Below are 72,089 nucleotides of genomic sequence, written 5' to 3' on the forward strand. Positions count from 1 at the left end.
TGCCCATTCTCCTCTCTGAAGAAAATTGGTCCTCCCAGGAGCAGACATGTCTCACTATATAGAAAGTCTATTTTTTAAACACTTTAAATGCCGTTTTCTGTAGGTCTTTGAAGTGTTTGAAGATTACCCACCTTGTCCGGGCCAGCGGGATCTTCAGCAGAGACCCTAGAAGGGGGAATGGCGAATGAAAGGATAAGAGACACAAAGAATTGACAGCAAGACAGTTGACCCGTCCAGCAGGCCAGGTTATTCGAGGGTCTCGAGGAGGGACCACCTGTGAATCAATGGGGGGTGAGAGGGAAAGGAGACCAAGCGCCTGAAGAAAGACAAAGCAGTCTGAGTTGCGTCAAGGCCTCACTTTATTGACTGGTGTTAGAGCTTATAAACAGGGCTTCAGGTAGGGAGGGGGAGCAGGAGTGAGGAGAGGACAAAGAAAATTCCTAAGGAGGGTCAGCAGGAGGTCTCTTTGGTCCCAGGCCCCTGCAGCTAGCTGATTTAAAGAGGTTTATTTAATCCTACATTCCTAGGTTTGACTAAAAGCCTCCTATTTACACGAGGCTTGATAAATCGTGGCAGGTAACACAAGGTTCAAGACACCGCTGTCCAGAGTCGGTCTCCAACAGTTCCCCCTCTTTTCTCAAAAATGGACCAAGTCCATAAGGTCGGGATTGCGGAGGTCTGAGAGAGCCTCTGTCTTAGGCTATACAGGGGAACTCCCACACACGGCAGTGTGCCATGTTGAGCCAGTCTCAACAACCTCTGTAAGCTGTTGTCTCCTGCGTGGGCCCTGTACTATTCCCGTCATTGAGTACTCTCTAGCAAGACCATGGGGACGTTAGGGCTTTAAGACACTGAATCTGAGTCCTTGATGAGGCTCCTGGCCAGCCTCCTCGGAATCTACTCTGTGATAATGAATAGAGATGTGTCGTGGTAAGGCGGAATCAATCTGATTTTTGATAAACCAAGTCAACCGCTGAAAGGCCCAGGGACCAAAGGTAATGAGAAGGAGAAGGAAAATAATCAGGAGGGCCAGGAGGGTGGGGATCAGGGTAGAAAGCCAAGGGGATTCTTTAAAGCTTTTGTATAGAAGAGCAAACCCTGCTCCTAAGAGCAAGAGCCGCATCTTACTGAAGCCCCATAAAGGCTAATAAAGGAAAAACCCACAAGATTACAATTCCCATACAATTTCGTTTCACAAGATCATGGTCTGGGTACAGAGTGATCACAGATGGGTAATTTGCATCAACAGGTACATTTTTCCTGAAACCTCAAGGGAGGGGTATCAAGGCGGGAGTGGAGTTTACACAAAGGTCACAGTGGTCCTTCCTGGAACACCTGCAACTATCCCAGTCACAGTTGAGCACATCTCTTAGCAGAAATCTCTTTACATTGTTATATGGTTGCAGGGGAGATTGAACAATGGCTAAGTCAGGTTGCTCTTGGAACTAGATTTTTAGTTTCTCATTTCTTGGTGCTTGAAGTTTTCTCTTTTCCTGAGGCTTGGGGGTGTAAGCCTGAAGGGCTAGGGTCTTTCACTCCCCCATTTCTTTTTGGCAAATTTTAATCTTAAAATTATGGCATTACATTTGGTACCTCATGGCCTATTTTAGTAACTCATGGCCTGTAATGGCCATGCATAGTTCATGTATAATTAGCCATCTGATCTCTATGCCAGGGAGTTTTCTTTTGACCCAGCATTTCAGCCTTTTTAGAACAAGGAAAATGGGACGATGTATTCTCTTCTGAAACTGCTTCAAGCTGGCATTGGGGTGTCGTTATCAGGGCCCCTCCCCCAAAAGGCTGAAAATCTGGTCAAAGACTGGGCAGGGGGCATTCGTCAGTAGCATGTAGCTGCCTGACACCATAGTGACAGAGAAGAATCATGTTAGCTGGGCTGGTCCACGTTAGCCTTTAGCACGTCGGAGTCCACAGTCATCTGGAGTGGTGGAGTCAGCAACTGAAACTTGGAGGTGTCTGACAGCCAAGTAGAAATCTGTTGAGACAGATTTAAACTAGGAACAGAGGTTAAAATTTGTGAACTTATTTGGAACCCTTAGGTTTATACCCTTAGTAATAGGAAAAGCACTAATCCCAAGACCATGAGAGAGGAAAAATACCATCTTTAGGAATACTTATCTGGGTTCTTTCGACCTCTGTGGAGTGGGTCTATGTTTTTATGACTCTTTTGATCCTTTGAGGCCTTTTTGCAGAATGACATAAAAGTTTTAGATACATTAGTATTACCAATCTGTACTGAAATCCATATTGTAGACAAAGCAGATAAAGGGTATCTGTAAAACAGCAGAAGTAGACTTATACCTTTGAGTCCCAACAAGAACTACAGATTTGGGCATTTTACTTCTGTCCAGAAAGACAGGTGTAAGTTGGACAGAGATTTTAAGCCTGGTGAAAAGCACTTTTAGGCTTACATTAGACATATCTATATGACATCTAAAACAAATCCAAAATGTTGAACTTGTGACTGAACAGTAAGTGGTCATTGCTCTACCAGCTCATCAGGACTCCTAAATGTTAAGCTCTGAACCATAGAACAGGAGAGTAATCTGAAACATATCTTATTTTAGACTTATATCCGAACCTTTATGATTTATTTAAGTTTTTACATCTTAGAACATTTTCTTTTTTTTTTTTTTTTGTTTTTGTTTTTGTTTTTGTTTTTTTTTTTTGTTTTTTTTTTTTTTTTTTTTTTTTTTTTTTTGGTTTTTCGAGACAGGGTTTCTCTGTGTAGCTTTGCGCCTTTCCTGGAACTCGCTTTGGAGACCAGGCTGGCCTCGAACTCACAGAGATCCGCCTGCCTCTGCCTCCCGAGTGCTGGGATTAAAGGCGTGCGCCACCACCGCCCGGCTTAGAACATTTTCTTAAACGTGAGCTTACAAGCTAGCTATGGCCTTGCAGAAAGATCTGGTTGTCTGATGCTGCCATGCTGACAAAATTAGAGCTAGCCTAGTCATCAGCACTGTCAGAGATCTGAGAAGGATAAACTATATCTGAGTGCAGACCAAGAAGCTTCCAATCCTATAAATTACAGTGATCAATCCCTACCCAGGTCTCTATAGCGTTGGAGGTACCAGTCAGAACAACATCAATCTTCTACCACCATCAAGCCCATAAGGCAGAGTACCTTTTCTGTGGAATAGGGACACGGAAGACTGACAGTGTCCTACTACTTGTCCACAGTCTGGGCTGGGTCCTGGAGGCAGGTGTTGCATTGAGGCATCTTGCCCTGTGGTCAGTGTTGTTTGCAATTCAGGTGGCATCTTCTTGTCATTCCATATCTTCTTTGGAGACCTTGGGAGTCATTGCTAGGATCTGGGGAGCTGGGAGTCTCTGTTTCCGATAGTAAGTTTTTAATCAAATAATTTAAATGTCATGTTCATCAGATCATTGACAGGTTTGAGGACCATTATCTATTAAATGTATCTGAGCCAAACAAATAATCTTGAAAATATCTCTAAGTTTGGTAATAATGACCAGGCTAATTTGTTCTCCTATAGATATATTAGTCAAATATACCTCTCAGTTTGTTTTTATTTAAATTGAACCGTTTATGCTTTAAACTAGTATCTGGATAGCCAGATGACTAGTATTAACTTGTATTCCTTAGTACAGAAGGACATTCATGCAAACTCAGACATTCAAAACCAAACATACATGTGGCCACATTTTCATTCATACCTGCAGAATAGACAGACATTTTTTAAAACTATGACCCTTTGGAGTCTCCATGTAACAGCAGAATAACAAGAGAAAGAAATCTGAAACATGTTTACTTAAACTTTAAAGTTAGACCTTAAAGTTTTATTATATTTTTTAAACCTTCATGACATGCTTAAGCCTTTAAATTTTTATATCTTAAACTGTTTCCTCAAGTCAAAAATTCATTTATTTAAACTTTTATTTTAACCAACAATAATTTGAAACCAATTTTCTTAAATGATGGCAAGTATTTGTAACACATTGAACTCAAATGACCAAAACCCATGTAAATTTTTACTTTTCCTGTGGAAACAAAAGCATAATTTTCCTAGTATCTTGAACTGGTAATTTAACATTTTTTTATCAAGCAATATCAGTGTTATGCCCAGATCACATCCCCAAAGAAGCCACTGGAGACCTCAGGTACAGAATGCAAAAGCAAGGTTTATACAAATGAAGTTTACAAGCCTCGGCAGGGGGGCTAGTTCCAAACCTCTCACACACAGCAGGGAGGTTGGAAGGAGGACACGCCTTTTCTTTGTGAGGCTAATACAGACCACATAATTCATCTCCCACAGCCTGCGTCCCTCTTTAGGTTCATATCAGTAGTTTTTTATGTTATCTTTATTTCTCATTTGTTTAGCAACTGTGTTTAGGAGTTTTATGAGCTGTCCCCAGGGGTTTGGGGAGTTTGGGATGTTTGGGATGTTTTATGACCACTTAGTCTCTGTCAGATGGTCATATATCCTAACTCTGTGTTTTCTTAAGTTTCTGTAGTTGATAAAGCCACCTGGAAAAAGGTGTCTAAGTTCTTATCTACATTTAAGAATCTTGGTTTTAGCTTCTCTTTGTCTGTAGGGGATGAAGTGGGGGGGGGGATTTACTGAGGTTTCACAATCAGGACAGAGAAGGGTTAACAAGAGAAATTCCTGGCTGGCAGAAGAGACCTTGAAGTTATCACAGTAAAGGAAGGGAGGGGGAGCAGTGGTCATAAATTATGTCCTTGGCTGCCAGTGTTCCTGAAAAAAAAAGTTTTTGTTAACTCCTCTGACTCAAGTCAGATTCTCTGTTCAGTGTTCACACAGTTTTGTCAGTTGCAGGCAGCCATTGCCCTGTCCAGAGCAGGACATGAGAATCTTAGCCCGCCTGTACCCAGAGCACGCACCCCCACCTTCGTGAGAGCAGCCAGCTGCCTGCAGTCCTGATAGCAAGAGAGCTAGGGAGGGAGGGAGGTGGCCCTCGCTGTGCCTCTCTCTCCTCCCCCCAGGAAAATAAGGGAGATGAGTAGCAGAAACAGATGACATTTACACAGACAATCCAAGTACCAGCACATCAGCACTGAGATGATGATGGCCTCACTCACAGCAAGCAAGCCCCTCGATTGTGGCTTGCACATCCTTCTGGTGGGCTAGGCAAAGGTCTAGTGGAGAAGAAGGGGACTGTCCCATAGCGTCCGTCACAGTCAAGTCAACAATGAGAACAGTTAACACAGTACACAAAAGACCAAGGGCACACGAAAGAAAAACTTTGCCCCAACGAGACAACCAACAAAGCTCCAAGAACAATGACAGCCTGATGTGCTCTGTGGAGAGTGACCCTCCAGGCTCAATCACACCAAAAACAATCCAGACTGGAGGATCTCTGTCCTTGATCAAACAGACATCACGGGGCTTTCACATGCCTGTTAGTCAGACATGCACCTTATTTCTTAGAAGAGAAACAGAGTGTAAAGTAACAATGACCAGAATAAAACATACAAAAAAACCCCACAAAATGTCTCTAACAATTTCCCGGGACAAAATACAAAGTGGCACTTCCTCCCACCATGGGGAAAGGTACCCAAAGATGCTCCTCTCCTGAGCACTCCCTGGAGGAGACTCCTAAAATCAAATGGTCACCTCTGAGGTGGCCCCAAATGGCTTGGGACTAGGGGGTCCCTTGCCCAAATCAGGGAATGAGACGTCTCTCTTTCCCTCCCAGGATCACTGTCCGGACACGTCTGTCCCAGTGGGAGCCTGCAAGGTACAAATCAGTCGACTGGCACAAAACTTAACGAGACAAGACAGAGACAGAGACAAGACAGAGAGCGCTCTTACCGGTAGATATCAATAAACCTCTAGACCCTTGAGGGTCACGGTGGGGTCTTTTGGTCTTTTGTTCAATGTGATTTGTGGCAACCTCACTCTTACCATTTTCTGGGACGGACACATCGTTTAATAGGTCCTCAGCAAGTGCCAGAAGATGTGACACCCTACTATTTTTTTCTGAATTCTTTAAAACATCTCTGATTACTCCATAGAAACTAAAGAATGCATCGAGGACGTTCTTTCAGTCCTTAAGTAAGTTACTGATATCCTTTCCAACTTTATTCCCACGTCAAAGGGTGGATGCCCGGGCCATTAATAACCAGCCAGGGACATTTTTCTTCCACAAAATAGAAAAACTTAATTAAATCTTTTTTTTTCTTTCTTTCTTTTTGACTCTTATTCCCCTCTCCCTGAAATCTTCATTTCCTTAATGAAGAAAGCCTCTTTAGAGAGTACTTTACCCATTGATTGATGAACGGCACTTACCTCAAGGCTGCCCACGGCGCACGAGTGATGCTGTTGGGGCACCTCTACCCTAGTGAGTCTGGCCAGACCCCGTTTTCTCTTTGCCGTCCAGTAGTGAGTCGCCGTGCCTCGAGCCCCACGTTCGGGCGCCACTTGACCCGTCCAGCAGGCCAGGTTATTCGAGGGTCTCGAGGAGGGACCACCTGTGAATCAATGGGGGGTGAGAGGGAAAGGAGACCAAGCGCCTGAAGAAAGACAAAGCAGTCTGAGTTGCATCAAGGCCTCACTTTATTGACTGGTGTTAGAGCTTATAAACAGGGCTTCAGGTAGGGAGGGGGAGCAGGAGTGAGGAGAGGACAAAGAAAATTCCTAAGGAGGGTCAGCAGGAGGTCTCTTTGGTCCCAGGCCCCTGCAGCTAGCTGATTTAAAGAGGTTTATTTAATCCTACATTCCTAGGTTAGACTAAAAGCCTCCTATTTACACGAGGCTTGATAAATCGTGGCAGGTAACACAAGGTTCAAGACACCGCTGTCCAGAGTCGGTCTCCAACAGTGTCTTTGATGCCCATTCTCCTCTCTGAAGAAAATTGGTCCTCCCAGGAGCAGACACGTCTCACTATATAGAAAGTCTATTTTTTAAACACTTTAAATGCCGTTTTCTGTAGGTCTTTGAAGTGTTTGAAGATTACCCACCTTGTCCGGGCCAGCGGGATCTTCGGCAGAGACCCTAGAAGGGGGAATGGTGAATGAAAGGATAAGAGACACAAAGAATTGACAGCAAGACAGTATTCTGATCAAGCTGCAAAATTTTATTTTTCTCAGGTGGGTTTTATAGTAGCAGACCAGGAAACTTTCTTTGGGAAAAGATCAGGGGACTGTTGAGTTGCCAAGCAACCCAAACAAGCAACCTAACCACAAAACATTGTTACTAATGGTCACTGAAGCAGAAAGATAAGGAAATGTTAAATTATTTTCTAATAACTCCTTGTCCAGGCATGTCAAAACTTTCTGGTTAGTAGCTCAATACTGGACAACATAAACTTAACTCAGGCAGGCAATATGACATGGCTCTTGAAATTATCCTTGGCGCTACTTAATTGAATTACATCTTGTATATCTAGAAAACAGCATGACTATAAGTTTGAATATCCTAGAAAACTACTTATTAATCTATATTTTTAATTATCCATTACAATTGAAATGAGTTACATAAACATAATACCTCAAATGAGAATAGAAATATATATACAGTATAACAAAATTAAATTTAAATTTGTATCAATAAACTAAAATCCATAGCAATGTAAAACACTTTAAACAAGTTGCTCTTTAAAAGTAGACTCAATAATCTACTCTTTCATCCTATCATATCTATACCATATCCCCTTTTCTTCTTTAGAAAGAAATCACATTTATAATCAACGTGAATTAAATAAAAATATTGTTTTTTCTCTGTCCCACAACAGAGGGCTCTTCTGATATGGGACAAAGGAATGTCTTACCCCCCCCCACCTTTTTAGCAATATGTTTGGGTTTAGAGAAGGAGTGAGTCAATTCCATCTCCAATGGTATATTTGGGTATTTGGGCATAGCTTCTTATACTACTTCCTGATGGAGGGAGCATTGTATCATATGGGTACACAAAAAAAAATAGGATTATGGAGTAGTCCATGAGGGTGTATTTTCTGAGCCTGTTGCTTTGAACCCATTCTGGATGTTGGATCATCTGGGCCATGGTGTCATTGGAGACCTTTCCAGGGGTCTTGGCTGGTCAAACCTTATGTATCTTAATCTGGAACAAATACATAGCCTCTGGCTTTCTGTGGAAACAAAATCAGAGCCTCCTTTCCAAAGCAACATATCCTTACATCCAAATTTTGAAGTCAAGGTACCTTTAAAATATACATATTGGCTTAACTCAGCAGCTTTTATATTCAAATGATTTTGTGCAGTTGAAAATCCCAAAGACAACATAATCCAGATTCTCTGTGAAATATCCATCTTTATGTGGCTTATTTTTTATAGTACCTTTACTGTCTCTTTAAAGACTTTACTTTTTAAAACTATTTCTTTATATAATTGTATATATCACATTTTGTCTCTTTGAAGACTATGTATACTTTTACATACATTGTAAACTATTCCATCTCAACCAGTCTTATTGTGAATCTGTTGCATTAACCTGCAGCATTCTAAGACTGAAACAGCACTGGCTGTTGGCTCTGCTGACCTCAGCTTCCCAACATGGCAGTGGTACATTTACAGCCAGCTCTGGGAGCCATCAACTCTTAGAAGCAGTGGGTCTATGCTTCTATAAAAGCAGTGTGCAGCACAGAAACTTCTTTTTTTGGTACTAGCAAAGACTAAATCCACCACACAGCATAATGCGCTGCTTATAGTTGCCTCATTCCCACCATACTGCTGGTCAAATGCATATGCCAGGAACCCGCCATAGTAGCTCAACCCGCATGTTGCTGCACCTAGCCACCCATATGAGACATGAAACAGGAACCTGGTTTTGGTTCCATTTAGAATTGCTTATAAAATACTCTCAGGTTTAAGGTGGAAACTTGAGCCATTGGGCACCATTTGTAGCTAAAGTTTTTCTCTCCAGGTCCTGCCAAGTCCTGGTAGTCCCATAGCCCACTTATAAAATAAACATACAGAAGCTTATATTATTTAAACTGCTCTGCCATCAGCTCAGGCCTACCATTGTCTAGCTCTTACTCTTATACTCAGTCCATTTCTGTTAATCTGTATGTCACCACATGTTCTGTAGCTTTACCTGCTGCCTTAACATTATGCTCCCTGGATGGCAGGCTGGCATCTCCTCCCCTCTGTCTTCCTGTTCTTTCAATTCTCCTCTCTGCTAGTCTCACCGATACTTCCTGCCTGGCTACTGGCCAATCAGTATTTTATTTATCAATCAATAATCCACAGCAATGGCACTTTCTCAGAAAATCATGAATAAATCTCCCTCAAGACCCAGCTATACCACTTTTGGGCATATACCCAAAGAATGTTAAATCATACCACAAGAACACATGCTCAACTACATTCATAGAAGTATTATTTGTAGTAGCCAGAACCTGGAAACAACCTAGATTTCTCTCAACTGAAGAATGGATAAAGAAAATGTGATATCTACACACAATGGAATACTACTCAGCTGAGAAAAACAATGACATCATGAGGTTTGCAGGCAAATGGATGGAACTAGAAAAATATCATCCTGAGTGAGGTAACCCAGACTTAGAAAGACCAACATAGTATGTACTCACTCATAAGTAGATACTAGATGTAAAGCATAGGATAACCAGATTGCAACTCACAGCTCCAGGGAGGCTAGCTAGTAAAGAGGAGCCTAGGAAAGACACAGGGATCACCCAGTGACAGAGAAATGGATGAGATCTACATGAGCAAACTGGAATGAGGGGGCAGGTAATGGAGGTCAAGGGTCGGGGGAAACAGAGCTTAGGGGAGTGGGAGGTCCTAGCTGGATCAGGAACAGAATGAGAGAAGAAGGAAAGAGATACCAAAATAAATGAAAACACCATGGGAACAGGAAGAAGTATAGTGCTAGAGAGGTCTTCAGGAATCTACAAAGATGACTCCACTATAGACTACTGGCAGTAGTTGAGAGGGTGTCTGAGCTGACCTACTCTGATGATCTGGTGGCCAATCAACCTAACTGTCATGATAGAACCCTCATCCAGTGACTGATGGAAATAGATGTAGAGATCCATGGCTAAACCCAGGCAGAGCTCCAGGAGTCCAATTGAGAGAGAGGAGGGATCATATGAGCAAGAGATATCTAGACCATGATTGGAAAAAGCACAGAGACAACTAGCTAAATTAGTGGAAACATATGAATTGTGATCCAATAACTGAGGAGCCCCCATGGTACTGAATCAGGCCCTCTGGATAAGTGAGACAGTTGTTTAGCTTGAACTGTTTTGGGGTCCCCAGGCAGTGAGACTGAGACCTGACCTTAGTGAATGAGCTGGCTTTTTGGAACCTAGTACCTATGCTGAGATAGTTTGCTCAGCCTTGGTGCAGGGAGGAGGGGTTTGGACCTACCTCAACTGCATGTACCAGGCTCTGCTGAATTCCCAGGGGAGACTTTGCCTTCGAAGAGGTAGGAGTGGGGGGTGGTTGGGGGGAAGAAGCTGGGGGATGGGAGGAGGGAGGACAGTGGAATCTGTAGTTGATATATAAAATCTCATAATAAAAAGAAAAGAAAAAATGATAAATGGGTCACAATAGAAAGTATAATTAAGAAATACGACTGACAATGAAATGATTCCTAACAATATTCTGCTATACTCAGAGAGGCTTCATCCAGAAACTGATAGAAACAAATTCAGAGACCCACAAGCAAACATTAGGTGGAGCTTGGAGACTCCTGTGAAATAGGAGGAAGAATGAGCCAAAGGGATCAAGGACACCTCAAGAAAACCCACAAAATCAACTCACCTGGGCTCATAGGGGCTCACAGAGACTGAACCTACCAAATTTAGGGAGTCTGCATGCATCTGACCTAGACTCTCTGCATATATGTTATGGTTGCGCAGGTTGCAGGGCTCCTAACAGTGGAAGTAGGACTGCCCCTGACTCTTTTGCCTGCTTTGGAGAACCTTTTCATCCTACCAAGTTGGCTTGGGCAGCCTTAATACAAAGAGGCACCTAGTTATACTGAACTTGATATGCCATGTTCGGTTACTATCCCTGTGAGGACTGCATTTTCTGAAGGGAAAGGAGGAGGAGTAGATGGGGCAAGAAGTGAAAGGGGAGGAGGGAGGAGAAACTGCAGTCAAGATGTAATATACGAGAGAAAAATATACTAAAATTAAAGAGTAAAAGACACGCCACTGATTAGGCTACAAAACAAAAAGAAATTGAGAACACTTAGTATTGGGCTTCAAATTGCACATTCTATAGGTCTTTTAAAAAATCACTAGATACGTGTGACTTAAGCAACTATATATATAAATGAATAAACACTTTAAAAAGAAAATCTATAATGAATGCAATACCCAAAGTCTAGAATGATTCATTGTTGAACACAAGCCACAAACAAAACACTTCTCATGTCTAAAAATGTGGTAGGTTCAGTTGCTGGATGAAGCCTCTCTGATGATGATTCTGCTAGGCTTTTGTCTACAAGTATAGCAGAATATCATTAGGAATCATTTCATTGTTAGTGGTATTTCTTAATTATACTTTTTATTGAAACTTGTGTATCTTTTTTTTCTTTTCTTTTTAAGTTTGTGATTAACTTCCACTATCACTAATTAAAATTCCCCTAAAATGCCATGGGATTTTTATTCATTTTGAGGATAATTCTTTCTTGAGTAGCATTATTGTCTTGAATAGCACTTGGGGACTTGCACAGTATACGGACTCTTCTCCAGATAATCTACATTCCCAACAAAGACTGTCACTAAATGTCCTAAGGACATGATAATTAGTTCCTTCTGAGGATGAGAGATCAGGGATGGGATTCCAAAGCTTTATCACAAGCTCTCTTTCACATCTGCATATAGCAACCAAAGTACTCACAGCCTGAACAGCAATCATCAAAGTTGGACATTTGTGGGGTGGCAGTGTAATGTGTTTCTTACTCTGACAAGCCTAACATTTTTATATAACCACTTTATACTATATTGCAAAGTTTATTCTATGTTTTTTATATTCAGGTCTAGGGTTTTTCATCACTGCACACTTGGAATTTTCAGAGTTGCTATTAGAAGCTGTGTTCAAGTCTGTTTTTCAAGCATGTGCTTAAGTTGGTAAAATTACCATTTCCAGCTTCTCTTGATGCTCTGAGGCACCCATCAGTAGATCCATTGTGACAGTTGTGTAGACTTGTGTTCTCTGATATTATATGCTAAGTGTACCTCTCAAAGAAAAGCTCCTATTTTAAAACATGTTTGTGAGCTGTGCAAGTCATTGAAAACTGTTCAAGTTGATTAGTTTTGTGAATATATAAAAAAAAACAAGTGGGATGGCTGGAGTCATCGTGTTGACCCCAGTACAAAGCAAATGTAATGACTCATTCCACACTTGTATACACAGAGCCTTGAAGGGATGCTGGCTACTGGGTCCACATCCTCCTTGACCACCTGGCCATGCTGTTCTGTCTTAGGGAAGATTTCACTTTGTTCAGGTTGGTGCAAAATAATCTGAACAAATAAGGGAACATGTAGGTCTGTGATTCTGACTTAGAATATAGTATTATGAATGTAAGCACACATACCAATTTACACATGCAGGACAGACATCTTTTAGAAAAATCCCTGTCATATCCCCACCATGAACACTACAAAGGTTAGAACAACCTCTCTCTTGTCTTTCCTATTATTATGATGCCTGAAATTTGTCCTCATTCATCCCAGACTACAATGCCATCATCACTCCATCATATTAATTGTTGACAGCACAGATGAGGGCTGAGAAATAAGGCAGAAGACAGACTCTTACATTCTAAATATTTTCAGGATGCCCAAATGCCAGGAGATGGATCTTGTTGTAGCTTCTACATTCTTTTGTCTTAGCCTCTAGTGAGAGTGTGTGGGCCCAAGGGAGTCTACAGAAATATGTCTAAAATGTGTGTTATTTAAAGAAGCATGATAACATTTATGTAGATAATAAGAAAACTCATTCATTTCTAGTGTTAATACTGAAATTGGCTAATATAAAAAATATGTAGTCAATTACTATTGAGAAATAGAGGGAGAAAGACAATCCAGGACTTCAGAGTATCAAAGTGGGTTTAATTATGCTGTATTATAATTATATTTTGACAGTACAATATTGCTATTTTTGCTTCACTATGAGTTTGTTGCTTTTAGCACATTCTGAAGTTTTTCAGGGAAAAAATAAATCAAAGACCCCACTGTGTGAGCAGCTCCCCATCTCTGTGAGGTTATAGTCTCAATATTGTTCATTCTCTCTACACTCCCCAGGTGCAAATGATCAGAAGAAATGCTGAGTTTGACACACTGTACACATCTGCACCTATTATGAGCCAATATGGTTGACTTCTACCAGAATATCACTGATTCCATGTTCCTGTTTCAGGAATGGGTTTTAAAGCAAACATTACAATTCTCAGTTCCTCTCCTAGACTAGTTACTTTTGTGTCTGTTCATTTCAGAGTTTGTCTTGTAGCTACCCTCCATTCTTTCTTAGGTAACTCTCTGGTTTGTTTGTTTTTTTTTCAATATCACCCTTTAGAGTGGTATATAGCACATTCCTCATTCTAAACATTTTAAAGCAGAACAGAGGAATGTGAATGTACATCTGAACCTATCAACCTGTTCAATGGCTCTTTGTGAATTCCCTGCATGTCTCTTGCATTGTGAGTGACTTTTCCTCTTCAAAGCTGTGCATGATATCTGCATATTTCTGAATTTCCTTAGAGAAGTTTTAACAACAGCATGAACATGCACCACATCACTTTTCTTCTAGATACTTTCCATTATGAGTATTGATTTCTAGATGTCACTGTCTTGCTTCTTGACATAAGTTCTGGAGAATTCTTCCTTATTGGAGATAAATAGGAAAAATGGGTTTGTTTAAAAATTGTATTCTGTATACATTAATTCTTTAAACTACTGAGACTTATGCTCCTATATTTTTCTCTTTGATGATTATAAATGATTTACTTACCAATTTGATGTTCAGAACTTTCAAGTATTACAAGTTGATAATATTATGTTAATATATTTTTCAAGTGTCAGTGTGGATTTCTTTTAAACTCATGAACACTTCTGTGTTTTAAAGTTACTTTTGCTTCTTCTGTTAAGTCCACAAACATGAAAATTGTGAGAGAGGATCAAAAGAGGATTATGATTTAACAAGGTTCACTTTTGTTTCCATGTAGTTAAAGGTTCTCAAGAATTAAATGAAATATTTATACTATTCATATTATACATCATATCACTTTGTGAAACTTATATCTACCACCTGATATAATACATATCCTTACATGTATATGTTCAAACTTTAATGTAAGGTGGAAACCTTTGTTGCACATGGTTTCCATCTTGCCCTTCCATTATAACATGTCTGCTAAGGTATAATGCATGTTAGTCACAGAGCTTCCCTTGCTCCTTCCTTCAGCTATGGACCATTCTGCTTAGCCTTTTACATCCTAGGAATACATACTGGGAGTGCTTAAAATATGAGTCTTCATTGAGTTGTGTCTGAATGTACTAGAAAAAATTCATAAATATTTAAAGAAAAAACATATAGAATAAACTATGTATTAAAATTGAAGGACATATAATGCAGTTTTACATATTGTCCCTTGCTTTACTCTTCATTCATCAGACTTTATCAAATCTGGTGTTCTCTACTTTTACATGTTCTTCCAGCTGGAATATGGGGATCATGTTCCTCACTCATACAGACATTGGTATCATTGAAAGTTCCTCTATCCTCTGCCTGTAATCTTCCATCTGCTAACTAAACATCACATTAGCCCCATAGGCTTGATTCTCAGGCAACTAGGTCTGGTCAACTTCGTTGTTTTATCATCTAAAGGTATACCGCAGACAAAGACAACATTTGGATAGACATGCTTCCCCAATGATACAATTTGTAAACTTGTCTTCTATTGGTATAGAGTTGGCACTGAGGTGTCATTCAGCACTGTCTGTCTCTTCAGTGCTTTGCGGGCCATTATGCTCTACCCTGGGATGTGGTGGCTTGAGCTCAAGATTCAATCTCTAGTATTCATTGTTTACTGCTGTTTCTTGACCTGGTTCCTACAACCTGATGAATTCATTTCTTCCATTTTTAGTCAATGATAAATTGAGTGGGAAAAATCTCAGTGTAAAAAGTAATACTAGACAATGCTGGCTACATATGCCTCAGTATATACTCTCTTATATTTTTCACCTGACATAATGAGTTTGATTTTCATTATTTGAGCCAGCATATTGGTGGTCTTTGTACTTCACAGACACAAACAGAGAGTCTATCATACTCATAGCTATAGCCTCTCCTCAAGTTGTTCCCACAGGACAGAGCCACATGTAGAATTCTGATCCTGGTGAGCTTCTTTGCTACCTTCTGTTCAATGCATATTGGTTTGACCAATTGGAGGACTCATGCAAAAAAGAGTAGGCCAGTAGGTAGTGAAAAGCTCTGTCCTTCAGGCATCTTGTTTTCCAGAATTCAGTCCCTTTGTGCTCATTCTCAGTGATACCTGGATCTCAGGGGTTTGTTTTGTCTGCAATGCATGGAACAATACATTTTTCTGATTATCTTTCAGTAGTCTACTCTATTTAAGGTTCTTGAATATTGTCATCATGATATGTAAATATTTTTGCACCCATAATGTGGATGTCATGGGAAACAAAAATAGATATTTATCTAGTGTTGCTCATGTGATAAAGGAGTCTATGAAATGTCTGTAATAAAAATTCTCATCATTTTAACACATTATCATATGAAATTTTTGAGTTCAAATTTCAGGACTGTATTAAATAGGAATCTTGTGGTATTCTTGAAAAGGTATTTGCTGTTTTGCTTTTGTTTTCTCTTTAAATATCTTTGGTCTTTTAAATGATCTGTTAATTGGCAAATAGCAATGTGTGCATTGTGCATTTATGGACTAGGGAGTACTGTATTGACCTATATGTCCATTTGGTAAAGTTTTACTGAAAACTACTTTAAACACCTCTCCTGTCACTACTACCATATATTTTTGGCAACAGTATTACAAAAAGCATTCCACCTCTACCTGATGGTCTACTGCCAATTAATAACAATAGATGCAGTGTGGGTGTGTCCCATAGTGACCTGCTGAGAGACTTGGTAAAATGTTCTGTTGTTCTCATTATGACCATATGTTAACTTTTGAGACACTAAATACAGGTGTGTGACCACTGGTATATTAGCCATAATCCAGTAAATAAGCTTGCATCTATGCACATGCAAGCAATCATAACTAAAATCAGTGAGTTCTTTTTAATAAGATATGTATATAAGAGAGGAATGTATTGGGAAGGGGTTCAGAGGAAGCGGGAGAGGAATAAGATGGTGGTGACAGAGGTGGATATAATCAAATTGCTATATATACATCTAGGAATATATATATATATATATATATATATATATATATATATATATATATATATATGTGTGTGTGTGTGTGTGTGTGTGTGTCATATACATATATGTATGTGTAGTATATACATGTACAAGGGAAAATAGAAAAGGTGTATATTAAGTAATGAAGAAGGGCTAGATGCAGGTAATCAACACTTTGTTGATGATAAGGCAACATAAAGCTAATAGTTTTAATAGTTTTTCTCTTTTAACTCTGTCATCAATTTTTCAGCTTTAGTGATGGATAAGTGAATAAAAATGTTTGATAGTGAAAGTGTAATATTAATTATGAAGCTCCACAACTTCAGAATAGCTCTCTCACTACATAGAAGTTAACTGAGATGTATTGAGTGAGAATCCAGTTAATTTTGCTCTGTGATTTTTTCCTTTTCTTTTTTTATTTATTCTTCTCTTATAGATTGCATCCTGAGAGCAGTTTCCCTGCCTTCTCTCCTCCCAGTCCCTCTCATCATGTTCGATCCCCCCAAGATCCACTCCTCCTCTCTTTCCATTCAGAAAAGGGCAGGCCTCTCAAGGATATCAACCCAGCACTGCCTACCAAGTGATAATAAGAAGAGGCACAGCCATTCATAATAAATCTGAAAAAAGGCAACCCAGTAGAAGGAAACGGGTGCCAAAAGCAGGCAAATGAGACAGAGATAGCCCTCAATCCCACCCTTCAGAGTCTCACGGAACCCTCAAACTATACAACTGTCACATATATGCAGAGGACCTAGGTAAAATCCATACAAACTTCCTGGGTGTCTGTTCAATTTGGGAGCCCATATGAGCCCTAGTTGATTCCATAAGCCACATTTTCATGGTGTCCTTGACCCCTCTGCCTCATACAATCCTTCTTTCACCACTTCCATAGGATTTCTTGAGCTCTGCTGAATGTTTGGCTGTGGGTCTCTGCACTAGCTCACACCAATTGCTGAATGAAGCCACTCTGATGGTGATTATACTAGTCTCTAGTCAAAAATTATAGTGGAGGATCTTTAGGAATTATTTCACAGACTTCTGTTTTTCCACTCCTGTTTGTTGTTTGGTTCTATTCTAGGTCTCTAGGCTATCCAGACTCTGGTTACTGGCCGTTCATACATTGTCAAGCATAGTCTCCCTCTAATGACATGGATCTCAATTTGGACTAGTGCTGTGGATATCTCGCAATATAAATAAAACACTGATGGCCAGTGACCAGACAGGAAGTATAGGCGGGACAAGGAGAGAGGAGAATTGGGGAAACAGGAAGAAGGGGGGAGACACTGCAGCCACCGCCAGGACAAGCAGCATATAAAGACACCGGTAAGCCACCAGCCACGTGGCAAGGTATAGATTTATGAAAATGGGTTAATTTAAGATTAAAGAGCAGTTAGCAAGAAGCCTGCCACGGCCATACAGTTTATAAGTAATATAAGCTTCTGAGTGATTATTTAGTACGTGGATTGTAGGACTGTGGGGCTTGATGGAACCTGGAGAGAAGCCCTCCAGCAACAGACTAGTCATTGATTGGTCACATCATGAAGCTATGTGCCACCTTTACCCCAGCACATCTTGTAGGCAGGACAAATTGCAGGTCAAAGGTTGTATGGCTTATTTGGTGTCCCAACTCCTCTACTGGAAGCCTTACCTGGTTACAGAAGATGGCTGGTTCAGGCTCCATATCCCTTATTGCTAGGGTCTTCTAGTGTCATCCTGCCAGATTCCATGGAGCTTCCATGGCACTAGGTTTCCACATTGCCCCTGAAATGCCCACCAATTCAAATGTCTCTCCCAATACTCCTGCGATTATTTATCTACAAGATCTGTGTAATAAAAGTTTTTTTAAGACAAGGAGTAAAAAAAGTATTTTTAAGTATTAAAGCTACTCTTGTCAATTTTAAAATATAAAACATACTTGTATTAATTTGATTATGCAGATCTTTCAAAGCATCTGATCTTCAGGAAATGTCTGTAGACATGTGTGAGGGTTGCTGCTCCCTTTGAAAAATAGCATTATGGGTAAGTTTCTATGAGGGCATGGACTCAGGGTGTGAGGAACAATCATCTCCATTTCATAATAAGATCATTGGAGTCCTAGGGCTCTAAATGCTAGATTGTTTAACTGTTGATTGTGCAAGCTCTAGCATATGTCTATAATGGTAGGCATGCTGACTGAGTGCTGAAAATAAATTAAAAACCTGAACATATGACTCTTCCTCCCTTTCTGAGTAACCAGGATGGTACAGTCTTACAAGTTTCTACCTCTTATCTTTTCTTGAGTCATTCCGGTTTGGCATTTTTACAAAAAAAAAAAATACTATGATCAGGATGTTCAATAAATACCACTTGTTGGAGGATCTGGAAACATAAATCAGTGGTTAAGAACACACACTACTCTTTGAGAGGAACCAGTTGAAATTCCCAGTGCCTGCTTTAGGCATAATGGCCTATAAGTCCAGGTAATTTGATACCTCTCTGACCTCTTGCACACACACACACACACACACACACACACACACACACACACACACAAAGTAATAATTTAAATACAAAGAAAATTATTTTGATAAGTGTGTGATTATCTCTACATTTCTTGTCCTGTGGATCTTGTTTACAAGTTGGGATACTAGAAGTTTCCTACTCTAAACTTCTAGCATGGGGGGAGGGGTTGACATTCTGAGTTTGAGTGGAGGTGGAAAAAACAAGATGGTAATGCACTAACTGGCACAGCAAGGTCGAGTGTTTTTGTTCATTTTTATCTGGACCTAAGCTTGTTCAGGGAACCTTGGAAACTGAACCATCAGATTCTATTTCTTATGAGCCTATTAGAATACCTTTAACTTGTATGTATGCCAGCCTGTGTTGACTACCTAAGGGAGGCCTTACCCTCTATGAGGAGGAGATGGGGGTAGAGTGGGGTGGTGGTATGGGGAGTGGGAGAAGGGGAGGGAGGCAGAACAGGGGTTGGTACATAAAAGGAAAGAATTTTTTCAATAAAAATACCTTCTTTTTAGAGTCTGGTGTTGTGAAACTAGTATTGATAGGTACTAAAAATATTTATCTCCATTTATACATATAGTCACAAGGAAATAGTAGTCCTCCTCACCCTGCAAGAATAACACATTCTGTTAATTTTGGTTTACAAAGTTTTAGGTGTAGAGTTTCCTAAAACATTGGTTCATAACATCTACATTTGTCCAGTAGAATGTTAGATGACAAGCCATGTTCTTTATGTGGAATGGATGCAATTGGAGTGACTCTGAGGAAGGATGGGTCCATTTGGACCGCTAATGTGTAGCTGCTGAAATAATTTCAGTAGCTTCTGTTACATGCTAGGCAATACAAAGTTTAAGACCAACATTTCTAATCATCTTGAAGAACATTGCAGACTGCACTTAGAAAGTAATTGATGGCGCTGAAGGTGGACCAGGTTGCATCCCTACCGCACAAACAGAAAATACCATTTCCAGACCTCTTCTATAGTCTGTATTTGGGAATATTTGATGGCCACACTGGAAAGCAGCAGATAATTCATATCCCATAATATTCTAAACCAAGATGCTGAAGAATTCATCTAATAAAGGCCCAGAAAGTAATTGTCTTAGGTATGTGTCTATTGCTGTGATAAAACATTGTGCCCAAGGCAACTTAAGAATAAATAGTTTATATCATGTTTGTCTTTCTGAGTCTGGGTTACATCACTCAGGATGATATTTTCTAGTTCTATCCATTTGCCTACAAACTTAATGATGTCACTGATTTTTACAGCTGAGTAATACTCCATTGTGAATATATACCACATTTTCTTTATTAATTCTTCAGTTCAGGATCATCTAGGCTGCTTCTAGGTTCTGGCTATTACAAATAATGCTGCTATGAACATAGTTAAGCAAGTGTCTTTGTGGTATGATTGAGCATCCCTTAGGTATATGCCAAAGAGTGATATCATTGGGTCTGGAGGTACACTGATTCTCAATTTTCTGAGAAACAGTCATGCTGATTTCCAAAGTGACTTACAAGTTTGCACTCCCACCAGCAGTGGAGGAGGAGTGTTCCCCTTGTTCCACATCCTCTCCAACATAAGCCATAACCAGTGTTTTTATCTTAGCCATTCTGACAGGAGTAAGATGGTATCTCAGAGTCATTTTGATTGGCATTTCCCTGATGACTAGGGATGTTGAGCAATTCCTTAAATGTCTTTCTGCAATTTGGTATTTGTCTGTTAGGAATTCTCTGTTTATATCTGTAGCCCACAAACATTGTATATACTCACTCATTACTGGATACTAGATGTAAAGCAAATGATAATTAGATTATAACCCACAGCTCCAGAGAAGCTAGGAAACAAAGAGGACCCTAAGAGGACCCTAAGAGGGACATATGAATCACCTTGGGAAAGGGAAACAGAAGGAGATCTCCATGAATAAACTAGGAATAAGGGGAGGCAATAGAGGGGAGGAGATGAGGGATGAGAATATGAGGTAACTGGATGGTTGAGCTAGGGGAAGGATAAAGTGGAATTGCAATGAAAGGGATGCCTTGATAGAGGGAGAGATTATGGGGTAAGGAAGAAACCTGGTGCTAGAGAAATTCCCAGGAATCCACAAGGACAACCCCAGATTAGATTACTAACAATAGTAGTGAGGGTGCCTGAACTGGCCTACTCTGGTAAGCAGATTGGTGAATACCCTATATGTCATCATAGTGCCTTTATCCAGTATTTAATTGAATCAGATGCAGAGATCCACAACTAAGAACCAGGCCAAGCTCTGGGAGTCCATTCAAAGAGAGAGAAGAATGATTATATGAACAAGGGAGGGTCAAGATCATGATGGGGAAATCTATAGAGACAACTGAACCAAGCTCATAAGAACTAACAAACTTTAGAACTACAGCTGTGGAACCTGCATGGGACCAGACTAGGCCCTCTGCATATGTGAGAAAGATGTGTAGCTGTGTCAGTTTAAGGGGCCCCTGGCAGTGTGATCAGTATCTATCTCTGGTGCATAAGCTGGCTTTCTCGATCCCATTAGCTATGGATGGAAACTTTGATTACCCTTTGATGCAGTGGGGAGGGGCTTGGTCCTGCCTCAATTAAATGAACCAGACATAGCTGTGCCCCCATGGAAGAACTTACCCTTTTGGAGGAGGTGATGAGTGGGTCGGGGGGAGGCAGGGAGAGCAGGAGAAGGGATGAGAAGGGGATCTGTGGTTGGCATGTAAAATGAATAAAAATATTAAATAGCTTATTTTGGGCTTAGTGTTCTAGAAGGTTAGGGTCTATGATGGAGGAGTGTAGGTAGTAAACAGTAGAGAGCTGGAGCAACAGCTGGGAGATCACAGCTGGAACTCCAAGCAGGAGGCAGAGAGCATAATGGAAATGGCACTAATATTTGAAATCTCAAAGCCAAGCCTCTCCCCAGCGACACATTTCCAACAAAGCCACATCTCTGAATCTTTCCCAAACAGGTCTACCAGCTGTGGACCAAGTGTTCACAAATGACCTTATGTGAGCTGTTCTCATTCAATTTATCACAGAAGCTTTTCCCCATATATACATGTCATCTGTGCAAGACTTCAGGAATCCCCCACAGAGTATTAACTAGTTTTCTCTGGTTGAATTTGTCTAATAATAGGCTCTGGAGATCCTGATTGGAGCCATATTTCCCTATGAAGATTCTGAAAGCAATGAGATCTCTGCTCACACAGAGGTGGGTATGAAGCATGGTGGAAGCCAGAACTTATCTCAAATGGTACTAGATGAGGGGATGTTGATCTCATCTGTGTGGAAGCACCAGTCAGTGGCCCTAGCATTAGGACACCTACTGCATATGAAAGCTTAGGTCCAATTTATACCATTCTAAAAACCCACATAAAAGAAAAAGGAACAAACAAAAATTTCATTGCTGATGGTTGTTTATAATCATTTCATACATAGTATTAGAAAAACAATGAAGTTGGGAATCATTTTCAAACAAATGTAAAAACTCAGGTTTTAGGAATGTGTGACCAACAAAACTAAAGATTTGAAAATGGTAGAAGCCATGATTTTGTAATGAGTCTGCAGTTACATGTTGTTACATCAAGTGTTTGCCTTTGATATGTGGCTCTTTACATAGTTGTTGGGGATCTCAGCTAAATTCTTATTGCTTACACACCAAGCACTTTGCCCAGTAAATATCCACCACTGACATGTGAGCCTTGTAAAGACAATACAAGGAGATATCAGTTAAAATTGAGGGACACAAATGACAGGATATCAGGGTTCACTCAGTTACACCCTTTGTTATTAGTCTTTGGTTCCCAGAATCCAACTCCTGTCCATTCCTCCTCCCCGGACACCCTCTCTTGACATCCTAGAGGAGAATAATATCATACTACCAGCCTCTATCTATAGAATTACAACTGTTCAGTAAAGTCTTTCCTATTCCTTGATGTAAAAAGTGTTGTCCAGTGGTGATGTTAACTCCCTGAGCAAATGCTATATAAGTGTTGTCTTCTCTAACACAACCCCATAAGCCTTTGGGAAGAACATCTTGGAGCATATACAACATACATCTTAGGTGTTGCTGCCAATCTATTGTCTGTAGGTAGTCTGCCTGTGCCTTTGCTCACATAGTGTCCATCCAGAAGCAAGTATCACAGATATATTATACCTACACAGGTGAGTACTTTCTTTCAAATCTCCAGTCTGCAGAGGACCGGACATTCTCAGGCATAAAATATAATTGCTGTTCCCTGAAATAACATCTTTCTTTCATGGGATTACTCCTGAACAGATTCAATCCCCACAATGGAAAGAATTAACCCTGAGGCTTGAGTCCAACATAGATAGAGCAAGGCTGCAGGTGAAAAGCACTTCAATCCTTTCTTGGGGCTCTTTTTTAAGGCAGAAAGAATAGGTATACTCGCAGTGAGGTTCCCTGGATTAAATGTTTTGTGAATATATTCATTTTCCTTATACAAATCTCAGATTCAACCACTGAAGTTCACAAACTATAGAGGCATTTATGAAGACCAAGCAATGTAGAGGGCAAGAAGCAGACATTTTTGCATGTATGGATTTGTATGTTTTGATGTATGGATTAACATAGTATACACTACATTTGTAGAAATATTTTACATAGTACTTCCATATTTGTGTCCCATTATACAATATAACATATACGTAATTACCAACATTTCATCCAAATCCAAATTCAAGGACAAAATTCAAAAACAGTACATGATATTTACTGAAAAATAAAATCTTAGTCAATGCATTAAAGTAATTTACGTTAAATTTAACTGTATTTTTAATATGAAGAATGTTTCTTTTGTGTTTTTCAGAATATTCTTGAATTCTTGGGCTTAAGAATCAATGTACCAACATATTGAAACTTCAGTCATGCAGTGTTATATGGTTTCTTTGAAGTTGAGGCTTATATTTTTACTAAATTTACATATATGTGTATGTGTGTGCATATTTTATTTGTATTACTATATTACATCTTTATAGTGTATATATGGATAAAATAAGATATTGTTAATATTTCATACTGATAATCAAATTCATTATACTACTGGAAACTTAGGCTTTTGTCAATAAAAACCAAACAGATTTAATGAAAGTTGCCTAATTTCAAATCTATTTATAATTATCAACAGTTCTGAACCAAATGTGTGTACTATTTTATGCTTTACTAAAAACATCTATGTATAACAACAGTGTCTTGAGTATTTATCATCTGAGTCATTCAAGCTATGCACTAAAATACATTTTCTCATCTTCATGCTTGACTGAGGACCAACGATTACTTATTTGATAGCTTCTGGGGAAGAGTCAATTTTCATCAAGGTTGTGGCCCCTGAGAAGTTGACCATACTCTACTGGATGGCCTAAACCCAGGTGTATATGTGCTGCACAAATCACAGCTGAATTTTTTTAAGGATGCACAGTTGGGGATAAGGAATAGCAGTGGATTTGTGAGGAGATACAGATGGAGCAATAGAGGATTGTTCCCCTGGCTCCACATCCTTGCCAGTATGAGCTGTGATATTTGTTATTGATCTTAGACATTTTAACAGGTGTAAGATGGAATCTCAAAGTAGTTTTGTTTCGCATTTTCCTGGTGGCTAAGGATATTGAAGCTCTCTTTAGGGTTTTTTGTTTGTTTGTTTGTTTGTTTTGTTTTGTTTTGTTTTTTGACTTCTGTGATTCCTCCATTGTGAATTCTCTGTTTATGACTATAAACCATTTTTAATTGAATTATTAGGTTTGTTGATGTCTAGTTTCTTGAGTTCTTTATATATTTTGGGTATCAGCCTTCTATATGATGTGGAACTGATGAAAATCTTTTTCCATTCTGTAGGCTGCTGTTTTGTTCTATTGACCATGTCCTCTGCCTTAGAGATACTTTTCAAGTTAATGAGGTCCCGTTTGTTAATTGTCAGTCATAGTGCCTGTGGTATCTATGTTCTGTTTAGGAAATTATGTCCACTGCTGATGCACTTAAGGCTATTCCATTCTTTATCTTCTATCAGGTTCGGTGTCTGGTTTTATATTGAATTCTTTGATCCACTAGGATTGAGTTTTGAGCAGGGTAATGAATATGAATCTGCTTGTATTCTTCTAGATGCACACATCCAGTTAGACCAGGACCATCCACTGAAAATGCTTTTCTCTAATTCCAGTATGAATTTCTGGTTTATTTACCAAAAACAACTTTTTAGAAATTCTTCTCTCATATAGTACATCCTGAGGGCAATTTTCCTCTTTCTACTCCTCCATGTTTTCTTCCCCCACCATGTGTCTCCTCCTACTGATTCCTAGGTTCCATGGTCTGTTAAGATCAGTGTATGTTGGATGCTCTGAGCATCTGTCTGATCTGGAAATGTACTGTCTTCCAGTTATTTGTTGCTTAGTTCTTTCATAGCTGTTGACTGTGTCTTTAATAAACTCACCTTTTAAAACTGAAAGCATGGCAATTGTGGATCATTCTCCATACAAAACAGACATCCATGAAGTCAAATATAAATATACATAAAAATGGATTGTGGGTAGATGAGTTAAAATTTTACCGTGAATATTATGTACTGCTTTATATCAACATGGGTGAGAGAAGAGGCCAATTAAGGAGCTGAACAGTATGACTAAGGGGGAAGTACAACTTATGTGGAATGTGCTAGTAGTATACAGACCTTGGAAGCACCAGTGGTCCATTCTGTGTCCTCATGTCATGTTATGCCAAAATTCTCTTCTCTTCTGAGCATGTCATTGTTTTATTTCAGTTAGCTTTGGAAATTAATAGACAATACTAACAAAAATTTTAAAATAAAACAAATGAATTTAGTCTCCTAGAGAGATTATATTTAACTCCATAGTTGACTTAAATGTTCTTTTAAACAATATATCCTGGATTTACCTCTGATCATATGCCAGACCATTCCAACTTTGTTTTTTCTTGTTTTATTTTTTTGACAGTTTCTTTATGTCTCCTAGGCTGAACTCAAATACGTAGTCTTCCCACTTCTTCCTCCCAAGAATAGGTACAACAGAGTCTGGCTACCCTCTTGTCTTCTCCCATCTGTCATTCATATTAATTTAAACTAACAACCTGATGCTTACATATGTAAGCATTTCTAGTACTTATTTTGTATGCAGTTTCTACAGTTCAAATCTAAACATTTTCATTTGAAAGTTTATCTACAGCTGAATTTTAAAAATGTATTTTTAATATTTTCCAGGGTTGTGAATTATACTTTAGATTTAAGAAACACAGGGTCTACATTCCCTCCAAGACCAAACACTTGCATGTTTCATGACCATCACTGAGCTGTTCTGACCTTTTTTATCCTATTCACTTGTTCTTATTTCCTGACAGCCAGCAACACTTGACTCTGCAATTTAGGATGACAGACTAGGTGCAGACCAACAATGGTAAACTTTTGGACTGAAGGTGACAATATTGATTAAAAAATTCCATCCTCACAGATGCTCACAGGAGGACAAAACTCTGCATACTCCTACACCTTAATTATCTTGGCTACTGTGATGTTCTCCATTTAAAAAGTGAGTGGTGATAGTTTCAGCACTCATATCATACATCATGCATTGCCTGTGTCCCAGAATGGGTTACAAACTGCATTGGGAAGAAACTTTGTAGACAATCAGTGTCTGCTGCAAAGGTTGATATTGACAGTGTGTTACAGGACAAAACTGGGTAGAAGTCATGGATAGAGGGATGCAGACAGCACAGCTTTTAGAGTTCTCTGACTACACAAGCACAGAGTGTTGTCTGGTAAGAACTAGTGCAGCACACCCTGAAAAAGGAAGCATAGTGTCTGATGAGCAGAAAGGGGCATAATGCTGGAAAGCATGCAGCCATGGCCACACCAGTGTTAAACAGCCACTTAGTGGTTCCTTCAAGGACAGACAGGTAAGATGTAAAGACGATTGATGTTGCATAAAAGAGCACAAAGCTGCTCACTAGGGTGAGGATGCTTTGGGTGGCTCTGGTCTCAGGGGATGACCTAGGAGACAGGGATCTGTGGATGTGTTGGACCCTCTGCTTATGTTTGAGCAGGATAAATACCATGTAGCCACTGGCCAACATCATGAGTCCCAAAAAGATGACATCATTGGATGCCAATATGATTACAATAAATGTGCTGATCAGTCTCCCAGAATTTTTAATAACACAATATCCAAAATCTTTTATACCAGTAGCATTTGTTCCATACCGTATGTCATTTGTATATACAGGAATGAAGACATATAACAACAGCTGGAGGGCCCAGCACAGACCCAGGGAAAGACCAATGATCCTGGGGATTCTGACCTTGAGCTGTGCCCACTTGGGATTACTGGGACTGATGGTGATAGCCTGAGAGACACTCAACAGGGATGTGGAGCCAAGGGATACTCCTCTGGCAACTCTATGAAAATATAAGACAAGTTTACATGAAGCATTATCTAGATAGTAAGTCTGAGTAAAAGCAGCAATGGTCTGTGGGATTCCTCTGCAGAGAACTATGAAGTTGGCCCAGGTCAGGTGTTTGACAATCAGATCTGTGGGCTTCGCCCTGATTCCAGAGAAGTCAGCAATGATAAAGCAACAAAGCAAGGCTGAGTTCCCCAGCATTCCCAGTGCAGTCTGAGACAGGAAAAAGATCTTCAAAGCCAAGTCTCTGGAGGCCATTCTGTCATGGTCCTGGTTCAATGCAAAGTATGCCCAGAGGACACTTGTTAAACAAGTCAGATTTCATTTTTTGGCATGCCAAGCCATGTGCTACATAGACACTACTACATTACAAACACAACTAATGTTAAAATGTGTCTTTCTAGTAAGTAGTTAGCCAGGTCTCAGTGAATTGCTATTGTTTGAATTGTAGAGAGTTAACTGTGACACTGTGGTAAAAGTTAAGCTTTATAATGCCATTAATAGGTGTTAGCATCTTCCAAATGCTTTACAATTAATTGCTGGTTTATAATCCACAGTGCTCTTGTGAGATAGTTAGTGATAAAACCACATTCAGATGAGTGTCCTGGTTACAGACACACTACAGTTTAACATGGTCCTAGCAACTAATAACAGGCAGGGACTTATCAGAAAGGAGACTGTCTGACTTCAGAGAAGATAGTAACCCCTAACTAAGATGCTATTGACAATTGATAGCTACTAGGAAAGGTGGAGTCAATTTCCTTTAAAAATGTGTCCCCTAATAGGTTGACAATGACATAGTAGATGATCATGCATGCAAGAGCATATGGGCACCACAAAATATGTTCTATGTGTTAAGAATTTAAAAAGGCACAAATATGGATGGGTGGAGTAACATTGTGAAACTGTGAGGAGTGAGGGAGGTATGAAAATGATAAAAAATACATTTAAATTTCTTGAAGATTAAAAGTTAGAATAAATAATAGAGAATGATAAAAACAATACAAATTGAGAATAAAAAACAGAGTAATAAAAAATAAAAGCAAATAGTCACCATTAGCTACTAGGATAGATAACATTTGAATTCTCCTTTTTAAAATACATACATGCAATTGCATTTACATATGTCTGCACGTACATACATGTGCCTATGTTTGCTTTTAAATGATCTCATCTTTAGGTTTTAAACCTTTAATTTGGCATATGTTACTTAAAATATAACTCTATCACACTTAAACATGTCTAAATAGCAAAAAAATGAAGATATTTAAAACAAGATGCAGTGAAGGCATTTATTCAATGGGAGGATCACTAAAGAGTTTCTTCATCTTTTTCTAATGAAATTAAAGCACAATAGACACTTTATGGAGCTATTGAACAACAGAAGCATCCTTTCTAAATTTTGGGGCAGGAAATTTAACTGATATAGCTATAAGTGTTACAGAAATTAGCAGATACTAGTATACTAGATATGTCAGCCAATGATGTAATGGATTTTTAACACATATCACAATAATAATTGACATATCATTTTTTACTCGAAAGCAATATCTGGGCTGGGAATAGTGACACATGCCTTTAATTCCAGTTCTAAATAGGAAGAGATGAGAGGACCTCTATGAGTTTGAAGCTAACCTGGTCTACAGAACAAGTTACAGGACAGCAAGAACTATATAAATTTTCCCTGTAGTGATGGATGATAACACCCATGACCTTGGGCTATATGGCCTGAAAGAAGTGGTGCTTCTTGCCATTGTATATGACCTCTTAAAAGAAAAAATGTGGGGTCACAAGGTCCCTTCTCCCTGCTTCGTGCTTCCTGGTGTGATTGAACTGCCACATGGATTCTCTCCCATTCAGATCAGAGGATGACTTCAGCTGTCTACTCACTTCTGTATTTGTGAGTGGATTTCCTCGATTTATAAACTAATAAATTTCCCTAATACCCAATAAGCAGATTCCCATGGATTTCTCACATTATCTGGTGCTCAATGTGGGGAACAAACCCACAACCCTGATATTAAGATTCTCAAGCTCTAGATAACCTAAGAAACCCATGAGAGTCTTCTTCAGGAGTATTAGAGAAATTTACTAGGATATAAATTGAGGAAATCCACTCACACAGAACCGAGTAGACTGATGAAGTCTTCCTCTGATCTGACAGGTAGCATATCCAACTGGGAGTTCAATAACACCAGGAAGCAGGAAGCAGGGAGAAGGGACCTCATGATCTCTCCCTCTGTCCTTTTAAGAGATCATATATAACACAAGAAGTACTGTCTCCTTCAGGCCATATAGTCCAAGGTCATGGGCAGAGCAAATACCACTACATTTCCCCTTTTTGTCTAAATAAGAAGGTTATAAATCTAATGAAAACTATATATAATAAGAATGATTATCAAATATTCTCCAGGAAAAACAAAAGGTAATAACATAAACAAAAATGGAACTACAGCAAATAAGAACAACATCAAACAAAAAAACACATGCTCAATGTCCAGAAATGTTGTGATCATAGGTAAATGATAAATTTCTGAGATTGCTCCCATAGTTATCTTATCCTGAAGATTCTAACTTTAGTATCTAAAATATTCTTAGCTAAGATATAAGAGGACTATAACTGTAACTATCTACTCTTCAACTTCATCAAAAACCTGGTAAGGAAAATAATATTACCTGACTAAACAGGAAGTACAAGCAAGCAAAAAAATTTGAAAATAGAGACAGCTAGCAGGTTGGACAGCCACCTAAAGATTCTCAGCACTACTGGGGTATCCATTTTGGCTATAGGCCTAAAATACCTGACAGACCATTTTCTGAAGCAGGAATTTTGAAAAACCATCTTACCCTGTCTTGTCAAGGTTCAGTAGTTGTTTTTCCTTGTATCCTGCTCATCTGGAATAAACAGTGTGCATACTGTCAGTAGTCAAAGCAAAGGCAGTTCTTTGCCCAGCAAGATCTTGTCTCACAAACCAAACAAACAGCAAGCTAAGGGGCACATGGACATCCATGTCTGGGGAAGTGGACATATCAGAGGCCTCAGGCATGAGTGACATGAGGTTGCATTCATTCAGTTATTCAAATGACCATGGACTTGAAATTTAAATATTGAAACATAGCCGGGTGGTGGTGGCGCATGCCTTTAATCCCAGCACTCGGGAGGCAGAGGCAGGGGGATCTCTGTGAGTTTGAGGCCAGCCTGGGCAACCAAGTGAGTTCCAGGAAAGGCACAAAGCTACACAGAGAAACCCTGTCTCGAAAAACCAAATAAATAAATAAATAAATAAATAAATAAATAAATATTGAAACATTAATTTACCACTTGCTTCTCTTTTCACAAGTCATAACATGAAGCCCTCTAAGAAGAATATCAAGGTTTCACGATGCTACTCTGCACAGGCATTTCCAATAGAGAAAAAATTCTGTATGCATATAAAGCCCCAGTGGAGAGCAGAATCTGAGGTATAAATATGCAGATGATATCAGACAGCTCTCAAATTGCTCTTGTAACTCACCAAATTCTGGGAGAGTTTTATCAACCCAATGCACAAAGTTAGGGATTATTAAATTAAAAGTAGGATAGATGAATCTGAGAAAGAGTAATAAATGATTTTAGTTGCCAGGATCCCATCTTTGTAGGAGCAGATACACGGTCATTGTCTTGAAAATGTACACCAAAGTAGGAAACCAGGAGAGTCTATCACCTGTAGCCTCCATCATATATCTGCCTGATTCTTCCCGCTATGAACATTCAACCTTTGCAGGAGCCCTTCCCTAAAAGAGGAAGATAATTTACAAAGTCTGAATTCACCCATCCTCCAGAGACTACCCTGTCCTTTGAAGATTGGGTACCTGAAGAAAAGTAACTCACCTCTGCAGAAAGGATGCATCTGTGATGCTGGATGCTAGATGTAATGTCAGTGGCCAATGGGATCTACAACCCTCATATATCGATGAAGATTACAGCATACCCCAAGATAAAGCCTGAATGTTTTCAGCACTCATACCCTAAGAGGATGACAGGATGATGTCACAAGAAGGAACAGTGACAGTTATGCCAAGGGATTTTACATCACCTCTTAAAAAACACTTGTTACCACCAATAAGCAACAGAAACTTTTAACTGAGTAGTGATCATCACATAAGGACAGGCTAGAAGTGTAAAGTCACTCTTCTTCCCTGGGGTGTCAGATGCTAAGAGTCCCAGTAGCAGAACCAGGCAGTGATAATAATCTTGGGAGCAGGGACCAAGAACAAAGTGTGAAGTTACAAGTGCACTGTACTGTGGGGATGCATCATTATAAAAACATCTCTTACATTTGAAGAGACAGGAAGTTTCGCTGGACCTCACAGGCAGAGTTAATATACTTTGAGGTCATTTAAGATTTAATACTGCTATGCAGCTGTATGCTTAGACTGTATGATTAACCTGCATTTAAGAGAACAATGTAATAACCAACCTTACTTGTTTTGGATTTCCCGTGTAATCAGTTTTTACAACCTAAGCTAATGTATAACATTACTCCTAAAATATGTAATCTTCCATGCGCTGACACAAGAGTAATACTGGTGTGTATGTATGTTATAGCAATAAGTGATTAAAACAGCTAATTTGAAATCAACCTAATGAAACAAATATACACAATAAATGTTGGAAGTGACACAGATGTAGGTTGATGTATCTATGTCTGGTGATGTTACAACACTGTTTCTTATCTGAGTCAGTTGGAAGCAGTTGGTATCAATGTCTTAATCCTTTGTAAAAATTATTTTAAATATTTCTGTAAATTATCCCTCATGCCTTACTCCATGTGAAGCTTCCATGGTGTTCAATAAATACAGAGCAAAGTCTTTTGTGAAGCACACAGGGCAGATAGATATACAAGTCATCATCCAGTTAGGGACTGATACAGGTAGACAGAGAATGATGGAAGACAATAGGAAAGAGAAGTAAAGTATTTAAATCTGGGCTTGTTCTTAGTTAAATCCTCAGGGAAAGATCTTCTTAATTTCCTTTACTTAATGTGACCCTTACACATATTGAGTACTTTAAACCTACTAGTAATGCATTAAAACCAATACACTCGGCTTCTTTATGGTCTATCTGCATGAAATTCAAATTTCTCTTCATGACCCCACCTCATGTAGACCACATAGTCTTCCCCTCCTAACATTCTTGCCTCAAACCATTGTTTAAACGTAGCCTCCAAGTCCAGGACAAGATGGATTTAGCACAGAATTCTAGTGGGTTTTCAAAGACGAGTTAATCTCAGTAATTCTCAAATTATTCCACAAAACAGAAACAGAGGGGTCATTGCCAATTCTTTTTATAAGGCCACAATTACTCTGTTAACAGGAACACAGAGAGACTCAACAGAGCAGAATATTACAGGCCAACTTCCTATGTGAGCATAGATGTAAAAATTCTCAATTCAATATTTGCAAACCGAATCTCATAACACACCAAACAGTCATCCATCCTGAACAATCAGGCTTCATTCTGGTGGTACAGGAACAGTTTAACATATATAAATCAATAAATATAATCTGCCATAGAAGCGAACTGAACATGATCATCTCTTTAGATGCAGACACGACCTTTGACAAAGATCCAACATTCTTTCATGACACAGGTCTTAAAGATATTATGTATAATACAGATACATATCAATATAATAAAGTTTAAACTTAGGAAGATCTCCTCTATTTCCCCTTCCCAGGGTGATCCATAAATCCCTCTTAGGGTCTTGTTTGTTTTCTAGCTTTTCTGGATCAGTGGGTTGTAGTCTTATTATCCTTTGTTTTATATATAGTATCCACTTATGGCTCCAGACACATCATGTTTGTCTTTCTGAGTCTGAATTACTTCACACAGGATGATATATTCTAGTTCTGTCCATTTAACTGCAAATTGCATGGTGTCATTGTTTTTTCCAGCTGAAAAATACTCCATGGTGTATATTACAACATTTTCTTTACCCATTCTTCAGCTGAGGGGCATCTAGGTTGTTTCCAGGTTCTGGCTACTACAAATAATGTTGCTAGTTGAGCAAATGTCCTTGTGGTACAAATGAGCATCCCTTGTGCATATGCCCAAGAGTGGAATCATTGGGTCTTCAGGTAGATTGATCCCCAATTTTCTGAAAAATCAAAATACTGATTTCCAAATTGACAGTACAAGTTTGCACTCCCAATAACATTGAAGGAGTGTTCCCCTTGCTCCAAATCCTCTCCAACATAAGCTGTCATCAGTGTTTTTGGTCTTAGCCACTCTGACAGGTGTAAGATGGTATCTAAGAGTCATTTTGACTAGCATTTCCCTGATGACTAAGGATGTTGAGCAATTCCTTAAATGTCTTTTGGACATTTGAGATTCTTCTGTTGAGAATTCTCTGTTTAGACCTGTATACAATTTCTTAATTGCATTGTTTAGTATTTTGATGTCTAGTTTATTGAGTTTTTTTAATATATTTTGGATATCAGCCCTCTGTCATATGTGGGGTTGGTGAAGATCTTTTCCCATTGTGTAGGCTGTCATATTGTTTTATTTACCTAGTCCTTTGATTTAGAGAAACTTCTCAGTTTCAGGAGGTCCCATTTATTAATTGTTGCCTTCAGTGTTTGTGCTACTGGTATTGTATTTAGCAAGTGGTTTCCTGAGCCAATGTGTTCTACTTCCTAATTTCTCATCTGTCAGGTTCATTGTAACTCTATTTATGATGAGAAATTTGATCCACTTGGATTTGAGATTTGTGCATAGTGATAGATATGGATCTATTTGGAATTTTCTACATGTTCACAATTGTTGAAGATTATATTTTCTCTTGTATAGTTTTGGATTCTTTGTCAAAAATCAAATGTTCATAGGTGTATGGATTAATGTCAGGGCCTTCAAACAGATTCTATTGGTCCACATGTCTGTTTTTATTCAAATACCAAGCTGTTTTTATTACTATAGCACTATAGTAGAGCTTGAAGTCAGAGATGCTGATGCCTTAAGAAGTTGCTTGCTGTGGGTATCACTCACTTTGTATACTGTGAATGTGTTGCTCTGATTTGGTTGAAAAATAATATGTTGATTGGCCAGTAGGCAGGCAGGAAGTATAGCATAGCTGGGACAAGCAGAAAAGAGAATTCTGGGAACAGGAAGGCTGAGGCAGGAGATGTTGCCAGCCGCCGTCACCATGAGAAGTAAGATGTTAAAGTACCAGTAAACCAAGAGCCACATGGCAAGGTATAGATTTATAGAAATGAGTTAATTTAAGATATAAGAACTTGATAGCGAGAAGCCTGCCACAGCCATATAGTTTATAAGTAATATAAGTCTCTGTGTGTTTACTTGGGTCTGAGTGACTACAGGCCCAGCAGGACTGGAGAAATATCCAGATACAATTGCTTTGTTGTGAAGGATTGTTTTAGCTATCCTGGGTTTTTTGCTTTTGCATATGAAGTTGAGAATTTTTACTTTGAGGTCTCTGAAGAATTGAGTTGGGATTTTCATGGGGGATTGCATTGAATCTGCAGATTGCTTTTGGTAAGTTTGCCATTTTTATAATGTTGGTTCAACCTACCCATGAGAATGGGAGATTATTCTATTTTCTGATATCTTTTTAAATTTCTTTCTTTAAGGACTTAAAGTTCTTGTCATACAGATCTTTCATTTGTTTGGTTAATATTACCTTAAGGTATTTTATATTATTTGTGCCTATTGTAAAGGGTGATGGTTCTCTTATTTCTTTCTTGGCCCATTTATCATTTGTGTATAGGAGAGCTAGTGAGTTTTTTGAGTTAATCTTGTATCCCACCACATTAATGAATGTTTTTATCAGGTGTAGGTGTTTCATCATCTGCAAATGACAAAAGTTTGAATTCTTCCTCTCCAATTTGTATCCCCTTGATCTCTTTTTGTTGTCTTATTGCTTTAGCTAGAACCTCAAGTACTGTATTAAATAGATACAGGGAGAGTGGACAGCCTTGTTTTATTCCTGATTTTAGTGGAATCGCCTTGAGTTTCTCTCCATTTCATTTAATGTTGGCTGCTGGATTGCTGTAAATTTTGTTTAGGTATGTTCTTTGTACTCGTGATCTCTCTAAGACCTTCATCATGAAGGGGTGTTGGATTTTGTCACAGGATTTTTTGGCATCTAATGAGATGATAATATGTTTTTGCCAGTTTCTTTACAAGTTGGTTTATATTGACAGATTTTCATATGATGAACCATCCCTGTATGTCTGGGATAAAGTCTATTTAATTATGGTGGATGGTTTTGTGATATCTTCTTGGATTCAGTTTGCCAGTATTTTTTTTTCAGTATTTTTGCATCAATATTCATGAGAAAGAATAGTCTGTAATTATAGCACAAAGCTATACAGAAAAACACTGTCTCAAAAAAAAACCAAAAAAAAATAAAAAAGAAAGAAAGAAAGAAAGAAAGAAAGAAAGAAAGAAAGAAAGAAAGAAAGAAAAGAAAGAAAGAGAGAGAGAGAGATCTGTTTCTTGTATGCAACAGAAGGATGGATCCTGTTTTCATATCCATTCTCTTAGCCTGTGTCTTTTTATAGGTGAATCAATTCCATTGATATTAAGGGATATTAATGACCATTAATGGTTAATTCCTGTTATTTTTGGTGGTAGCTTTTTTTGTATTTCCCTTCTTTGGGAATTGTTGGTGTAGAACTAATTATTGCCTGTATTTTCATGGGTGCATCTAACTTCCTTAGGTTGGGTTTTTCCTTCTAGTACTTTCTGTAGGGCTAGATTTGTGTGTATAAGTATTATGTAAATCTGGCTTTGTTATGGAATATCTTGTTTACTCCATCTATGGTGATCAAGAGTTTTGCTAGGTATAGTAGTCTGGGTTGGCATCTGTGGTCTTTTAGTGTTTACATGCTGTCTGTCCAGGACCTTCTACCTTAAAGAGTCTCCATTGAGAAGTTTGGTGTTATTCTGATGGGTCTGCTTTTATATGCTAATTGGTCTGTTTTTTGCAGGTCTTTTTTCCAGGACAGGGTTTCTCTGTGTAATTTCCATGTCTGTCCTGGATCTTGCTCTGTATACCAAGCTGACCTCAAACTCACAGAGATCCTCCTGGCTCTGCTTCCTGAGTGCTGGTATTAAAGGTGTGTGCCAACACCACCCAGCTCCTCTGGAGCTCTTAAAATTCTTTCTTTATTTTTTATATTTACTGGTTCGATTATTATGTGGCAAGGGTTTTTTTTTTTTTGTGTGTGTGTGTGTGTGTGTGTGTGTGTCCAGTCTATTTTGTGTTCTGTAAACTTCTTGTATCCTCATAGGTATTTCCTTCTTTAGGTTGGGAAAGTTTTCTTCTGAGATTTTATTGAATATATTTTCCACGCCTTTGAGTTGGTATTCTTCTCCTTCTTTTATCCCTATTATTTTTTGATTTGGCCTTTAAATGGTGTCCCAGATTTCCTGGACATTTAATATTATGTCTTTGTTGGTTATAATGTTTTCTTTGACCAATAAATCTATTTCCTCTACCATATCTTCAACACCAGAAATTCTCTCCTCCATCTCATGCTTTCTCTTGGTTATGCTTTCCGCTGTAGTTTATTTACTCAGATTTTAGATTTCAAGCATTCCAATTTCCTTTACCTTTTTTTTTTCTTGGTTTTCTTGACTTTCTTTAAGGGACCTACTGACTGCTTCCAATTTTTGGTTTGCCTTTTCCTTGATTTCTTTAAGGGATTTTTTTTATTTCCTCTTTAAAGCCCTCTATAATTTTTTATAAAGTTATATTTCAGGTCAATTTCTACTGCTTCTTCTATGTTGAGATGTTCAGGTCTTGCTTTAATAGACCCACTAGGGTCTGATGCTGCCATATTGCTCTTCATGTTGTTGAATGTATTCTTTTACTAGTGTCCACCTGTCTCTTCCTCCAATCAGAGCAAACAAGTGTCTATGTCTTAAAGAGCTCCTGGGTTCTTGGGGGCAGTTGGGAGACAGAGTGTTATGTGTAGATTGCCTGGTCCAATGAGGGGTGGTGGTAGAAAGGCCTTTCCACAGGAGTCTTGCCTGCTGGTCTTTAAATGAGGCTGCATTGGGTGACGGTATAGGAGCACATCTCTAGAGTCTCAGAAGATGGGCTGGGTGAACATTGACCCACCTGTCCATCCAATCAGAGGTAGCAGAGTCTGTGTCTTGGGGAGTAGCTTTAGTTTTCCGGGAATGGGTGAGTTTGTGTGACAAAGTGGGGCTTGTAGATTATAGGATTGCACTAGGGGTGGTAATCAGGCCTGCCTTCAGGAGTCTGGCCTGGTGACCTGCAAATGGGACTGTAATGGGTGGGTGCATGGGGGGACTGCTTGTGCCCAAGAGCCTAAGGCTTAGAGGCTGGGGCTACTGGCAAGGAGAACTTTGACTTAGCTATTGGTCGAATCTGAGCTGGTAGGGTCTGTGTTTCAGGGAGGAGCAGTGGTCTTGGGGGATGGATGTGTTTGGGGGATGGAGGGGGCTTGTAGATTACAGGGTCTAATGGGGGGTTGGTAGTCAGGCATGCCTATAGGAGTCTTGCCTGATGGCCTGCAATGGGGCTGCAATGGGTAGGAGTATGGAGGTATGGGTTGTGACTCTGGGCCTAAGGCCTAGAGGCTGGGATGATTAGCTGGCTTGTGTTGGATTTTTTAAAAATTTTCTATTCTAGAATTCCCTCAGTTTGTATTTTTTTTTATTGCTTCTATTTCTAGTTTCAGATCCTGAACAATTTTATTCATTTCCTACATCAGTTTGTTTTTTGGTTGGTTTCTTAGCTTTCTTTAAATGATTTAATTTCCTCCAGTTGTTTGTGTTTCTCTGGCTTTCTTTAAGGAATTTGTTCACTTCATTCAATTATATTTTGGTGTTTTACTGCATTTCTTTAAGGAATTAATTCATTTTCTCTTTAAGGAACTCCATCATCTACATATAGTTGGCATAAAGATCTTTTTCTTTTGCTTCATTTGTGTTGGAATATTCAGGGTCTACTGTGGTAGGATATCCTGGCTCCAGTGAAGACATATTGTTCTTCCTGTTACTATGCTGGCCTCTAGGCATCTGGCTTTGTAGTAATTGTAGATTTAGGTCAGTGGTTTTCAACCTGTGGGTCCTGACTTTTATGATCAAATAAGAGATAACCTGCCCATCAGATATTTAGATTACAATTTATTATAGTAACAAAATTGCCGTTATGCAAAAGCAATGGAATAATTTTGTGGTTGGGGGTCACCATAACACGAAGAACTGTATTAAAGTGTTCTGGCATTAGATTGAGAACCACTGTGTGGGTGGAACAGCAGGGTCAGAGAAGATCTGCAGGCAAGCTATCTCTTCTTCTAGCAGGTGTGGCTTGTGGTTGAGTAAGGGGATGTGTGCCTGAGATGGGGGTTGGGATATGGAGTAGTAATGAAAGGAGACCAGGAGGGGATGGCCTGTGGGATCCACAGGAGTCTTCAAGAGTGGAGAAGGGAGGCTGTGGCTGGTATTCTATTACAGTTCTAGGCATGAACCTGAGGGACTGGTCCTTCTGGGGTAAGAGAGAGAGCAGGGAAAGTCTGCAGAGAGGCTCACCTTTAAACATTCAGCCTTTTTAAAAATCTGATTTCTTTAGTTCTTTTTAAATTTTGAATATTAGTCCTCTATTGGATGTAGACTTGGTAAAAGTCTTTCCTCCATTCTGTAGGTTGCTGCTTTGTCTGAATAACAGTGTCCTTTACTGTGAAGAAACTTCTCAGTTTCATTAGGCCCAATAATTAATTTCTGACTTTAATGCCTGTAGTAATGGTTTTCTGTTCAGAAAGTCTATTCCTGTGCCAGTGAGTTCAAGGCTATTCCCCAAAGAGTCAATGAATTGAATAGTTTTTCAAAGAAGAAATACAAATGGCAGTGACTTTTTTAGTGTAAACAAAATTCTTAAGAACATTTAATTCCATAATGACAACCCAAATTCAAACAAAATAGTCTTTGAAGAAATTTTCACTTACTTCATCATTTTCATTTTTGATTACTAGCTTAGATAAATTAGAATATTGTTTCAGTTGATGTAAAATTATTTCTTTTTTAAATAATTTTTATTAAGAGATTTTTCTGTTCATTTTACATACCAACCACAGATTCCCCTGTTCTCCCTTTTCCTGCCCCCCAGCCTTCCTCTTCAACTGACCCCCAATTCCCACCTCCTCCAAGGCAAGGTCACCCATGGGGAGTCAGGAGAGCCTGGTACATTTAGTTGAAGCAGGTCCAAGCCACTTCTTCTTGCACCAAGGCTGTGCAAAGTGTCCCACTATAGGCACTAGGTTCCAAATAGCCAGCTCATACACTAGGGACAGGTCCTGATCCCACTGCCTGGGACCCCCTATACAGTTCAAGCAAAACAACTGTCTTAACTATCCAGAGGGACCAGTCCAGCACCATGGGAGCTCCTCAGCTATTGGTTCACAGTTCATGCCTTTCCACTAGTTTGGATAGTTGTCTCTGTGATTTTCCAGTCATGGTCCTGAAATCCTTTACTCACAGAATCCCTCCTCTCCCCCATGAACTGGACTCCTGGAACTCTGCCTGGGTCCCAGCCTTGGATCTCTGCATCTTTCTCCATCAGTCACTGGATGAGGGTTCTATGGTGACAAGGTATTCAGCCATCTGATCACCAAAGTAGGTCAGCTCAGGTACCCTCTCTACCATTGTCAGTAGTCCAGTAGTCTGTAGTGGAATCATCCCTACAGATTCCTGGGAACCTCCTCCACCACCAAAAAAAATCTGTTCCTCACTATTCCTATGGTGTCTTCATTTATCATTGTATCTATTTCCTTGTTCTTCCATATCTGTTCCATTCCAGCTTGAACCTCCTGCTCCCCTAAGCTCTCATCACCCATCCCTTGTCCTCCAATATCCTCCCTTCATCACCAGTTTGCTCATATAGATCTCATCCATTTCTCCATCACTGGGTAATCCATGGATCCTTCCTAGGTCCTCCTTACTAGCTAGCCTCCCTAGAGCTGTGAGTTGCAGTCTGGTTATCCTTTGCTTTATATCTAGTATCCACTAATGAGTACATACCATGTTTGTCCTTCTGAGTCTGGGTTACCTCACTCAGGATATTTTTTAGTTCCATCCATTTGTCTGCAAACCTCATGATGTCATTGTTTTTCTCTACTGGGTAGTACTCCATTGTGTATATGTACCGCATTTTGTTTATCCATTCTTCAGTTGAGGGGCATCTAGGTTGTTTCCCGGTTCTGGTGATTACAAATATTGCTGCTATGAACATAGTTGAGCATGTGTCCTTGTGGTGTGATTGAACATTCCTTGGGTATATGCCCAATAGTAGTATAGCTGGGTCTTGAGGAAGACTGATTTCTAAAGTGGCTGTACAAGTTTTCATTCCTACCAACAGTGGAGGAGTTTTCCCCTTGATCAACATCCTCTGCAACATAAGTTTCTTCAGTGTTTTTGATCTTAGCCATTCTGACAGGTATCTCAGAGTCATTTTGATTTGCATTTCTCTGATAATTAAGATGTTGAGCAATTCCTTAAATGCCTTGCAGCCATTTGAGTGTCTTCTCTTGAGAATTCTCTGTTTAACTCTGTAGCCCATTTTTTAATTGGAATGACAGGGATTTTGGTGTCTAGTTTAGTGAGTATTTTATATATTCTGGAAATCAGCCCTTTGTCCCTTTGTCAGATGTAGGGTTGATGAAGATCTTTTTCCCATTCTGTAGGCTGTCCTTTTGTTTTATTGACAGTGTCCTTTGCCCTACAATAGCTTCTCAGTTTCAAGAGGTCCCTTTTTATTAATTGTTGCTTTCAGTGTCTGTACTACTGGTGTTAAATTTAGGAAGTGATCTCCAGTGCCTGCTGTGGGACGATCTGTATGTCAAATTGCTCTGATTGGTCAATAAATAAAACACTGATTGGCCAGTGGCCAGGCAGGAAGTAGGTGGGACAAGGAGAGAGGAGAATTCTGGGAAGCGGAAGGCGGAGGCGGAGAGACACTGCAGCCGCCGCCATGACCAGCAGCATGTGAAGACGCTGGTAAGCCACCAGCCACGTGGCAAGGTATAGATTTGTGGAAATGGATTAATTTAAGCTATAAGAACAGTTAGCAAGAAGCCTGCCACGGCCATACAGTTTGTAAGCAATATAAGTCTCTGTGTTTACTTGGTTGGGTCTGAGCGGCTGTGGGACTGGCGGGTGACAAAGATTTGTCCTGACTGTGGGCAAGGCAGGAAAACTCTAGCTACAGTGCCAATGCATTCAAGGCTACTTCCTATTATCTCTTCTATCAGGTTCAGAGTAACTGGATTTACAGTACCCCTCCTACATATGAATGATAAAAGGGCTGAGAAGGAAATCAGAGAAACCTCACCCTTTACAATAGCCACAAATAATATAAAATACCTTGGGGTAACTCTAACTAAGCAAGTATAGGAGCTGTATCACAATATCTTTAAGTCTCTGAATAAAGAAATTGAAGAAGATAATAGAAAATAGAAAGATTTCCTATGGTCATGGATGGGTAGGATTGACATAGTAAAAATGGCAATCTTACCAAAAGCAATCGATATATTCAATGCAATCCCCATCAAAATCTCAACACAGTTCTTCACAGACCTGTAAAGAACAGTACTCATCTTCATATGGAAAAACAAAAAGTCCAGGATAGCAAAAATAATCTTGGGTACTGCCATAAAAACTGACATGTGGACCAATGGAATCAAATTGCAGACCCTAACATTAACCTACACAAGTATGAACACCTAATTTTTGACACAGAAGACAAAACTGTACAATGGAAAAAAGAAAACATCTTCAACAAATGGCGCTGGCATAACTGGATGTCAACATGTAGGAGATTGCAAATAGATCCATATCTGTCACCAGGCAGTGACTTTTAAAAAGTGCTCAACACCTTCTTTTTCAAGAACATGAAAATTAAATTATTTAAGGATACTACTTTACACCTATCAGAATGTTATTATTGAGATATTTGGTAAAAAATGTTGGGGAAGATATGAGGAAAGAGGAACTCTAATTCACTGTTGGTGAGGGTCCAAATTAAAGCACCCACCATCAAAAATGTTGCTGAGGTTCCTTACAAAATTAAAAATGAACTATCATATCATTCATCTATTCCTTTCCTGGGTATACTCAGAGAAACCCATATCCTACAACAGTGATATTTGCACATTTGCATATCTGTGTTTACTGATGCTGTGTTGACTATCCCAAGGAAATGGAACCTATATAGAAATACATAAACACATGAATCAATAACTAAAATTGGGGTCATACATGAAATGTAACATTATTCAGCTTTAATTAAAATGAAATCTCAAAATCTACAGGAATGTGGTACACTTAGAATGTATAGTACAAAGTAATGTCACTCACGTGGTATACTTAGAAATTATAGTACTCAAATTATAGTCACTCAAATTCCAGAAAAAAAGCAAAAACAAAAAAGAAACACATAAATAAAAAGATAGAAATACATATAAATAAAACCAAAAAAACAAGACAATGCTTAAACTGAACCTAATGAACTAAGGAAATAAGACAAGAGAATTAAATAAAGGGAATACAAATGGGAAAAAAAGTACCAGTATCTCTAGTTGTTTATAATATGATTAATGTGTTTCTATACTTAAGAGACCAAAAAGACTCCACCAAAAACCTCACAGTGATGATAAATTTACAGTAAATTATTTACAAAATGGAAACAAACATATCAGTATATATACATTGTAGTGTGTGTGTGTGTGTGTGTGTGTGTGTGTGTGTGTGTGTGTGTGTGTATGCATGTGTGGAGAGGGTGGAAGAGGAAAAAAGAAAAAAGAGGGAGAAGGAGATATTAGAGATACAGTCAGAGAGAGAGAGAGAGAGAGAGAGAGAGAGAGAGAGAGAGAGAGAAAGAGAGTGAGAGACATCACCTAATGTGTTCTATGCTTTTTTCCACCTAGCTATGTAGCAAGACTGACTCTGAATTGCACAACATGATCTTCATCAATGGTAGATCAGGAGCAGGCAGGGACAGTCTTGCCTCAGGCAAAACCAGCAATGACAACACAAGCCAAAGCAAGGAGTCAGCTGAAAAGTTCCAGAGAAGATGTGTGATATGATAGAGCAGATATCATTGGACATCAGAGATTACAAGGACAAAGTCTGCAATCACAGTTACAGAAATAGTTCCAAAGAGTATCCTGTGGTTAGGAACCAAAACTCTAGCAAACAAGAGTGACCTCATTCACTGACTGTCTCCAATTATGTTTAACCCCCTAATGTTTGCATTGTCTATCTCAATAGTGACACACCGGGGTTATCACCTCAAACCACGAGTTTATTTTTAAAGAGACATGTTATATTTGAGCAATGCAAGTTAAAAAAATGGTTCTGAGAGTGTATGGTAGATACAATGATGGAGGAAATGTCAACACAAGAAAATTCTTTGAGGTGCAGTGGACATGATTTTATTAAGACTAATATAAAGAAAATTATAAGGGCTCTAGTGTCATGGATCAAGGGTCAAGAGTCTACATTAGGATCATGGGAGAGTTGAAGATGCCTAAAGGTTGAGCAACATTTAAGGTGTAGGATACAGAGGATTGTAGGGGGTAGGGTAAAGTATTTGATTTTGGAAGAGGCTCATAACAAGAGAATGGAAGACAGAAATGATGAATAATGGGCTGAAGTTTAGGAAGATCATTGCTGATGTGGTTGTATTAAATACAGATGTACCCAAAGATCTCAGAGGATGGAGAAGCAGAGGTGATAAGGATTATATATGTTAAGAGATGAAGGATGTATGGTGAATTTCTGTATGTTACAAAGGCAGAAAAGTGGAGGATATAGATATTGTTTTGACAATGACCACATAAGACATCTGAAAGTTTTTGTGACCCCATATATTGGTCTATATTCCAAAGCACTCACCAAGATTTAGAAAGTATATTGCATAAATTCTGACTGCTTAGAACCCAAGTCCAGTCCATGCTAAGTTGTAGACATGGTGATAAGTTGTCACTAGGCCAAGGGTCTTTTGAGACATATGGATGTTAGATTTAGAAACTTGTGATATGCCTCAGCCTTTCCTTGGAAGATACCATGTCACAAGACCAATTATTTTGTATAATTAATGTACTGTAATATAGAGGATGTAACAGAAAAGATGTGCTATGCTATCTTCAAATCTCTCATTTTGTGAGATATATAGGACTATACAGATGGGCAGAAAATGTAGATCCATCATTGTCATCTCAAACTCGTATGGATCACATCATCCAGAGCTAGCCATGCTCAAGCTGATGCAACAGGTACTCAAATACTTTGCATTAGTTAATTTTAGGGACTCTCTCAGTACAGATATCTCAAGATGCTTATTATGACCTCTATTCTCTCATCAAATATTCTAAATCAAAAATTCTCAGAACCTTCTGAACTCTGACCTGGAAGCATCTGCACTGGCTAATTTTCATAGTGCTAGAGAAAGCTAAGTAAGCTTTATGAGGAGAAAAGTTGTCAGTGTTCCTACCCATTCCTGGATCCTGCATCCTTCAATATTAACTTGCCAAGCAAGGTATGGCCTATTGGTTCAATGGTGGCTTGACTGCTATGAGGTAGATAAATGCTTTTTTAAAACAGATTTTACACCTATTCCACTGGGGTGGATTTCATGCCTGGCACCACAATTTTGGGTAAATGTCCATGTCTTGGGGAGTCATAGCTTCATATTTGCACCTGCTGTTGTTATTTTGCTAAATTGTCATGCTGTCAAATTGCCTTCCAGCTATTATGTTTGTACCCATAGACCTGCTTTGCATTCAGCTTTGGTCAAATAAAACTCTCTTTTTGCCTGGGACAACAGGCAATGAAGAAATGTATAACCACTCAGAGGGCTGAGAGTAACACACTATGAGTGCTCAGCCCTAAATGGGATATCTTTTCCATACTCCCCTTGCCCCTGCTTCTATGCACAGTTTTAAAATAAAACTTATTGCTACACCATGTATCAATCAATAAATTTATTAATAGATATTCAATGTATAGTATAAGACTAATTTTCTTAAATATCTAACATATTATCTTTTTCTAAATTATGCATCTAAATAATATTGGTATATTAAATCTGTATTAGTTACTTTGCAATATCCATGAATAAAATACACAAAAGAATAGTTTGACAGGAGATTTATTTTAGTGAATACATGAATGCCTGCTGAGGAGCTTACTGATTCATGGCAAGGTCCTTATGTTTTTCATTTTCCCCAGAATTTTTAATGCAATAATCACAAAATTAATTTGCATTACCTTATACAAAATGTTCTAATGATCTTCTATACAAACTGTGATAGCATTTTTTTATTTTATTCCTTGTTCGCTAGATATTCTTTTCAGATTTGACTGACTATTTCCTCTGCTGAGTACTCTAAAATGGAACAGGTTAGGTATTTTAAAGTTAAGAAATGAATTGAGGACAACCAAGAGCAATGCCAATAGCCTTCAGTATTTAGAGGTCAAGTCTCTCTAGAAGGTAAGACCCTATTGCTGAAAATACCATATGCTTGAGTCATAGAACATAGAGAAATCAGCTGGTGGTCTTCGTGAAGCTTCATCCCTACTGGATTGTTTTCACGGTGCACGAAGGAACCATAAACTGTATCCAGGTGTGAACTCTGAAAATTATAAAAATATCAAGCAAGGTGAAATTACATTACGAACATCATGGGGGTAACCAACCACTTTAAGGTTAAAATGAAGGCCCACTTCCCAAGATGGAACCAAAACCAGGAACCAATGTTAGGTACAAGAATATGTGGCTGGAGAAAATACAGACCATGGTGAGGAACTTAATACTATTATTCTGCTAAATGAGCATAGCAATAAAATGTTCCCTAATCTTTTATGTTTATTCTGGGGGATTAGTCTATCCCTCAATCATCATCAGAGAAGCTTCTTTTTTGGAGTCTATGGGAATTAATGCAGAGGTCAACAATCATTCAAGGTGCTGAGAATAAGAGACTCTGAAGGGACCAGCTAAAAATGGGACTAGTATATCACATGTCTTCCTCCCAAGACTCAGGAATCATAATGTATGAGGAGGCAGAAAGAGTGTAAGAACCAGAAATGATAGATGATCCCAAGGAAACATATTTTATACAGACAGAACAGGACACTTGCACATTTAAATTCACTTGTTCTGGGAGAATTTTCTAAACCTGAAAATGATCAAGCTACACATAACCCCTGTTGCTGGAGGGCTTCTCTCCAGGTTCCCTAAACCCCGCAGTCCCACAATCTACTTATAAAATAATCACTCAGACGCTCATATCACTTATAAACTGTATGGCCGTGGCAGGCTTCTTGTTAACTGTTCTTATATCTTAAATTAACCCATTTTTATAAATCTATACCTTGCTACGTGGCTGGTGGCTTACCGGAGTCTTCACATGTTGCTTGTCCTGGCGGTGGCTGCAGTGTCTCTCTCCTCAGCCTTCTGTTTCCCAGAATTCTCCTCTCTCCTTGTCCCACCTACTTCCTGCCTGGCCACCTACTTCCTGCCTGGTCACTGGCCATCAGTGTTTTATTTATATAGAACAATATCCACAGCACTTCCCCCTTTTTTCTTTTTTTTAAAAAAAGTAAGGTATTAATTTTAACATGGTAAAATTACATATAACAAAACAATTATTGAACAAGAATAACAGTTACAATATTAAAGAAGATGTCCTATCTATCTTATATTTGTGAATTTAAGGTTTTATATCTAACTTATCTTTTATCATAACTGAGGGAATTACAACTATCTAGTTTTCAACCACATCAAAGACCTGAGAAGGAACATAATGGTACCTGAGAAATGGTAGATGGATGCAAGCAACTTTCGGGAATCTTGCAAAAGTAGACCAAGACAGCTGGCAGCCTGGACAGTCACCTAATGTTTCTCAGCATTGTTGGTGCATTCAAACTGGCTACAGGCCTAGAGTATCTGACAGACCATTTTCAGAAGCAGGAATTCTGAGAGACCATCTTACCCTGTCTTGGCAGAGTACAGTGGTCGCTTTCCTTGTGTCCCGCTTGTCCAGAAAGGACAGCAATGCATTTGTACTGTCAACTGTCAAGGCAAGGGCAGTTCTTTGCCCAGTAGGCCATTTTGTGCCAAAAAGACAAACTTCCAAATGGAAATGTCTTAGAAGCCCAACATTCTCTCGGGATCAATTGGTGCAGCCAGGAGCAATTGTGTCTCACATCAACAGAATTTTAAGTTATTTAAATGCCATATTCTCTAGGTCTATGAAGTGTTTGAAGATTACCTATCTATCTGAAATATATCTATGTATACCTAGAAGACTTAACTAACATGGCTACAGATATGATTATCATAGATGACTAATTATTAATCTATTTTTTAATTATCCATTACAATTTTAAATGAGTTACATAAACATAATACCTCAAACAAGAATAGAAATATATATATATATATACAGTATAACAAAATTAACTTTAAGTTTGTATCAATAAACTAAAATTTATACCAATGTAAAACATTTTAAACATAAACTAAAATCTATACCAATGTAAAACATTTTAAACAAGTTGTTCTTTAAAAGTAGGTTCAGTAATCTACCCTTTTATCTTATCATCTCCATATCCTCCTATATATCTATATCAAACCCCAACAGATTGGAGGAAGTCAGGGTGTTCTACTCCTATCTAAAGAGCTGTTGGCCACAGATGACTGCTAGGAGAGGCTGTATCAGATTGATTTAAGGAATCAAACTTTGAAAGGCTATCCATGCTTCCATAGATGCCCCCACACTAAGCACAGAAAAGCATCAGTAAGTAGCCTCAATGGCATTTTGTTTTGTTTTGTTTTGTTTTGTTTTAGAAGCATATGAAATTATGAGGGAGTGGTTCATGGAGCAAAAGAAAGAAGTTGGCCAGAAGATAATGCAGGGTAGATTTGAATAAAAGGTATGTGCATCTATGAAACACCCATAGAAACATTAAGTAGTAAACGAAAGAAGTGACAGAAGCCCAGATCCAATGAGACATAAAGACTTCTGTAAATTTATCATCTGTCTGATCTCAAAGTTTCCATCACCTTCCACTGGAGACCCAACCAGCTCTCAGGAACACAAAAACTTAACACCTCTTCAAAACTATTCTTCTCTTGGGAGATACTCATGAGAAACCTCTAAGTGACTTTTTAAATTAGCAACTGGAAAAAGTTTCATAAATTGTTTTGCATCCCAATGCAAGTACTGTCATTGCTACTGCAAGTGACAAGAAAATTGTCATTCTGGAGGGAGGTGAGGTCACATAGACACAGACCTTTATCTCAGACTTGAGCCTCCCTCTCCACAGTACTGGTTCTGATGCAGTAAGGATCTTTACATTGAGCCCACCACACTGCAGAAGCAAGAAGCCAGATGAGTACTTTATATTTTAGAGTGCACTGCAGAGACAGTAAAGAAATGAGCCCTGTATGAGTGCTCATGTCTGGTAATGGGAATCTATGTGGAAAGAGATCCATGGAACAGAGAGAGAAGAACAAGATAATCCCACAACTAAGAGGTGAGCTAGAAAGAACAAAGTGTTCCTAGCATTGTGCCAGTCACTGTTGGTTCTTCCTGTAATAGAAGTCCACCACAGAGGGTGACTGCAGGTAACACACAAGTAATAAAGCCTATCTGTGCAGGTGCTGAAGGACTGTGGTACTAAGTCAATGTGATAATTCATCTTACCTTACATGATATGGTGACTAACTTTGGAGAGATTACTATGTGTGAACTTACCTGGTTCACACCCACACTAAACATTAGAATGGAAATATAAGAAGCACACAACCATGGGAAGGGCAGGAAGTGAATCTGATTCTGGAGTAAAATGTATTCTCATGTGACAGTACATTTATGAGTTACAGAAGCAGTAACTGTGTCTGCTTTGAGTGATCCCTGGTACAATGGTGGTTTGAAACTTTGAAAAAAAAGTTCCATTTTGAGCTTGGGAAGGTAATATTGAAGGGAAGTTACAGTATGAGTGTCAGTCATTGTGTCTTGAGCTATCTCCTTTGGTTTAGTAATACTCAGATGCTAAGCATAACTTGATGTCCTGTCTTCCCTCACTGTTTACCCTTGATGCTAATGGAATGCAGAGTCTGTGCATAGAGGTTCAGGGACATACCCCTCACCTCATTTGTACTAACATTTGGTTATTTGTTTCAATTTGGACAATATTTAAGTTTTCACTTTTTTCAGATTCCACTTTATGTATCTTACATGCATTTTCTCTATTTGAGTGCTTTATAAATTTTATTATCATAGGTTCATCAATATAAGAAGGAGTAAGTATATATAGAATAGTAAATGATATCTATTAGTAACTTAATTTTCTTCTCATGTTATTTCATCACATTAGTATTTCATGTTGTATATTATTACAAATTAAACATGTTAGGAATTCATCGGTAGTTAACATTAGAGCCTTTACCATTCAATGTTAACAACGTACTTTTCTTTGGCATCAAAAACATCAGGTCCATCTTGTAATTGTGAAATGAAACTGAGATATGGGACAGCTTTCTGAAACATCAGAGAACAATTAGAACACTATATTTTGGTAATATATTGAAAGCCTTATTTGCACTTGTAATTTGCCTGTGAAATAAGCCTTTATGTCAAAATGAAAACCTACTTTTGAAAAGATTCATTTATTATATATTTTTATTTTGTGTGCATGAATGTTTTGCCTGCATGCACATATGTGCACTATGAGAATTTGGTGCATGCAGAGGACGGATCAGATGTGTAAATGCCTCAGAACTGGATTTACAGGCAGTTGTGAGTCAGCATGTGGAGCCTGGGAACCAAACCCAGGTCATTTGCAGCAGCAGCAAGTGTTCTTTACTGATGAGCCATGTCTCTATTCCCCTCAAATCCAAATTTCCTATAGCCAAAAGCATACAATAGAATATCCTCATAGTGAACAAAATGTCATGTAGGGAACCCAAATTGCACATAAGATTGAAATATGTTTAAAAACATCTCTCATGTCTTCATGAGCACAGATTGCAGTGGCTGTGTTTGAATCACACTAACCCTGTTAATGTCCTTCCAGTTTCCAGTCTGACCCAAATAGCTTTTTAATTTAAAGAGTCACTTACCCCTTGTGTTTGTAAGTTCTGGTCTCAAAAATGGAAATAAAGATACCATCCACATCAGACAGGTATGGAAATCAAAGAAGGTGTCAAAATGAAAAGATGGCAGTTACTTTAAAATTGTTACCACTGTTGGCTATTTATACACTTAATTACTAAAAAAATTATACCTGTCATTTCTTATAATATTCGGCATGCAAAAGGAAGAAAGTACAGCCAAAGCAGTAGAAACAATGTTAATGTCTAAGCTGTAATCCACGGAATGGAAAAGATCTAAGATAGAGTATGGACATGAGTTCTTTATCATGGCTCAGTAGAGGATACTATGAACATTAATGTATACTCGCTCTGTATCTGAACTGCCTACATTGGAGAGTCTTCATAACAATGAAGGGAGATGTTTCTCATAATCTGGTTCATGCTATGAGCCACTGTTTGGACCTCAAGAACAGCAAAATCTCCAAATACTTCCTTCATGAAGTAGAAACATCAATGCTCACATTGGTACATTCCTATCCTTCTGACCATCAGTAGACACTTATTCATCCTATAGCTGAGGTGACATAAAATCTCCTGAGACCAGAAATGGCATGTCCAATTCTATTTTGTTCATATCAGTTAATTGATTATAGACTGCCACTCAGCATGTGTTGGTAGTCTGCAAGTGAAAGCTCCCATGATTGTTACTGAATGATGTAAAAATTAAATTTATTTCTGTGGTTATACTTAAAAGTGAGATTACTAGCACCCAGTGGGATTTACCTCTTCCACATTAGCATGTCTATTGATGTCATTATTAAGATTTGTTTAGGCAGCCATGTTAAGACTTCATGGGTGAACTCCCCCAACATTTGTAGGAGATACAGTCTCACATCAGATATATGTTCCTCAGGCTCCTACAAGGTTTCTGCCTCCTCTATCACAATGTTCACTGAACCTTGAGTAAAAGAGTTGTGTTGTGGGTGGCACAACTATGGGTTGGTACAACACAATCAGTTTTCTGCATTTTGATCTATTATACCCTTTCTGTTTTCTGCCATTTGATCGGTTGTGGTATTTTTTTTTTTGTAATGGTCTCCTTTTTCTGCAATGGGAAGTTTCTCTCTTTAGGAGTTAGAGTTACAAACAATGAAGGATTGCTGAGAGTAGGAGAAAATAACCTTCCACAGGGAGGAGTCCACTCATAGGTTATCCAGCACTAAATTGTGAACAGCAAAATTTTGTGCATATAAGTGACATTATACAGAGTGAGCAAATTATATGTGTGTATATAATTATATATATATATATATATATATATATATATATATATATATATATATATATATATATATCACAACAATTAAAATGAAAGAGAACAGAGGAACAGAGGCCATTACTTTGAGGAGTATGTGGGGGGTTCTTAGAAGGGGTTGGAGGGAAGAAAGACAAAATGATGCAATTATATTTTAATTTCAAAAATTGAAGAGATGGAACTAAGGCTTATAAAAATATGTGCCTTCTGTAAAAACAATCTGAACTGTAATTACATAAATTGCTTCTTCTAAGATTAATACTGAATAGAATGTTGGAAAAACAGGAGGTAGTGTGATTATTGGTGCATAGCATTGTTGGCTCTGCTTAAGATGATGTGACCCTTATTCCAAAGTTTGTAGTGACATTCAAAGAGAATACCAGGGCATGAGATTCCTGGTTATCTGCAAGCATACCCAAATTCAGCATTTTCAATGTTTTCTTCCTTCCATTTATATTGAATTTCATTTTGTTTGGTCTTATTTTTATTTTATATATTTTATTAGCTTACAAAATTAGCATGCTTCCTTAACACATTTTTATGCTTAGTGTTTTAATTGATCCAACTCTTCCACTTCTGTCAATTCTCTACCCTCACCTCATGTTATACTGTTCCATGTCCGTTATTCCTTCTTCAATTTCAAAACACATGTATTATTTTATCCTCTGTACCCCATTCTAAGTGGACCCCTTTCAAATCTCCTTGACTCTACCCATATTCACTCCCACATTAACATATACTTCTAAATGAGAAGCTATGAAATTGTGTTGTTTTTCTGGGCCTATATTACATCATTTAATAGAGTAGTTTCTATTTTTGGTTTCAGCCATTCCCTAGGTTGTGCTACAGTGCCAGTTTGCTTGGTGAATGGAAGACTACAAATATCTGGTAGTTAGTAGTTCCTAAGGTCTCCTCTCATCTCCCCACTCTGGTTAACCTACTTCAGTGTTAATTCTACCCCAGTTCTTGATGGACAGGTGACAGTATCTCTATGACTGATGAGTGTGTGGAGCAACAGTGCCTTCTTTGAGGCAGCATAGTTCAGCCTGTTTCTGATTCACAGCTGCTACAGTCTACTTCTGCAAGGGGATCTCATCCAGTTTAAGAATGGTTTGAAGACATCTTCTCTCACAGGAATATAAAAATGTTGTCCTTAGAGTTTCCTGCTGTTGCACTGCACTGATGGGCTATCTAATCCACTGCCTTCTTTCCTACCATTTCCACTCTAGACTTCTGAGTCTACATGATCTGCATGATTATCCCAGACAGAGTTTCAATAGAGACACTGAACATTTTGACAGTAGCTATCATTCATCAGATAGTGACCTTCTACTTGCCATTTCTAATGGCATATTTTACCTGTTTTTAATTCTATTGTGTATTTTTGAGAGAGTTCATTAAACCAGATATACCCCTCTCTAATAATCCTGACATGAGTGTGCACACATACTAGTGTGTCTATGTGGTATGACTTTTTCTTAAGATCTAACTCTTAATATGATGAACGTTGTCACTTGAAATATCATTCTAATACATTTTCTGCTTTTAATAGTTCTTATCTGAAGCTCTTGTGGGATAAAGACCCAATCAGCTCAACCAGCGTCTGTGCTCTGAGTCTGTATTTAGCAGGACTGGTGACAGTTCAAAGAAAAACACTTCTCATAGAGCAGCCTGGAATGCATTTTACACAGATCTTTAAAAGACAAATGATCTTAAAAAAACTAAATCCTGGTTGGAAGTTGACCAGGGGAAGCAAAGCAAGCAAGCAATTTTACAGAATCCCCAAACACACACTTAGCTAGGACACTCCAAACCTTATTGTCTAGAACAGGGTTAAGTATTTTCACATGGGAGTTTTCATGGCGGGTCTACAAAAGGGAGAGTCAATTTCAGGTTAAACCAAAGAGAGCTACAAATGAGAAAAATATAGGAACTTTTACCCTGTCACAAAATTATAGGTATAATTTGAGTCGTAGTACACATTTTCATTACTTATCTTTTGAATTTAAATAATGTATATATTAATAATTACTCTATTTAAGAAAACTGACCATACTCCAGCAAGTATATGAGCAACACAAAATGGACTTTTTACTTTTTTCTTCTTCTTCTTCTTCTTCTTCTTCTTCTTCTTCTTCTTCTTCTTCTTCTTCTTCTTCTTCTTCTTCTCCTTCTTTTCTTTGAGGGAGGTCACAATGGACAGGGGATGGACATGGGAAAACAGAGAAGTGAATGTGATCAGGGTGCATTATGTGAAAATCCAAAATAATCATTAAAATATTATGTTGGAAAAAATAGAATTGCTTAGTTTAAATTTTGTGGTGGTTGTAGAACTTGATTTCTTTTAAAACATGAGTAGCAAATATCAGTATATACTGAAAGTCTTATATTATGTTTGTTTATTTTGCTGTTACTTTTCTTTGTTTCTCAGGGGCCAACATGACATCATCTTGAGTGCTGCATTTTCTAGGAAACTTGATGGCTCTCCTTTCATAAACATGTGCATTCTGAGATATTGAGAAATCCCACAGTAACAACTCCTAACTACTCCTGTGAAACGTTTTTTGTGATCTAGGCTGATTTTATACTCCTAAGTTTAAAGGACCCTCTGTTTCAGCCCCTCTGTAGATCCATGGAATAATAGCATCTTCTCTACCTGAGGCAACAATCATTTGCCATTATTCATTGACTAGGGAAATGGTACAGCTATATATTAAGGAAATTGTGCTGAATCACAGAATGGACTTCGGGAAACTGGTAATCAGAATAATTTTCTTTTCACAAACTAACATTGGAATTCTGGGAAATTTCTCTCTTATTTTCTACTATCTAGTCCTTTACTACAGAGAACATACATTAAAGCCCATAGAGTTAATTCTCATGCACCTAATGGCAGCCAATGCCTTGGTCATTCTCTCTGCAGGAGTGCCCCAAACAATGGCAGTTTGGGGACTGAAGCATTTCTTGAATGATTTTGGATGCAAGCTCTTGTTGTACATTCATGGATTTAGCAGGAGTGTGTCCATTTGCACCATCTGCTTCTTGAGTGTCTTCCAGGCCATGACCATCAGTCTAAGAAAATCATGTTGGAAGGATCATAAAGTTAAAGATGCAAAGTACGTTGGCTCCTTCATTTCCCTCCTCTGGGTCTTTTATATGTTGACAAATTTGATTTTCTTTGTCTATCCATTCATCAAAATGAATAATGAAAATGTGACAAGAAAACGAGATTTTGGATATTGCTACATGGAAGTGTGGGATGAAATCAGTGATTCACTCTATGCAGCACTTGTAATGTGCCCAGAAGTCTTCTTTTCTGGGCTCATTGCCTGGTCAAGTGGTTCCATGATTGTCTTTCTGTACAGACATAAGCAGAAGATTCAACACATCCGCAGCTTTCATATTTCTTATAGAAACTCCCATGAGTCCAGGGCAACCCAGAACATTCTTGTCCTGGTATCTACATTTCTTGCTTTTTACACTCTCTCCACCATCTTGCGAGGCTGCATTGCTCTTTTGTATAATCAAAGTTGGTGGTTGGTGAACATCACTCGCCTCACTTCTCTGTGTTTTCCCTGTTTTGGACCTTTTGTTTTTATAAGTCACTACTCCATTGTGTCCAGATTAAGTTTGGCTCGGGTAAGAAAAAGAAAGATGATCTCCTAATTTTATTGCAACTATGTAAAATCTAAGTGTTACACATTATCCAATTATATACACACAGGTCATCCTAAGAAATCCATAAAGAATGTTATCACCTTATCTTTCTAAGATTATCCAAAATGGGTATGGGAGTTTGGCAGCTGTTTGAATTAGCAGTCTGCATAGGCTGATTATACTGTGTTTTGCCCATTGCACTTCAACTTTAATCTAGCAAAGTTTTTCCTTCAGTCAAAAGATGTGCAAAGAAGCCATTAAACTTGCTTCCAATAGGGTGACTTTCTTGTGGCTTTCCTCCTAGCAGGGAATCTAGGCTGTCTGACTGCTGCACAGAAACCTTGTGGATACTGCTATTCTAACTACAAAGCAAACAGAAACCATCGCTGGCCATAAACTTGTGGCTCAGGTGGTGCTTGTCCCATGACAGCTGCTCTAGCATGCTCCAGGACCAGAAATTATCTTTGTTGATTATTTCCCAAATACTGTTATTTCAGCTGTTCCAGAAAAAAATACTGCTTGGCTGTTCTTGACCTTGTAGCAACAGTCCTCAACAAAGTCTATGGAGTTGTACATCTCCCCTAGTCACATAAGAAAAATTGTCATGGATATTTTTCACCTCATACCAAAGTCAATTCAAAATTAATTATGTTTTTGAGGTAATATTTAATTTTGTTAGATAATATTCTTTTTTTGTTAACTACTATTAAAGACAGATTTTTTTCTCATGCTATATAATTCAAATACAGATTTCTTTTGCTTTATTCCTCCCAGTTCCACCCACCTCCTCTCAATGTAGATCAACTCCCTTCCTGTTTCTCATTAGAAAAGAACAGGCTTCTAGGAGATAACTACAAAACACAACAAGATAAAATATAATAAGATAAAACAAAAGACATAGTATCAAAGTTGGACAATACAAACCAGCAGAAAAACAAAGGGCCCTAAAGAGAAGGTCAAAAATCAGAGACTCGCGTGTTTCCACCTTCAAGAGTCCCACAACAGTCCTGAACTAAAAGTTATTGAATATACACAGGGAGGATATGCAGCAGACCATCAGGCCCTGTGATTGCTACTTAAGTCTGTAAGTTCCTATGAGCTTTGCTCAGTAGAGGGCCTGGTCCTCCCGATGTCTTCTGTTTCCTTTGCCTCTCCCACTCCTTGTCTCCTCTTCTGTGTGGTTGACTGAGCTGTGAGTGGAGAGGTAGAGATATCACATTAAAAAGTGTGTGTTCCAAGGTCTCTCTCTCTCTCTCTCTCTGTGTGTGTAATATCTGGTTGTGGGTCTCAGGATTTGTTCCCAACTTCTATAGAAAGAAGCCTTTCTGATGTTGGTTGAGTAAGGCACTGATCTATGAATATAGCAGAATATCATTAGGAGTCATTTTATTATATTTTATTTTTATAGATCAGTAATGTTTGGTTTTATCTTAGGTTTTATTGATTGGAATGTCTAACTACTAACTTTCATTTCTTTATATCCTAATAGTTGGTAATAATAACATTCAAGGATTAGCAAATTGCATTACTTTGTTAAATGAACTGTAAAAGTACACTATCCTGAACAAGATTAGAAAAATGTATAGCATTTTCTAACAATCTCAATCTCAATATATATAATTTGTATACAATAAACAAAGATCCAATCCAATGTAAAATATTAAAACTAGTAATTGTCAGACTTCCCTTCTGGACCAGAGGTGAGTAGCCGGGTCCAACCCGGACCCCATCCCTGGGCACCAGCCACTCTGGGAAGACCTGCCCAACTTGGCCACAGGCTCTGGCCACCAGGCGGGTCCCCTTTTAGCCCCACCGGGAGGGATCCACTTCTCCAAGCCCCCCGGCAGCCCATGCAATCCCCGTGCCCTGCCCCCACGCCCATCTGCCCAAGACCCCAGCCACTTCCTGAGACTTAGAGACCGGCCCCCAGCTCCCATCCTGCCCCCGACTTCCCTTCTGGACCAGAGAGTTGGACAAGAGGACTCCCTTTTGGACAAGAGAGAGAGACTTCCTGAATCTGTCAGCTCTTTGTGAAACAAGTACACTGATAATACCAAGAAGGAACCACGAGGAGATGGGCAGACGGTCAAGGCAGAAGTACATACAACAAAATGAAGAGCAATACAGCATCACCAGAACCTAGACCCCCTCCAACATCTAGACCTGAACATCAAAAATTGGAAGAAGCAGAAGAAAGTAGCCTTATGAGTAACTTCATGAAGAAGGTAGAGGCTTGTGTAGAGGAAAAGACAAGAAAATTGGGAGAACGCTGTAAACAACTAGAGGAAAGGGCAAACAAATTAGAAGAAAACAATAAAGACCTCCAAGAAAACAATAAACTCCTGGAAGAAAACAATAAAGTCCTGCAAGAAAACAATAAGGCAATGAAAGAAAATCATGAAAAAGTAATGAAACAAACAAAGGAAACAGCCCAAGAACTGAAAAGGGAAATTGAAAAAATAAAGAAGACAGAAACAGAGGGAATGCTGGAAATAGAAAACCTGAGTAAAAGATCGGGAACTTCAGATGCAAGTATAACTAACAGAATGCAAGAGATGGAAGAGAGGATTTCTGGCATTGAAGACACAGTAGAAGAAATAGTTTCATCAGTTGAAGGAAACACTAAAGCCAACAAAGTCATGAACCAAACTGTCCAAGAAATTTGGGACACCATGAAAAGGCCAAACCTACGAATTATAGGGATAGAAGAAGGTGAAGAATACCAACTCAAAGGCACAGAAAATATATTCAACAAAATTATAGAAGAAAACTTTCCCAACTTAAAGAAGGAAATGCCTATGAAGATACAAGAAGCCTATAGAACACCAAACAGACTAGACCCCCCAAAAAAGTCCCCTCGACACATAATATTAAACACCTAAATGTACAGAATAAAGAAAGAATATTAAGAGCAGCCAAGGAAAAAGGCCAAGTGTCCTATACAGGTAAACCCATCAGAATAACACCCGACTTCTCAATAGAGACTTTGAAAGCCAGAAGGACAGAAGGACCTGGACAGATGTAATGCAGACACTAAGAGACCATGGATGTCAGCCCAGACTAATATACCCAGCAAAACTTTCAATCATCATAGACAGAAGAAACAAGACATTTGAAGACAAAGCCAGATTTAAACAATACCTATCCACAAACCCAGCCCTACAGAAAGCACTAGAAGGAAAATTCCAACCGAGGGAAGTCAGATACACACTCAAAAACACAGGCAATAGATAAAGCCACAACAGTAAAACCCAAAAAAAGAGAAGTACACACACACTACCACCAAAAATAACAGGGATGAAGAATCACTGGTCATTAATATCCCTTAATATCAACGGACTTAATTCACCTATAAAAAGACATAGACTTACAGAATGGATACGAAAGCAGGACCCATCTTTCTGCTACATACAACAAACACATCTCAAATTCAAAGACAGACACTACCTAAGAATAAAAGGCTTTGAAAAGACTTTTCAATCAAATGGTCTTAAGAAACAAGCAGAGGTAGCCATCCTGATATCCAACAAAATAGACTTCAAACTAAAATCAATCAAAAGAGATCAAGAGGGACATTACATCCTCGTCACAGGAAAGATCGACCAAGATGAAGTTTCAATTCTGAACATATATGCCCCAAACACAAGGGCACCCACATATGTAAAAGAAACATTACTAAAGTTTAAACCACATATAAAACCCCACACATTAATAGTGGGAGATCTCAACACCCCACTTTCACCACTGGACAGATCTCCCAAATTGAAAATTAACAGAGAAATAAAGGACTTAACTGATGTCATGACCCAATTGGACCTAATAGATATCTACAGAACATTCCATCCTAACAAGAAAGAATATGCCTTCTTCTCAGCACCCCATGGAACTTTCTCTAAAATCGACCACATACTTGGCCACAAAGCAAATCTCAACAGATACAAAACAATCAGAATAACCTCCTGTGTTCTATCAGACCACCATGCTTTAAAGCTAGATTTCAACAACAACAAAAACTACAGAAAACCTACAATCTCATGGAAACTGAATAATGCTCAACTGAATCACCAATGGGTTAAGGAAGAAATAAAGAAAGAAATTAAAGACTTCCTAGAGGTCAATGAAAATGAAGACACCACATACCCAAACTTATGGGACACTATGAAAGCAGTGTTAAGAGGGAAATTCATAGCATTAAAGGCCCACATAAAGAAGTTGGTGAAATACCACACTAGTGAATTAACAGCACATCTGAAAGCTCTAGAACAAGAAGAAGCAAAGTCTCCCAGGAAGAATAGACGCCAGGAAATTATCAAAGTGAGAGGTGAAATTAATAAATGAGAAACTAAGAGAATAATACAAAAAATTAATGAAACAAAGAGTTGGTTCTTTGAGAATATCAACAAGATAGACAAGCCCTTATCCAAACTAACCAAAAGACAGAGAGAGAGAATCCAAATCAACAAAATCAGAAATGAAAGGGGGGACATAACAAGAGACATTGAGGAAATCCAGAGAATTATAAGGTCATATTTCAAAAACCTCTACTCCACAAAACTGGAAAATCTAAAAGAAATGGACATTTTTCTGGATAGATACCACATACCTAATTTAGATCAAGACCAGATAAACTATTTAAATAGTCCAATAACCCCTAAGGAAATAGAAACAGTCATTAAAAGTCTCCCAACCAAAAAAAGCCCAGGACCAGATGGTTTCAGCGCAGAATTCTACCAGATCTTCAAAGAAGAGTTAATACCAATACTCTCTAAATTGTTCCACATAATAGAAACAGAAGGAACATTACCAAACTCCTTCTATGAGGCTACAATTACCCTGATTCCTAAACCAACCAAGGATTCAACAAAGAAAGAGAACTAGAGACCGATCTCCCTCATGAACATTGATGCAAAAATACTCAATAAAATACTGGCAAACAGACTCCAAGAACACATCAGAACAATTATCCACCATGATCAAGTAGGCTTCATCCCAGGGATGCAAGGGTGGTTCAACATATGAAAGTCCATCAATGTAATACACCATATAAACAAACTCAAAGAAAAAAACCACATGATCATCTCACTAGATGCAGAAAAGGCTTTTGACAAAATCCAACACCCCTTCATGATAAAAGTCTTGGAGCGATCAGGAATACAGGGAACATACCTAAACATAATAAAGGCAATACCACTCCTGGGCATATACCCAAGAAATGCTCAATCATACCACAAGAACACTTCCTCAGATATATTCATATCAGCATTGTTTGTAATAGCCAAAACCTGGAAACAACCTAGATGCCCTTCAACTGAAGAATGGATAAATAAATTGTGGCACATATACACAATGGAATACTACTCAGCAGAGAAAAACAAAGACATCATGAGGTTTGCAGGCAAATGGATGGATCTAGAAAAAGTCATCCTGAGTGAGGTAACCCAGACTCAGAAAGACAAATATGGTATGTACTCACCCATAGGAAGATGTTAGATGTGGAACAAGGATGACTGGACTGCTACTCACATCACCAGTGAGGCTACCTGGAAAACGGGACCCCAAAAAAAGACACGGAGAAATGGACGAGATCTACATGAACAGCCTGGTCATGAGTGGGAACAATGAAGGGCGATGGTCGAGGGAAAGAGAGTGGGAGATCCTAGCTGGATCAAGAAAAGAGAGGGAAATCAAGGAATAGGAGACCATGGTAAATGAAGACCACATGAGAAGGTGAGAAGGGGAGGAAGCAGAGAGCTAGGGAGGCCCACGGAGATCCACAAAGATACCCCCGCAAAAGACTGCTGGCAATGGTCGCGAGATGGCAGGAATTGACCTACTATGGTGATGGGATGGCCAGACACCCTGATAGTTGTGCCATAAACCCCATCCAAGGACTGAGGAATCTGAATGCAGACATCCACGGCTGGGCCCCTGGTGGAGCACTGGGAGTCTAATTAGTGAGAAAGAAGAGGGTTTATATGAGCGAGAATTGTTGAAACCAAAGTTGGATAAAGCACCGGGACAAATAACTAAATGAATGGAAGCACAGGATCTATGAACCAAAGGCTGAGGGGCCCCCAACTGGATCAGGCCCCCTGAATGCGTGAGACAGTCATTTGGCTTGATCTGTTTGGTAGGCAGCTGTGCATTGGTGCCAGGTCCTGGGCTCGTTGCATGAGTTGGCTGTTTGAATCCTGGGACTTATGCAGAAACACTTGGCTCGGTCTGGGAGGGGGGGAATGGACCTGCCTGGACTGAGTCTACCAGGTCGACCCCGGACCTCGGGGGGAGACCTTGATCTGGAAGGAGGTGGTTATGGGGGGTGGGCTGGGGGGAGGTGGGGGCGAGAGGGGGAGAACAGGGGAATCTGTGGCTATTATGTTGAACTGAATGGTGTTGTAAAATAATAATAAAAAATAAATAAATAAATAAATAAATAAATAAATAAACTAGTAATTGTCTTTAAAAAGTAGATTCAATAATCTATCTTTTTATCTATATCATAGCTATATCTCCTCTTTACTTTTCAGAGTAGATTCAATAATCTACCCTCTATTCTATTATTTCTATATATCTTTTTAACAAGAATCTTAAATCAATCTCTTTGCTTAACCCCTTTCCTAACCATTAACAGCAACTTGTAACCAACCTTCCTAAACAATGAAAATGATCCCAGACCCAAATCCCATTGAAAGACCAAAAACCACCAGCCCCACACCACATCTTTGGGAATGTGGGCATCCTGTTCTTAAAATTGCTTCCTGCTGGTTGTGGGCAAAGGCATCTTTATTTGAAAAAGAAAAATTCGGGGTTAATTGTCAAATTCTAGGAAAGGTAGCTATATATTTTGTTGTCCAGTTTGTGCATAATGCCAAAGTTCAGGGCTTATCTCACGTCCTTGTTTAAATAGTTTGAGAAACTGGATCATCTCAGTTAGCCATCTTAAAATTGCTCTGGGAAGTTTGTAGTCCATAGCAGATCTATAGATGATGTTTGTCAGCCTAGTGGTGTTATTATTGTCCATGTGCAATTGTGGTTGTGGAGCCCCATCATCTTTCTGGAGACTTCACATTTGATGTTAGGCCTGGTCATGATTCCCTGCAGAAAACCGATAGAGACTCGAACACAAAAAAATCTATAGGCAGCTAATTGAAGCCTTTTTCGAGAATTAGTACTCTATATGACCATTAATATCTCAACAAAGTTTTATATATATATATATATATATATATATATATATATATATATATATATATAGAGAGAGAGAGAGAGAGAGAGAGAGAGGGGAGAGAGGATTAATATATATTAATATAAGTTTATATACTATATAAATATATAAATATATTTATTAATATATAAGTTTATATATTAATCTTGTAAATTTTGATTTAAATTTCATACCTTAAGAAAGGTTTAAAGAATCAGAATAGAATTAAAGAATTGAGATTAGTGGCAATGGAATAGTCCCTTAATTTTTTTTTTGTTTTCTCCTGTCCCATACCAGAAAATGGCTTTGTTTTGGCATGATATAGAGAGTTTGCATTTTCCATTTAACAAAATGCTTGGGTTTAAAGAAGGATAGAGCCGTTTTCCAACTCCAAAGCCAGCTTTAATTTTTTAATTAAATTAAGACTACAATACCATTTGTGTTAAATGTCTTTAGAGAAGAGCAGGCATAAACATTTAGGAAGACTTATATGTGATATACCAATAGGCCAATTTACTCTTTTTCCTGGGACATTTTTTTTCTAGATGATTTGTCCTTTTTCTTTAGTTGTCTCATTTGTCCAGTGTTCTTCTGATTCCTTAGTGTAGCTGGTGAGCTTCTCTCCAGGTCCCAGCAAGCCCTGGCAGTCTGACAGCCCACTTATAAAATAAATACACAAATGCTTATATTATATACAAACTGTATGGCCGTGGCAGGCTTCTTGCTAACTGTTCTTATATCTTAAATTAACCCATTTCTATAAATCTATACCTTGCCATGTGTCTCATGGCTTACCGGCATCTTCACATGCTGCTTGTCATGGCAGAGGCTGGCAGTGTCTCCTCCCATCTTCCTGTTCTCTCAATTCTCCTCTCTGTTAGTCCCACCTGTACTTCCTGCCTGGCCACTGGCCAATCAGTGTTTTATTTATTGACCAATCAGAACAATTTGACATACAGACCATCCCACAGCACCTTAGCCTTCATTTTCCCTAAAGACAAAAACAAAAATCTTTCCCCAAGAATAACTTTGGGGAGGTTCCCTTTTGGCAAGTTTTATCTGATTAAATGAAAAGGCATGTGTTAATGGTATAAGTTAGTAAAAATTGGATGGTCATGCTGGTTGATGAACTATCACCTCTTCTAATTAAGAGGTCTCTCATGTTCAAATCAAACCTTTATCAATTTTGATGGTATCCACAGCGTATCTTCTCTTGTAGAAACAAAGACAAAACCTCATCCCCAACATAACACATATTCTGGTTTCCATTCTGAGGTCAGCACATCTTTAAAGCATATTGGCTGATTTGATTTTGTAGTTTCTTTCTATTATCCAATGCCTCTCTGCAGATGTTGTTCCATTCCCATTAGCCTTGAGAAAATTCAGTTAATAGAGCATTATTAAGTCTATTTCTTGGGAGTTTGTTACCCCTTTCTGATTATTTAGCATATCCTTTAGACTTCTGTTTGATCTTTCTATAACTGCTTGGCCTGTGGTATACCTGTAATATGATTTATATTGTAATAAGTAAAAAACTGTTTCATTTTATCAGAGACATATGCTGGAGCATTGTCAGTTTTAATTTGTGCAGGTATACCCATGATGGTCATAACTTCTAGTCATTAAATAACCAGCTTTTTCAGAAATCAAAGTAGTTGCCCATTGAAATCCGTAATAATTATCAATGGTATGATGTATATAGAAAAATCCTTTTTTAAACCTTTACCGTGGACATGGTGTTTTTTAATGAAATTCTGAGGCCTCCAGCACATTTCCTATCAATATTTTATCAATCGCATCATTACCTTGTGCTAGAGGGCCTGGCAGACCCGTATGAGATAAGATATGAGTTAAATATAAGGGGTGCTTCCTATTCCTGGTTATATCTTGTAATTGAATAAATAGTGAAGTTAATTCTGACTCATCAGGAATAAATTATGCAGTCTCAATATATAATACCACTCTTTCAGTATACGGAGAGTCAGTAACTGTGCTGAGAGGTTCTGAAAAATCCATTAATACCAACAGAATAGCATAAAATTCTGATTTTTTAATTGAATTATAAGAACTTTGAACTACTTAACTTAAATTTTCTGATTTGTAACCTGCCTTTCCTTGTTTGTTTGCATCTGTATAAAATGTATATGCTCCACCTGAGTGTTTCCTGTACGATGTGAGGCAAAATTCAATTAGCTCTCTTTATAAGTATATATTGATTTGGGGATATTTGCTGTTAATCTCACCCAAAAAATTACTGCAAGCTCTTTGCCAAGGTTCACTTTCTGCTTATAATTTTTTAATGTCCTCCTTAGTTAAAGGTATGACAATTTCTGCTTGGTCTATTCCTGCTAATTGATGAAGTCTCAATTTTCCTTTCAAAATCAAGTCAGAGATTTTGCCATATATTTTTTTTTAATTTTTCACTCTGTTTATTTGTTAGAAATATTCATGGCAATATAATATCTTCCCTCTGCATTAAAATTCCTGTGGCAGAATGCATAGAGAGTAAAATAACCAAAATGCAATCCAGCTTTGGATTGACCCAATCCATGTATTCTTCCTGTACATTCTTTTCAACAAAGGCCAATTATTTATCTGCTTTAGGTGATAATTCTCTTGGACTATTTAAGTTCTTCTCACCTTCTAAGGTTTTGAACAAATTACTCAGTTTATCATTTTTTATCCCAAGAATAGTTCGTAGATGAAAAATGTCTCTGAATAATCTTTGAAAATCATTAAGAATCTGTAATTAATCTCAACTAATGTATACCTTTTGGGGTCTAAATGTTTGAAGACCTATTTTATATCCTAAATAATTAATAGAATCTCCTCTTTTTATCTTTTTAGAAGCAATTTGTAATCACCAACAAGGCAAAATTTTCTTTATTTCTTCAGATATTCTTTCTAAAATATCTGCATTTGAGTCAGCTAGTAAAATATCATCTATATAATGATAAATTATAGATTTAGGAAATTTTATGTATCACTTCCAATGGCTATTGTACAAAATATTGGCACAGGGTTAGGCTATTCAACATTCTCTGTGGAAGAACCCTCCATTAATATCTCTTAACTGGTTGAGAATTATATAAGTAGGCACTCAAAACAAATCTTTCTCTGTCTTTTTCTTCTAAGGGTATTGAAAAGAAACAGTCTTTTGAATCAATAACTATGAGAGGCCATCCTTTTGGTAATGGAGTAGGCAAAGAAATTCTAGATTGTAGAGAGCCCATTGGCTGAATTATTTGTTAATTGCTCTAAGGTCTGTTACCATTCTCCATTTACCAGGTTTCTTTTTAATAACAAATACAGGAGAATTCCAAAGGCTGTTTGATTCTTCAATATGCAGAGCATTTAACTGCTCTTTTACAAGCTTTTCTAAAGCCCGGAGTTTCTTTGTTGTTAAAGGTTACTGATAAACCCATACAGGCTTGTCTTTTAACTATTTTAAAGGTAGAGCTGTTGGTGTCTTTGGAAGATCATCTGTTGTTGTGTCCTATTCTTGTACAATCTGGATGTCTGGTGAGCATTCATTAGAAAAATAACTTCTAAACGTGTAGAAGGCTGCAAATAGATCCATATCTGTCACCTTACACAAAAATTAAGTCCAAGTGGATGAAGGACCTCAACATAAATCCAGCTACTCTGAACCTGCTAGAAGAGAAAGTAGGAAGTAGTCTTGAATAAATTGGCATAACACCAGTAGCACAGACACTGAGAGAAACAATCAATCAATGGGACCTCTTGAAACTGAGAAGCTTTTGTAGAGTAAAGGATACAGTCAACAAGGCAAAGCGACAGCCTACAGAATGGGAAAAGATCTTCACCAACCCCACATGTGACAGAGGACTGATATCCAGAATATATAAGGTACTCAAGACATTAGACATCAAAACGACCAACAGTCCAATTAACAAATGGACTATAGAGCTAAGCAGAGAATTCTCAACAGAGGAAACTCAAATGGCTGAAAGACATTTAAGGAATTGCTCAACATCCCTAATCATCAGGGAAATGCAAATCTAAACAACTCTGAGATACCACCTTATGTCTGTCAGAGTGGCTAAGATCAAAAACACTGAAGACACTTTATCCTGGAGAGGATGTGGAACTCGGGGAACTCTCCTCACTGCTGGTGGGAATGCAAGCTTGTACAACCACTTTGGAAATCAATATGATGCTTTCTTAGAAAATTGGGAATCAATTTCACCTAAGATCCAGCTATACCACTCTTGGGCATATACCCAAGAAATGCTCAAACATACCACAGGAGCACTTCCTTAGATACGTTCATATCAGCATTGTTTGTAATAGCCAAAACCTGGAAACAACCTAGATGCCCTTCAACTGAAAAATGGATAAATAAATTGTGGCACATATACACAATGGAATACTACTCAGCAGAGAAAAACCATGACATTATGAGATTTGCAGAAAAATGGATGGATCTAGAAAAAAATCATCCTGAGTGGGGTAACGCAGACTCAGAAAGACAAACATGGCATGTACTTACTCATAGGAGGATACTAGAGGTGGAACAAGGATGACTAGACTGCTACTCACATCAGCAGGGAGGCTACCTGGAAAACAGGACCCCAAGAAAGACACGAGGATTGCCCAGTGATGGAGAAATGGCTGAGATCTACATGAACAACCTGGACATGAGTGGGAGTAATGAAGGGTGAGGGGCGAGGGAAAGAGAGCCTGTGGGAGCGGGAGATCCCAACTGAATCAAGAACAGAGAGGGAGAACAAGGAATAGGAGTCCATGGTAAATGAAGACCACATGAGAAAAGGAAGAAACAAAGTGCTAGAGAGGCCCACAGAAATCCACAATGATACCCCCACAATAGACTGCTGGCAATGGTCAAGAGACAGCTGGAACTGACCTACTCTGGTGATGGGATAGCCAAGCACCCTAATAGTCATGCCAGAAACCCCATGCAAGGACAGTGGAATCTGGCTGCAGAGATCCAGAGCTAGGCCCTGGGTGGAGCTCCGGAAGTCCAATTAGCAAGAAAGAGAAGGATTTATATGAGCGAGAATTGTTGAAATCAAGGTTGGATAAAGCACAGGGACAAATAGCCAAACGAATGGAAACACATGAACTATGAACCAAAGGCTGAGGGGCCCCCAACTGGATCAGGCCCTCTGAATAGATCTCTGAAGTATTCGAAGGCCACCTGGCCATACATCCTAATTGTTGTGCTAGAAAACCCATCCAGTGACTGAAGGAACTGGATGCAGAGATCCACGGCTAGGCCCTGAGTGGAGCTCCAGGAGTCCAATTAGCGAGAAAGAGAAGGGTTTATATAAGTGAGAATTTTTGAGACCAAGTTTGGTAAAAGCACAGGGACAAATATTCAAATGAAAGGAAACACATGAACTATGAACCAATAGCTGAGGAGCCCCCAACTGGATCAGGCCCTCCGGATAAATAAGAAAGTTGATTAGCTTGATCTGCTTGGGAGGCATCCAGACAGTGGGACCAGGTCCTATCCTCAGTGCATGAACTGGCAGTTTGGAACCTGGGGGTTATACAGGGACACTTGGCTCAGCCTGGGAGGAGGGGACTTGACCTGCCTGGACTGAATCTACCAGGTTGAACTCAATCCTTGGGGGAGTCTTTGCCCTGGAGGAGATGGGAATGGGGGGTGGGCTGGGGGAAAGATGGGGGGTTGAGGGTGGTGGGGGAAAACAAGGGAATCTGTGGCTGATATGCAAAATTAAATTTAATAAGTAAATTTAAAAAATGAAAAACAAACAAACAAAAAACAAACAAAAAAGAATAATATCTTCTAATATTTCTCTCAGAAACATGTGCTAGTTTATGATTTGTTTCTGATGTTGGAGGGATGTTAATCTGAATATTCCATTGTTGTAATTCATCTTGATCCCATAAATTCATAGTTATGTTAGCCACATACAGTTTTAATTTTCCTCTCTGTCCTTCTGGACCTATACATTTGAGCCATCTTGCACTCTGCTTCACTTGAGATAATATTCCAATCCCTAACAGCTGAACGTTTACCTCCTGAAGAGGCCAAATTGGATGCCAAAATTCTGGTGCAATTATTGTCATGACTGCGCCTGTGTCTACTAAGCCAGATAACAAAACATCATTTACTCATATTGTTAATTTTGGACTTTGTTCATTTATAGAATTTTGCTAAAAAAATCGCTTTGTGGTTTCTCCTGAATTTTCTTTTCTCTCTGCCTCAGCTGTTCTATATAGCATGGTTTATTCCAATAGGTATTTGGGGTTTCTTTTATGACTACAGGAAAGTTCTGAACTGGATTTGCTGTGGGGGCCCGCCTGAGGCCTCTCTGGAAGTTTCCGGAGGACAGAGGCAAGGGATTACCTTGTCTGTCCCTTGTTGATCTATATTTTTTGGTCCAATGTTTACACTTACCACACCTTCTGTATACTCCAGAAGAGAGGGACATTCTGTTGCCACTGCTCCTTAAAGAACCATTGTTTCTAAGAATGCTCTGTTACAGTCCCTTTTCAAATTACCTTGCTTTCCAATTCCAAAACATCTGACATTCCTCAAAACTTTTGAAATTGTTTTTCCTATCCACATATCATCATGGCCATGAGACTCAACATTAATTGTGTCCCTGATTCAATCCTCCAAGGATTCAGATCTTGTCTTTAATGGCATGATTATTCTCTTGCATTGCTGCATTTGTGTTCTAAGAAGCCAAATATTTGATTATTAACTGGCTAGCTTCTGAATTTGGAACCATTCTATTTACTGCTGAAGACAGTCTCTGTAAGAAATCCATAAAGGATTCTTTTGGGCCCTGTATAACTTTTATGAATGATTCAATTTTCATTCCAGTGTCCTCAATTCTGTCCCATGCATTCATGGCTGCCATGTGGCATAAAATTAAGGTTTGGTTATCATATAAACATTGTCTTTGTATTTTAGTATATTTGCCTTCTCCAAGAAGCTGATCCTGGGAGAATTCCACACCTCTAGTCCTCCTTTGACTTTCTATAGTCTTATCCTCATCTATGTACCACATATGCCACTGTAGCTGTGCTTCAGGTTCCAGGACAGTGGTTATTAATTCTTTTCAGCCTTGAGGAATAATCCTATTACAAGTTGACCAGGAGTTTAACATTTGCTTTACAAATGAGGAATGCATGCCATAGGATACTATTGCCTCCTTAAACCTTCTTAAATCTAACATTTCAACTGGAGTTCAATTAGTTTGTACATGCCCTTGATTAGGTAGTTGCTCTATGGTTACCAGATAAATTAAGTTTTTGAAAACAGGCTGTCTTCCTGTAACCTTGTAATCCAATCCTGAAAAAAAATATTAACCTTTAAATTTTTCTGTCTGAGTCTGAATTTCTGTATAATGCATTTTAACAGGTTTTTCTAAAGTTTTATCTTGGCACTTAAATTGAAACTCTTTTTTAATTGTAAAATAAGTATAAGTAAATAAATATGTATAATTGATGTTACATACATCCCATCAACATTAATCCTCTCATGCATTTGTTCCATTTTCAGACTGTCTAATATTTGATCAAATAAAGACCAATTTTCTTCTATTGTAAAGAAATTTCCCTTTTTTATTGTGGGAATTTTTTTCTCTTTTAAGTAGTTTCTCCCTTTAAGATATATCTTAATTGACTTACAAAGTGTGCATAGAACAGTAGAATTCTGAGGGAATTTCAAAACAGCTACCTAGCATCTGAGATGGGAATCCAGAGAGAGAGAGAGAGAGAGGGAGAGAGAGAGAGAGAGAGAGAGAGAGAGAGAGGAAGCACAGCTACATGTTCTGTCTAAAAGCTAAAATCCAGCTATGTGCTCCAGCTTGATCCAATTCAGACCTGAGCTGCTAGTAGTACTGTCCCCGTTAAGCCTGAGCCACTTGAATTGGTGATCTGGTTGAAAGTAGCTCCATCTGTGTGTAACCACTTGTAGCTACAGTCGAATGCAGCTCTGGCCACAGCAGCCAGACCAGTAGCTCCAGCTGGGCCTGGGACCTATAAAGTCTAGCTGAGCCAGGGCCTGTAATCCCTGGCCTGTGAGGACACCAGTATTTTTTTATGAATTCTTACCACATTGGGTGCCAACTGTAGAAGAAATAATAAAGTCTTAGTAAATAGTAAACACGGAGCCAAATACAGAGGAAATAGCCAAAGAGATCAGACCAATAGCCATAACTAATAGCTTACTACCTTAAGTAGCTTCCCTAGAGTGAGAGTTTCTTCCTGTCTGACTTGTCTTTTTACTGCCTTTCTGTTTTGCCTTTTCATTGGCTCTAAACCTAACCACATGACTTCCTCATCACTGCCTGTCTGTACAGACCTCCAGGTCTCTATGGTTGGTACTGGGATAAAAGGTTTGTGTCACCACTCTTGGCTGTCTCCTTGACAACACAGAGACTCTGCCTTCCATCAGATTAAGGGTGTGTGCCACCACCGCCTGACTCTGCTTATGTCTCACTATGACCTCTGATCTCCAGGCAAACTATTTATTAACATACAAATAAAATCACATTTCAGCTCAAATAAAATATCACCATAGAGTTTCTGTCCTGATTTCCTTCAGTGATGAGTAGCAATATGGATGTGTAAGCCAAATAAATCCTTTCCTCCTAAGCTTGCTCTTTGGATATGATGTTTTGTCACAGCAATAGTAAACCTAAATAAGATATCATGGGACCCTTTTGCCTAACACTTCAATTAGATGAAACTCAGTGCCAATACTGAAAGCTTTATTTGGGCATATGAGATGGCCATTTGGGGTTCATTCTCCCTCATTATTTGAAGATTTCATTAGGATCTCATTCATATATTATAGGATGTTTATACTGAACTAGGTTTACATTCTGCCCATCAAACATCTTCAATTCTGTCTCTCCATAATTCCCTCCCTCACTACCATCTCCCTATCCTCTTCCCACCAGATCCTCCTACTCTTGCTCCTCCATTTCCCCTGGGGAATATAATAGATTGTATGGCCACCCATACTATCTATTATATTTCCCCATAACAGGGAGATACATAGATCCCCATAGAACATTCCTCTATGCCTAACCTCTATGAGTCTATGGACTATAGCTTGGTCATCATTTATTTAAAATCTCATAACCAGGTATAAGTGAATGCATACCATATTCATCTTACCAGGTGTGGGTTACCTCACTAAAGATTTTTCTTTAGTTCCACCCATTTGCCTGCAAATTTCATGATCTCATTGTTTTAAGAGATGAGTGTTACTCCATTGTGCAAATATACCATATTTTCCCCACCTATTGTTACGTTGAGGGACAATTGGGTTGTTTTTAATCTCTCATTATTATGAATAGAACAGCAATAAACGTGTTTCAACAAGTCCCCAGTGGTAGGATGAAGCATCCCCTCAGTATATGACAAAGAGTGGTATAGCTGGGTCTTTAAGTAGATTAATTCCCAGTTTTCTGAGGAACTACTGTATTGATTTCAATAGTGGCTGTTCTATTTTCAC

The 72,089-nt window shown here is 38.6% G+C and overlaps 2 protein-coding genes and 1 long non-coding RNA gene across 4 annotated transcripts in view; 2 read left to right on the forward strand and 1 right to left on the reverse strand.

Moving 5' to 3' along the window:
- LOC143273032 (uncharacterized) overlaps positions 1-219 on the forward strand; it is an 11,330-nt gene extending 11,111 nt beyond the window's left edge. For both annotated transcript variants that reach the window (XR_013050876.1, XR_013050874.1), the window contains one exon: positions 104-219. This is a non-coding gene — a long non-coding RNA (uncharacterized LOC143273032). The remainder of the gene's footprint in view (positions 1-103) is intronic.
- Positions 220-6,935: 6,716 nt separating this feature from the next.
- Positions 6,936-55,404, forward strand: LOC102907846 (vomeronasal type-1 receptor 4-like). Its single transcript, XM_076576148.1, has 4 exons — positions 6,936-7,090; positions 22,009-22,083; positions 48,174-48,259; positions 54,170-55,404. Exon 4 carries the CDS (start codon positions 54,436-54,438, stop codon positions 55,402-55,404), a length of 969 nt encoding a protein of 322 aa, XP_076432263.1. The 5' UTR covers positions 6,936-7,090; positions 22,009-22,083; positions 48,174-48,259; positions 54,170-54,435.
- Positions 26,614-27,552, reverse strand: LOC102908146 (vomeronasal type-1 receptor 4-like). Its single transcript, XM_006998698.1, has one exon. It carries the CDS (start codon positions 27,550-27,552, stop codon positions 26,614-26,616), a length of 939 nt encoding a protein of 312 aa, XP_006998760.1.
- Positions 55,405-72,089: the final 16,685 nt, after the last annotated feature.

The sequence above is a fragment of the Peromyscus maniculatus genome, chromosome 1, assembly GCF_049852395.1.
Source record: "Peromyscus maniculatus bairdii isolate BWxNUB_F1_BW_parent chromosome 1, HU_Pman_BW_mat_3.1, whole genome shotgun sequence".
Classification (NCBI taxonomy): Eukaryota; Metazoa; Chordata; class Mammalia; order Rodentia; family Cricetidae; genus Peromyscus; species Peromyscus maniculatus.

Excerpts from the sequence above, each read along its gene's own strand:
- LOC102907846 (XM_076576148.1), top strand. The coding sequence starts at position 54,436 with ATGGTACAGCTATATATTAAGGAAATTGTGCTGAATCACAGAATGGAC.
- LOC102908146 (XM_006998698.1), bottom strand. The coding sequence starts at position 27,552 with ATGGCCTCCAGAGACTTGGCTTTGAAGATCTTTTTCCTGTCTCAGACT.